Raw genomic sequence first — 72,089 nt, 5'->3', positions numbered from 1 at the left:
TCCATTCTATCCCATATAGGCAGATGCATCCGATGAAGTGGGTCTTTGCCCAGGAAAGCTTATGCTCCAATAAATCTTTGAGCTTATAAAGTGCCACAGGAGTTCATTGTTTTTACAGATACAGACTAACACGGCTACCCCTCTGGTACTTAATGTCCTTACTGTGACACAGCATTTTAGATTGCTTCTCAGAGTTTGCAAGAAGAGCAGATGAACGGGAAGCCTGTCTATTACGTGCAGACTATGCCTCTTGATGGAGGACTCTGAAAAGGCTGATTTGTGAGTTATTATGGTACTCATAAAAGTGATACTGTTAGTGCTGGCTGAAGCAGGCAGAATGCCCGCTGCCCAAAGTCCATGCTAGTCAGCAGAAAGACTCAGAAATCTCAGTGGCTTTGGGTCAGTCTCATAGGCTATAGTTCCACTGTAGCTGTAACTCAAAATAACTTACACAATTTGAAATTTCACATTAACTTATTTCGAACTTGGTGCCATCCAAATGGCATTGAACTTCGCAGTAAACAGCTATTGCAAAGTTTCCACCACCCCTCCCGTGACAAAGCATAGCGCAAATGGAATACCATGCTCAAAATAGCTCTGTTTAGCTGCAGGGGTGTTATTTCAGGAGACATTTGTTTCACGAAATAGCGACCACAGCATAGCCATAGCCATACCGTGCAACATTAGAGCCTGATCCAAAACCCATCGACATCAGTGTGAGTTGTGGCATTTGGATCAGCCCTAACAGTGGGCCCCAATCTATCTAACAGCTCCCTTGAAACGAAACTACCCTCCTTGCCACTTATGGCTTCATGCAGGACTTGAACAGAGAGCTCCACCAGGGAAAGTGCCACTTTGACAAGCGATGTCACTGGCCCAAGCCAAGCAGATTTAAATAGTACCAACTCTATGTCCCACAAGCAGGAAATATAAAACCATATTATATTAAAGAATAAATAGCTCAGTCATTTACGATGCCCGTGTCACAGTTCTCAAACCAAACAAATTCCAAACATACTGTGTTCCTTCTGGGGGAGGGTGTGTCTTAAAATGACGGTACCTTATTTTCTTTCTTTTTTGCAGCAATTATGACAGACTTTTCCAAATTCATTTCCATCCTCTGAGAAATCGGTGTCTCAAGCATGTTAAGTCTTTTACAGAGTCTACCAGGATCTTCCTCACCTCCAGAATAATAATAATTTTAAATCCCTCTCTCTTCCAGTCAAAGGAAAACTAAAGGCTTGTTTCATTATTGCTATCTCTCCACAACTCAGATTTAGTTTGCCAGGATAAGCAAGGGCAAATTCAGTATTAGGTTCTGGTGGTTTCATGCAAAATAACCAGCCATAGGTTAGCAAATATTGTGGTAAGGTTTGCACTTGTATTCGCTTTAAAAGGCCCTTCACAGTCAATCATCTCACACTACCTATCAGCTCACATTTGGTGATGATGATAGTGATCACCCGTTTCCCAGTGGGATCACCTTCCAAGGGAGTTGTGGCTCCACAGGTGGCTGATAAGGCCTATCCTTGAACTTCAAGTTCTATTGTGAGGACAGATGTTTCCAGGTATGGCAGGAGGCTGTTGACCATGACTGGAAGCCAGTCCCTCCTTCCTCCTGCATGTCTTCTTCCTCAGCTTGTCAGCAGGCAAGTTCAAAATGTCATCACATAGTACCTCCCTCCATTTTGAGCTATCATGGGCATGGTCTCCCAAGTGTCAATATCGTACTTCTTTAAATTATCCTTCAGGAAGGCCTTATAACATTTCCATTGTTGTCCTATACTGCAGTACCCTACTTTCAGCTGAGAGAACAGGACCTATTTTGGGAGGCGATGGTCTGGCATCTAGACAACACGACTAATCTCATGGTATTGCTGATGGATGATCCTTGCTGATACTGGCGGTCTTTGCCTCTTCTGGAACATTAATGTTGGTGCATCTGTCTTCCCATGTGATCTTCAAGATCTTGCAGAGGCAGCATTGGTGAAATCTGTCAAGGACTTTCTAGTGATGCCTGTAGGTCATCCAGGTTACAGACCATGTTAGGAGAATAATAGCTTGATAAACAGGACCCTTGGCATCTGTTCAAATATGTCACAATCTTCAAAAACCCTGCACCATACATGAGCAAAGGCTGCCCTGGCACTGCTCCAACACACGTGCAGAAATCCAACATATGTGCATTGGAGGAGAGATGACTTCCAAGGCAGAGAAATGATCATCGGATGGAGAAAGAGCCAACAAACCTAATGCAGCACTGCTCATTCATTCAGAAAATCAAAAGCAGGTATCTAGTAGGTCAGAGTCTTCATTCCCTATCACTTCTCCCCTTGCATTGTCCAAGTGCCCTGCATCAGTCTCCATCATTGTCAGGACAGCTTCTTCCCTAGTTGCCTGATACAAGTATATGAAAAGCATTTTAAAGTTAGCTTCTTCTCCACTCCACAAGAAAGACAGTGAAGAAATGTGAGCAAGCCTTTGGTCATTCTGAAGCCATGTCTAAAAGGTTAACCAGAGCAGAATTCCAAGCACCTCGTTGCTGAAAGCTGTCATTAGGGTTTTCTACTATTTGAAGATTTCAAACACTTTGTTCAGTGCAATCAGCAGCAGCTCCAAAGCTTACGTTACCACCACTTTCAACTTCTTCTGCTATTCCGCAGTACTTCTATGGCATCGGCCTAACCTGTTGCTCAAGGTACACTTCCTATTGCAGTGCTGGGCAACATGTGGGCTGCAAGCAGCTCACTGGGCTCCACTGTGACTTGTGGACCCTTTGTTGCTCCCTCCCCCATGCACTGGGGCACCAGAGGACAGCACTTCCTAAGCACTTTTGGAGCCCATTACTCTCCTGATTCATACTCCATCCCCCTGCTTCCCCATCCCTCCAGAGCTGGAACATCAAGAGTCAGCTGTTTGCAGCATTCCACCTCCAGGATGGAGAAGGGAGAGTGGGGACAGAGCATGAGTCAGACTATTTGCATGCTCCAGAAGTGCTGGAAGGGCAGGGGAGGAGCAAGTAAGAGCAGGGCTCTGGTGTCGGGGGAAGACAGATGGGGCAGGGGGATGTAGGTGGAACCACAGGGGGCTGTGGGCTGCTGCAGGCCACTGAGGTGAAAGAGGGCCAGTCAGGTGGCCCACCCACTACTCTAGATGCCGATCTTTGTTCTACTAGATAGGTCCATCATATTTTTGACCTTCCATACGTCTGCAGGCATGCCCACTAAACACCCAGGTAATGAATACCACATTTCATGTTGCAGAGTGATCATTGGTGAGATCAGGTTTTGCTCCTTCTAAGTCTCCACAACAGCACAGTTCAGCACTGTACTATTTGTAAGGTCAGACCTGGCCTTGACAAAGCTCATAACCTCAGGCCTCTCTGATTTTGGAACCCTTGCAATGTCAGAGTCAATTACATCTTTCATTATTAATAATTTAGATTTTCAATTATCTCTTCACAAGGAGCTGTGTTAGGATCTAAAGTAATCAGCCACTAGGTTTGAAACAGCTGGTTGTCAAGCTTTCCTAAAGAACAGGTTTATTCATGGTCTCCACCTACCCTGCCTTCCACAGCCATCCAGGGCTGTTCTTTCTGTCACTCCAAACCTGTGGTCACAACTTTCCCAAATTTTGGAAGACACGCCCACTCCCACTCCTTCCCTGAGCAGGTCTCAGCTGTGTGTGGGAAGATAGGGGTATCATAACAGCTACCTTTCCCCACCCCACCTGAGTATGACACCTTACCTCAGTGTCCTTTCTCCTTCACGTCCCTGTTCGAGAAGAAGTCTTAGCATAATACTAAAGTTTAAACCAAAAAGTTTCCTGTATTAACGAAAAGTATTCAACCCTTGGTGCTAATACCCAGGCACCTCTTTTTCCCAAGACTTCACATCCCGTTAACTCAGGTTTCCTCCCACCCCTACTACCCCATTTCTCTCTCTGCCATCAGCCACAGAGTTTTCAGACATTTATCTGGAAAGACCCCAACAACTTGCTTTCCCCAGAATCTCCATCCCCATTTCCTCCATCCAGTCTTCCCCTAGGAGGGCCAGACCTTGGTCACACGATTAGTCACAACCTACCCCCATGCCAGAATATCCTCTGTCAAATCCCTGTGGATTACATACCCCAGAATTTCCTGCCTGAAAAGCAGATGACTCAGAACTAGAGCTGGTTGGTTGAAAACAAAAAGCAATTTAAAAAAATCCCAACAACAATTTAGAAAAAAAGGGTTTTGTGCAGAATTTGTTTAGTGAAACGCCGACAAAATTCAAGTTTGAGAATTTTAGATCTGTTTTAGGACCTCTCATTTTCACTCCTTTTTGCAGAAGGACCACGTCCCACGCTGCACTACCTGAGCAAGTGGCACAACAACACTGCTCCAAACACTAAACATATGTGACCCTAATGTTATTTTTTTCCTGAGCTATGGGCTTTATTGGCTTTAGATCACATGTTACATTTCATTCAAAGAGATCTCCCTAAACCACAGTGATTGTAGGATTTCCTGCAGGTCTGCCATGTCGCTCCCCTTACTCCACCCAACTAGAGGCTAGTCTCAACCTCTTCTTATCCACTAAGGATAAGACTTTACTCAGCGTTTCTCTGCGATGATATGACTCTTGCTTGCAGGGTGAGTCAATAGGAGAGGCAGGATAACAAAATCTGCCACACTCATTGGACCTGATGACCTCCTGGGTCTTTTCCAACCCTATCATTCTATGTGCTCATAACTTAAAGGAAAAAAACACTTAACTGATTTTCTTCCAACTCGGCTGAAGATTTTAATGATCCAAGGGTAATACTTTTTGCCTTCCGAGTCTCAACAATACATTCACAAAGTTTTCTGACTGGATATTTTCTCCCACATATACAACTCAAGAGCTGCCGACTCGGTTTTTCTCAGAACAATTCAACTTCAGCTTGACCTACCAACAAGGAAAATTCAGCCTGAAGTGAACTAATTTGACTAAGGTCAGAGCGACTGTAGGAGAAGGAAGGGAGATGAGAATGAAAGCTAGATCTCAGTCTGAATGATAATATCCACTGGCCACGTGCGCTGTAACCCACGCTTTTCCTCATCAGATTCTTCACAGCTACACCAACCAGCTGGCCTTCTTCGGGAAAACAATACAAATATCAGTCTGTTTTAAAGGTAAAATGGTGTTTTCACATGAAACAGTGTGCTGCTCACTGAAGCTCCTTGACTCCATAGACTAAGTAAATTAAAATAAGAAAGAGAAAGTGACAAATCTAGGAGGTGGAACAAGAGTGCGGGGTGGGGGGCACCAGACCGGCCTCTGATGTTCTGACACAATGCTTTGATGTCAGGCAGTTAGAGAAGGCAGTGCCAGTCGGAGACCTTTGGAAAAAGAGACTGGTCATGAGCGCTCATACACTGTATATCTACTACACTGATGGTTGGCTCCTACTTTGCTTCCATATACAGAACTCCCATCCACTTCAGCGGGAGTTACACATGCACACAGATTATAGAGAGACACTTTCTCAGACTAGATTGGCAAGCACAGAACTCTTTCACCTTGCTATTACTCAGCATGGGGACACAGTAACCTAGAGCACGGACCGCAGTGAATGTTCAGCTTAAAAGCAAGAAAGATAGAGGTTAAGAAGGATGGAAGTGTCCGATGCTGTAGAAAAGAAGTGCCTAGTAAAAGAAAACTCACAATCATGTTTATTTTGCCCATAGTTTTGCAGGGGAATCCAACCCAACATACTGATGTCTCTCTAGTGGTAGGCTTTAATGGAACACACTTTGAGTTCTGCACGTTGCATAACCTTTCCTGTTCCAGTTAAAAGTTAATGCACCTTCAGAGGATGACAAATTAAAATGTTAATCTGTAATTCTTTTAAAGCAACTGACCTCATTCTTTCTTCATCTGCGTTGTGCAGTCAAGTGCTGATCAAAATGTGCTGAACGCAGCTCCTTCCAGAAAACAAAGCTTACCGAGTCATATCCTATGTTTGTGGCTTCTAGAGAGCTCATAACCGCAGAGGCTGTACTGTTCTGTGGTCAGTCTGAAAGTGGCTTTTGCAAGACGCATGTGTCCTAAGAAAAGCAACCAGAAGAGAGGTTGTAACACTGAACAATTAATATGCAGCAAATAATAACGGTGTCTATAGCAAACAAACAGTATCTATGACGTCATTATTAAAAGAGGACAGAGTGTGGTCTAGTGGTTAGATCACAGGACAGACCATCTGGGTTCTATTTGTGGTTCTGACACTGGCCTGCTGGGTGACCTTTGACAACTCACTTTACCCCAACTCAGTTTGCCCATCTATAAAATGAAGACAACACAGACCTCCTTTGAAAAGCGGTCTAAGCTCTACTGATGAAAACCACCTTATAACAGCAAAGTACAATTATCATCAGCCCCACCCCCGCAGAGACACAAGAAATTTATATTTTACAGATTAAATCAAATCTGTGTTGGCAATGCATTCAGAGTGCAGAATTTGAGGCTGGAGGTGAATTTTGTGCAAGTTAGCCTTTGCGATTTCAAAAAGGCATAGATATTTTATTCAGTTATATGATCTAGGATACAAAATATGAAAAACTGGTCACCTTACTATCAAATCTCATTCCTTATTTTTCTAACAGGAAAACATTTTTTCTATCTACATGGCTAAACATTTTAACTGACATTTTCTAGCATCAATTACTAAATAGAACATAGTATAAAATGAACATCATGTTACAGTACTGGTTCAAATCCAGCCCAGGACTTACGACCAGTGGTAAAGGCCACCTACTGATTGGTTGATGACCTGTGAAATGAGTTTGGTGGTCTCCATCAAGTTCCCAATGGACATGTGCGCACATCACAAAAATAATCAATGCTAATTAGCAACATCAGTGTCAAACTGAACAGAGAAGCAAGAAAACTCGGCGGCCTGTACCTCTTCCACAGTCAGAGGTGGCCCCTGCAGCTCGCAGGTAAAATAGAGGAGATAAATTTTTGCAATACCATTGTCCAGTGCTATCTCTGTAAGTAGGGATGTATATCTGGCACCTTTCAGAAGATGGAAGTTCTCACAAAGTATAACGGCAGCCAGCTTGGTCTTTTTACGTTTCAATCACCTATTAATCTAAAAACCAAATTTGCCTGCTTCAGCCACCATCAAATAATACAGGTCATTTTCCAGAGCCATACAACCCCCTAACTGAAATATCAGCATTATATCATCTCTCTGAATTCCAGAACAAAATATCTGAAAACAAGAAAGCATGAAGCTGTTGTCTGTAAAGGCGGCATATGCCTATCAGTGGAGCACGCTTCGATTGCCTGAGTTCACTGCTTCCGCAGGCTGTGTGTGAACTGAGCCCCTGAAGTAAAAAGGGACCTATTGTACGTCAGTTAGTCCATGACGGGGGGAAAAAAAAAGAAGGATCAGAGGTCATCACAAGAGGAAATTTGGGCTAAGCGCTGTAGGTTTTCCATCTCTCTCTGAAGGAAGCCCCATGGTCCCAAAGTGCCATGAAGTCTTGTTTAACCTTTGACCGTATCAACCAACACTCAGCAAGCACTTAGATCAATTTTCAACCACGTTGCCAGAGGAAGCGAGGCCGAGAAGCTGCCTTCTTTATCTTGATGTAACATTTTAAGATCTAAGTAGTGTTTTCACATTTCTTTTGTTTTTTCCACATGATTTTGTTGAAAGAGACTTCTACGCCTTTGTGAACTCACATTTTTACTGTGACTATATGAAAGCAGGAGAAATGCAATGAATTACACAGACCAAGCCTATAAACCCACACTTAGAAATGCACAGTGTATCTGGTTGACCTACTCCAAAACACATGCTGTTTTTCTTCGCAGGGATAAATGTGACCAAATGTTCAAACACATTCATTAACATTCTGTTATGATGTAAATTTGGGGCCAAAGAATTCTCATTCCCTCCAAGAAAACACTCTGCCAGCTGTTCAGCTGTGGATGTTGTAACTCATGGGATTTGATAATCATCACATTTGCCATAAGACAAGGACTAGTAAGCAGTGACAGGCTGTTTCATGCCTTCCTTTGTGTTATAGTGATGGATAAATGCATTGTGTCCCACATATCATCCTAATATTGTTCTGCAGGTGGAAAATAAATATTTACCCTCTTTTTACTCATTATCTATAAAGAAAATATTTCTGTTACTGTAGCGACAGCATGTGAAACCCTGGCCCCACTGAGTTTAAAATGGCACCAGGATTTCACCCAGCATTTCAGAACTGGAATGTGGCTTTAGGCCATAGCCCCTGTTGTAGGAGGCCTAGAGATGGCCCATGTCACTGTGGCAACTCAGGAGGAATTCCAGCTGATACAGGCTTTTCTAGGATTTTCTGGTAGAATTACTGCTGGAGAAGCAGCCCTTCTACCCTTTCACAGGTATAACCTACACAATCCAATCCCACCCATGCCAGTCCTGCTACAGTGACCAAAGGTCCTCATCCTGCCTCCCTAACCTATTTGGATAGGCTAGTACCATCTGCTGATTTGAGTACCCTAACATTAGGAACAATAAGAGCAATCACAGGGGTCCCCGTAGGGCTGCACCTGGTGTGCTGGTTATGCCACTAAGCCTGCTTACCTGCGCTCTAGGGTGCCCAACCACCCTGTCCTGCTGGACCAGAACTTCAGGTCTCCTCCAGCCTAGGCACAGAGTGGGGGTATTGGCCCCCACAGCAGAGCAACACAGATGCTGAATCAGCTCATGTCCGGGAGAGGTCAGCTGTAAGGACACAGCCCCAAAAAGCAGCAGTCCCACCCACCTAAATCCATCTTACTCTGTATAAAAAAGTTTTATCCAGAGAAAGCTCAGAGGATCAATCTCCTTTACCTATGGAAGAGATATGCACTGGCGGTTGCTCAATTTATAGATCATTTTCTTGAGCACTGGGCCATTATGTCTCCAGAGTATCGCTAATGAGCCTCATTATCTCATCTAGAGTTATAAATAGATTCATACTTCATATTTCTAACTTCACATACAAGAATGATACATGCACAGAAATAGAATACTTACATACAGCAGAATTTAACTTTAAAATTGTATGTCACATGATGCATTTTGCCTAAAGCACCTTTGAGTTATGCATATTCATATGCCAATTTTCATAAAGAATGGGACACATGACAACTGAATAGCACTGACTTCCCTGCATTCAGCCGTGATTTAGACAGAAATAAAAATTAACTGTTTAAGTAACCAAAAGCTCATGAGCTAATTTTCAGGTATGCTAGGGATTCCAGCCTGATTACCTTCTGTGATGAGATACTGGGCTCTATGGACATGGGGGAAGTGGTGGACATGATATATCTTGATTTTAGCAAATTTTTTAATATAGTTTGCCATAATGTTCTTGCCAGCAAGTTAAAGTAGTATGGGTTGGATGAACTGACTAGAAGGTGGATAGACAGCTGGCTAGATTGTAGAGCTCAACAGACAGTGATCAACCATTTGATGCCTAGTTGGTAGCCGGTATCAAGCGGTGTGCCCCAGGGGCTAGTGCTGGTTTCACTCAACGTCATCCTTAAGTATCTTGATGATGGCTTGTATTGCAACTTCAGCAAGTTCACGGATGATACTGTGCTGCGGGGAGAGGTACATATGCTGGAGAGTACACTTACAGTCCAGAGTGTCCTAGACAAATTGGAGGATTGGGCCAAAATAAATCCAGTGCGGTTCCACAAGCACAAGTGCAGAGTCCTGCACTTTGAACAGAAGAGTCTCATGCACTGTTAGAGCCTGGAGACTGACTGAGAGGCAAATCTGCAGAAAAAGACCCATGCATTACAGTGGATGAGAAGCTGGATATGAATCAACACTGTGGCCTTGTTGCCAACAAGGCTAACAGCATGCTGGGCTGCACTAGTAAGAGCATTGCTAGCAGACTGGGGAAGTGATTATTCTCCTCTGTTTGGCACTAGTGAAGCCACATCTGAAGTATCATGTCCTGTAGTGGGGAAGGAGAGCCCCAAAACAGAAAAAATGTGGAGAACATCCACAGGAAGTAAATGAAAATGATTAGGGGGCTGAGGCACATGACGAACAGGGAGAGGCTGAGGGAACTGGGCTTATTTAGTCCGCCAAAGAGAAGAATGAGGAGAGATTTGCTAGCAGCCTTCAACGGCCTCTAAAGAGGAGGGAGAGAGGGTGTTTTCAGTGTCGGCAGATGACAGAAAGAGGAGCAATGGTCTCAAGTTGCAGTGAGAAAGGATACTAGGCAAATCTTTGGCTACTAGGAAAATCTTTCCACTAGGAAGGTGGTGAAGCACTGGAATGAGCTGCCTAGGGAAGCAGTCGAATTTTGTTCCTTAGAGGCTTTTAAGGCCAGCTTGAGAATGACAATCATCCCCAGAGCAAAAAAGCAGTCCAGTAGCACTTTAAAGACTAACAAAATAACTTACTAGGTGATGAGCTTTCGTGGGACAGACCCACTTCTTCAGCCCATAGCCAGACCAGAACAGACTCAATATTTAAGGCACAGAGAACCAAAAATAGTAATCAAGGTTGACAAATTGAAATTTATTATCAAGACAAGCAAATCAGAGAGTAGAGGGGCAGGAGGGTTGGGGGGGGGAGTCAAGACTTAGATTAATGAGCCCCTATAATGACCTAAAAAATTCCTACCCCAGTTCAAACCACGTTGGCACATGATGGCATATATGATGTTAGTTGAGGAACATGAGAATGTGCCCATGATTCTGTGACTAACCTGGTTAGGTCCAGTGATGGTATCTCCAGAACAGATATGTGGACAAAGCTGGCAACGGGTTTTGTTGCAAGGAAAAGTTCCAGGACTGGTGTTCCTGTGGTATAGACTGTGATTGTTGGTGAGCATCTTCATAAGGTTGGGAGGTTGCCTGCAGGAGAGAACAGGCCTGTCACCTAGGGAGTTCTGGAGTGTGGCAGCCTGATTAAGGATAGGTTGTAGGTCTTTAATAACGCATTGCAGTGGTTTGAGTTGGGGGCTGTAGGTAATGCGCAGTGGTGTTCTGTTCTTGGCTTTTTTGGGCCTATCTTGGAGTAGCTGGTCTCTGGGTATTCATCTGGCCCTGTCTATTTGTATTTTTATTTCTCCTGGTGGGTAGTTCAGGTTTATGAATATTTGGTAAAGATCTTGTAGTTTTTGGTCTCTGTCAGTAGGATCAGAGCAAATGCGATTGTACCGAAGGGCTTGACTGTAAACAATGGATCTAGTTATGTGTGCAGGATGGAAGCTAGAAGCGTGTAGGTAAGTATAGCGATCAGTGGGTTTCCGGTAGAGTGTGGTACCGATCAGGCCATCCTTGATTTGTACTGTAGTGTCCAGTAAATGTATCTCTCATGTGGAGTAGTCAAGGCATAAGTTGATGGTGGGGTGCAGATTGTTAAAGTCTCTGTGGAATTCTTCTAGAGTCTCTATACCATGTGTCCAAATCATAAAGATGTCATCAATGTATCGTAAATAAAGGAGGGGTAATAGGGGACGAGAGCTGAGGAAGTGTTGTTCCAGGTCAGCCATAAATATATTAGCATATTGTGGGGCCATGCGGGTGCCCATAGCAGTTCCACTAATCTGGAGGAATAAGTTGTCCCCAAATAGGACATAATTGTGGGTGAGAACATTGGCTGTGGTGACATCAGGGATGGTATTCCTGATCATCCCCAGGTTAGGAGTAGTGACAAAGAGATAGCCATGCTAGTCTATATACTATCAAAACAAAAAAATCAATGACCTGAAAGTCTGCGTTTTACTGAAGAGGAATTTTCACAACAGTTTGGAAAGAGAGGCTGCTGAACTCTCTTTTATATTCAAATTCAACACATCAACACGTGGTTTGAACTGGGATAGGAATTTTCTAGCTCATTATAGGGACTCTTTTGCATACTTGGCTTTATATAATTCTTGCCCCCCCCGCCCCACCTTCTTCCCCTCTGCTCTCTGATTTGCTCACCTTGATAATATTTTTCTGATTTGTCAACCTTGATTACTATTTTTGGTTCTCTGTGCCCTAAATATTGAGTCTGTTCTGGTATGGCTATGGGCTGAAGAAGCGGGTCTGTTCCACTAAAGCTCATCACCTAATAAATTACCAGGTTAGGAGGATTTATTTGGCTTTGGTCTTGCTCCAAGTAGGGAGCTAGACTAGATGACCTCCTGAGGTCTCTTCCAACCCTAATCTTCTATGATAAGCAGGAGATGTATGTCCAGTCCAAAAGTTTGTTCACTAGTCCCACTGTCTCTGAAGCACAAGCCTTAGCCTATTCCTGTTAAACAGAGTGTACAATACCCTTGACTTCAATAGGAGCAGAATCTGGTACAGATGATAAAATAGCTGAGAAGGTGAAGTGATTTTCACCGTGCACTAGCCAGGCTCCTCAAAAGGCTACTTTTGGAAATGGATAGCACAACTAAAGGCAGCAAGTGACAGGTACAAATAGAAATGTTTGTTTCACTCATGGAAACAATAAATAAGGTGCTGCTTCCCTGGGACATCACTCATCTGAGAGGTAGCACCTTATTTATTGTTACAAGTACTCTTTTGAAGGGAATCTAAAAATACCTTGATAGTCATCTGGCTTTTAAAAGCCCTGGAAATAAAAAAGGTGGTGATTGTATTAGACTCATTTTCCTAGACATTCACAAGAGAACATTTATCCTGTCCTCAATACGTGGATTTTAGAGAAAGCTTGCTGACTGCTGTTTTTCATAGTCTGTAATTGGATAATGCAAGCATGTGAATGGAGTCCATGACTAACCCCTATATAAATCAGTGGTTTAGGGGTCAAGATGAATATTGTTCTAGGCAATCCAAGAGAAAAGAGCCAGAAAAATAATAAAGGGATAGAAACAGAGGTTCACATTCTGCTTGCAGTTACACCAGCGAAAAGTGTATCTGGCAGGAAGAGCTCGCCAAAAGTGCATGTTAAAAATTAAAGAAAACATACATGATTCAAAGTCTGGATAAAAATAACTTTGCCATAAAGGATGATGACTGATATATTCTGGCTAGCATTATATGTTGTCAATATGTATTATGTGCACCGTATGTACATTAGCATATATTATGTTCCAATAGTACAGCATTTATATAGGGTAAATTGGGATGTACCTTTACTATAGTAGCGTAGTCCTGTTTTCTGATGTAAAGTATCCCATAACACCTAACCTTAGCTGAAGCGAGCACTTGGCATAAGCAAATAGGAAACTTACCAAAAATTAAGGTAAGTTTGTTCTATATCTTAATACAAGCTAGGGGCATATCTTCATGGACCAGTACCTGGAATGCTAGTATCCAAAACAAAGATAAGGAAGGAAAGGGGCAATGCATTAGGGAACTGAGACAAACCAGAGGGGTTGGATTTTAGTGATGTGCAAAGAGAAGTGTAACTTGCAACATCATCATATAAATAATGCCACGCGAAATGTGTCTCTTTGGGAGAACACTTTCTATGTAAAGCAAACATAACTGAGATAACTTCCCAGAGACTGGTATTGTACAGAACTTTCTCCTGTAATATATTATTGTCCTATAGCAATAAATCTGACCAGCACTGGTTATTTGATCTCTTGAGCTACGTCTACACGTGAAGCCTACTTCGAAGTAGCCTATTTCGATGTGGAGACATCGAAATAGGCTATTTCGATGAATAACGTCTACACGTCCTCCATGGCTGGCAACGTCAATGTTCAACATCGACGTTGCGCAGCATCACATCGAAAAAGGTGCTGCGAGGGAACGTCTACACGCCAAAGTAGCACAGATCGAAAGAGGGATGCCAGGCACAGCTGCAGACAGGGTCACAGGGCGGACTAGCGCTTCCGGGGCAACAGCTAGCTGCTCCCTTAAAGGGCCCCTCCCAGACACACTCAGCCTGCACAGCACGCGGTCTGAAGAGCCACAGGCATGCACACCTCGAGCGACGCAGTCATGGACCCCCAGCAGCAGCAGCAGCAGCCAGAGGTCCACCCAGCCCTCCCGGCAGGAGCAGGGCTCACCCTGATCCATGCCATGCGGGAGGCAGCTGAGCACCTCCTTGCCACACCGGAGGAGTAGCAGCCTGCAGGGGAGCAGGACTCAACCCCCAACCGTGCAGCACCCCGACCCCCCACCCCACCTCACACACCACCGCCTGTGGAGCTACCCCACCAGCACCGACTGGTGGGAGCGGCTGGTGCTTGAGGAGTGGGACGACGACCGCTGGCTCAGGAACTTTGGGATGAGCCGGCAGACGTTTATGGAGCTGTGCCAGTGGCTCACCCCTGCACTCAGGCACCAGGACACCGCCATGCGGCGTGCCCTCCCTGTGGAGAAACGGGTCGGCATCGCTGTCTGGAAGCTGGCCACTCCAGACAGCTACCGATCCGTGGGGCAGCAGTTTGGCATCGGCAAGGCCACCGTCGGGGCTGTCCTCATGGAGGTAAGAGGACCCACACGGGGGGCGGGCAGTGGGGGCCCTGACAGGGCAGGGCAGGGCAGGGCAGGGGGGCCCGGGCAGGGCAGGGGAGGGGAGGGGAGGGGAGGGCAGGGGGGCCCTGGCAGGGCAGGGCTACGCACACCCTGCTCACCCCTCATTGGTGCTCTCCCATGTGCTTCCCCTGCAGGTCGTTCGCGCCATCAACGCCATGCTCCTCCACAGGCTCGTGAGGCTGGGGGGACCCAGATGCCACCATCGTGGGCTTTGCCACGCTGGGCTTCCCCAGTTGCTTCGGGGCTCTGGATGGGACTCACATCTGCATCCATGCCCCGCAACACAGTAGAGGGCGCTACGTAAACCGCAAGGGCTACCACTCAGTGGTCCTCCAGGCCTTGGTGGACAGCCGGGGTCGTTTCCAGGACGTTTATGTGGGCTGGCCTGGCAGCACCCATGACGCCCGGGTTTTCCGGAACTCGGGCCTGTGCCGCCGGCTGGAGGTGGGGACCTACATTCCCCAGCGGGAGAGCCCTGTGGGGGACACCACCATGCCCCTCTGCGTCATCGCAGATGCGGCATACCCCCTCCAGCCCTGGCTCATGCACCCGTACACGGGCCATCTCTCTGCCAGCCAGGAGTGCTTCAACCAGCGCCTGAACCACGCGCAGCAGGTGGTGGAGCGCTCATTTGGCCGCCTCAAAGGGCGCTGGAGATGTCTCCTGACCCGCTTGGATGCGGGCCCCAACAACATCCCCCAGATTGTGGGTGCCTGCTGCGCCTTACACAATCTGGTGGAGAGCAAGGGGGAGGCCTTTTTTCAGGGCTGGGCTGTGGAGGCTGGCAGGGCCGACGTGCAGCCACCTGCTGCCCCCAGTCGCCAGGTGGACCCCGAAGTGACCCGGGTCCAGGAGGCCCTGCAGGCCCACTTCGATGATGAGGCCACGGGGTGAACTCTGCCAGGCCCCCCCTTCCTCCACAACACTCCCTGCCCCTACGCCCACACCACGGAGCACCCAACAGCACACCCCCCCACACTTTTCCTGGACAAATAAAAGCACGCACTTGTTGGTGAAATGAAACTGGTTTTCTTTGAACTGTTTTTTTAACTAATAACAACAAACTATATACAAGACCTTCTAACTAAACTATTATATAAGTGAATAATAAAAAAGTTTGCATATATTATATGTACAAAAAACAGAAAACCAGGGATTACAAGGAAGGGGAGAACTATTTACATGGGGTGGGGGGACGGGGCAAACGGGGGGCACAAATAAATAAGTCCCAAAACTATATACAAGCGGGGGGCAATGTCCTGGGCCCCACGCCCCTATAGTCCGGCACTGGGGGTGGGCGGCCGGGAGCCCCGCCTCAGCCACAGCCCTGTCCAGGGCTGGCTGGGGGCCGGGCGAACCGGAAGATACATCTGGTGAGTCTCAGCTGGCCCCAGGTGTCCCTCGGCGGTCCGGCCCTCGGTGGCAGGTGTTGGGGCGACGGCGGACGGTGCAGCGACGAGCGGAGCAGCGGGTGGCGCAGCAGGTGGAGCACTCAGGGCGGGCACAGCGGTGGCCAGTGTGGCATGGGGGGCCAGGTAGTCCACGAGGCGGTTGAAGGTCTCCATGTAGGCCCCCCATGCCTCTTGGCGCCAGGCCAGCACCTGCTCCTGGAGGTGGAGGCGGCGTTGCTCCACCCACAGACGCTGCTCCGCAACCTCCAGCTGCCGACGATGGATGGCCAGCAGCTGGGGGTCCGTTGCCGGCATGTGGTGTTGCTGGGTCTGCCGTCTTGCCCGCCGTGGGGCTGGTCAGTCCTCCGCCGAGGGGCTTGCCTAGAGCGATGGCCCCGGAGGGGTTTCCGGGACCCCTGAAGCCTCGCCGGCGCTCTCCGGTCCTTCCGATGGTGCAGCTGCGGAACACAGGAGGGGGGGAAGAAGAGTGGAGACAGGCGTTAGTGTGGGCCCCGAGCCGTGGCCTTTGTCCCCCCACCCCTGTGCTGCAGGTTCCCTATCCCCGTGCCTGGGAGATGCTGCTGTGATGGGGTTCACGGGTCCCCCTGCACTGCACCCCGTCCCCTGGCAGGAGTGACTCTCACTTCACTCAGCAGGGTCTGACAGGAGAGGTTTCTTAGGACACAGATGCCCAGTTTCTCCCAGGAGTGACAGTACAGCAGTCAGAGACAGTCCTTCCAACCCGTCCTGGGGAGAAGACCCCAAGGTGTGCCCCTCTGGGGTGTACCTTTCCCCCCCCTCAGGCTGGCTGCCTTCCAGCTCTCCCTTCCCCTAGCCTCTACCTGCAGCCCCGCCCCCCCACCCCCGATTCAAAGCCAACTCGGCTCCTCCCTCCTCTTTGTTCAGGGCAGAAGTGTCACCTGCCAGTTTTAGCCCCAGGATCATCCTTTGCCCCTGGGAACTATTCAGCTTGCTGCTCATATCTAGCCTGAGTCTCGCATTTGCACTCCCCCCACTCCATCACATGCTGCTGCGGCTGCTGCTGTGGGGTGTCCCACCCCCTTCTCCCGGGGGACCCTCGAGGTTCCGCTCCCCCCTGCCCTGGGGATGGAACATGGCACTGTCGTGCTGGTGGGGGGGGGCAGGTGCTGATGCACTCCTGTGAGGGACATGGCACTGCTGTCCTTGGGGCCATGGCCATCTGGACATGTGGAGGGCCCTGGCCACATATCTATTACCCCCGCCCCTCAACCCCGGGGGTGTACACCGGGGGGTACATACCTGTAGGTCCACTCCCACGGTCCAGGGACACCCGGGGGGCGGACGCCCAGCTGCTGCTCTGGGATGGGAGGAGGATGTGCAGCCCCGTCTCAGTGGAGGAGAAGTCCTCCCCCCCTCCTCCTCCTGCTGCAATGCCCTGGGGGTGGGCTCCAGGGGGGGCCCCCGGGGTGTGGGGCTTACCTCCGGGGCGGACTCCGGCTCCGGGGCCTGCTGGAGCTCCTCAGCCGAGGTGTCAAGAGTGGCCGGAGGGGAGGAGGTGTGCCGGGGGCCCAGGATGTCCCTGAGCTCCCTGTAAAAGGGGCAAGTGACAGGGGCGGCCCCAGATCGGCCGGCCACATCCTGGGCCCGGGCGTAACCCTGTCGCAGCTCTTTGACTTTACTCCGAACATGGTCCGGAGTGCAGGCAGGGTGACCCCGGGCGGCCAGGCCCTCGGCCAGCCAAGCGAACGCATCCGCGTTCCGCCTCTTGCTCCCCATTACCTGGAGCACCTCCTCCTTGCTCCAGAGCCCCAGTACGTCCCGAAGCTCGGCCTCTGTCCAGGAGGGGCCCCACTGCCGCTTGCCGGCCTGGCTGCCCTGGCTTCCCTTGGTGGGGGTCCTCTGGGGGCGCTGGGGGGGCTGCCGGGCAGCCATCGGCGCGCTGGGTGGTTCTGGGGCTGCTGAAGAGCGTGCAGGCTGGCCGCGTGTTATTGCTGCTGCCTGCACGCTCTCTCAGCTTCCTGCACAGAAAGGGAGGGGGTGGGGACCTTTAAGGGGCCGCTCCACGCGGCCACCATTGAGCTGAGGGGCTGTAGAGAGTGTCTCTCAACCCCTCAGCTGATGGCCGCCATGGAGGACCCCGCAATTTCGATGTTGCGGGACGTGCAATGACTACACGGTCCTACTTCGACGTTGAACGTCGAAGTAGGGCGCTATTCCTATCCCCTCATGGGGTTAGCGGCTTCGACGTCTCGCCGCTTAACGTCGATGTTAACATCGAAATAGCGCCCTACACGTGTAGCCGTGACAGGCACTATTTCGAAGTTAGTGCCACTACTTTGAAGTAGCGTGCACGTGTAGACATGGCTTTGAAGTGCAGCTTAGCCAAAGGGTGGTCAAGCAATTGACCATACAATTTATCAACAAGGGCAATCACTAAAAAGATATTTCTGCACTTAAGATGCTCCCAGAATCTGATCACATGAAATGCTGATGAAGGTGTGACTTGTAAAGTTTGTTAGGTTTAAGGCCCTGACCTGCAATCACTTACACAAGCCTTTTACTAGAGTGGGTAAGCCACTGACCTTAAACTTGGCATCACTTCATGCGCTCACTACCTTCGCAATTTGAGACAGGGTAGGGATTTGTCTTCTCGTCTTTATACAGAGAGCCTAAAACACTTTGGATAGAATCCAAAGATCCACCACCAGCCTGAGTAGAGAGCTGTACCTTGCACGTCCCTTCGGGGAACTTGGAAGGAAGTGGAAGAAAAAACTTGCCCCCAATGTGTAGCCTTGAGTGAGAGGAGTGAAGAGTGCCCATAGCACTGGGATCTCCCGCCCTTTCCATGGTTTGCCTCTGTTTGTCTCTGCAGAAGTGACACTCAACACATGCCTACCCAGAGATGCTTGGAACAACTTTTACAGGAAAACTGAGACTCATGGAGCAAACTAGTATCGCAACAACATGGTGCATGCTCAACTGGTGAATTTGCCAGATGGCAGGATGTCCATATTGTCTAGCACATGACCAATACTTCCACTGCTTACTGGGCTCTTAGAAGACATTTAGGGGTAAATTACAGTTAAACAACAGCATGGAACACTGGGAGCCAGGGCTGGTGGCTGAAAACAAACTTTATGGGACCCCAGGAAATACCAACTAAACTCATGTTGATTTACAGATGTTGATGGGTGAGACAGAGCCTGATTAGAGAGGTTCAACCTGTATTACTTGAAGCCATGGACTTCTGCGAGACCACCAGCACCTCTGTGCATACCCCACCCCATCACTGATATAACAGAAGCATGCTGCTTCTGCTCCTGGTGGAGTAGGAGGTCTGTCAGTTTAAGCGCTGCATTTGACACTTTCAGAGTTACATCACTACACATATAAAATTTTAATAAAAGTTGCAAAGTTATATTTATAGACACTTATAAAGGCTAAAATTGCTTCAGAAAACCAGCCCATAAAATCAAAAGCAAGGTGGCCTCATCTGTCAAAACCACCATTACATAAATATGGTGCCAGATAGTCATGGAGAAGCATTTTACCTCCCTCTGCATAAGAGTACGTCCATTACCTCAGTTTCCCTTTGAAGGCTGGTAGCACGATTTGCAATTTGTACTTCTGGCCAAACCCAAAAGAGTCCTCCCCTTCTGGGCTAAGTAGCATGCAAAAGCACGACTCTACAATGTGTTATTGACTCTACCCAGGCAATAGCCTCCACCCGGCAGGGCAGGGTTCCAGAAGATACTACTGCCCCCCTACCCCACCCAGGGCAAATAGTTGAATATCCCTTGCCTCTCGGTGCACGCCTCACCAGGCTTTTCACCAGGTTCACCAGGATTTCCAAAACCACCTCTCTGGGTGGCACTAGAGGAAACCATCTCCCTATGATACCTGGGTCTCGGTACTTTAAGACAAGTCTACAGAGCCTGCATCCTCAGCACCTTCCTTTATGGCAGCGAGACTTGGACCCTGTATGCCCGCCCGGAAAAGAGGCTGAACGTCTTCCACTTGCGCTGCCTCAGGTGCATCCTTGGAATATCGTGGAAGGACAGAGTGTCCAACACCACCATCCTTGAGCAAGCTGGAATCCCAACCATGCACACCCTCCTCAGGCAGCGTCAGCTCTGCTGGCTTGGCCACGTCCGCAGGATGAATGATGGAAGGATCCCAAAAGACATCCTGTATGGCGAGCTAGCCTCCGGCAAAAGACCTCCCGGATGCCCCCAGCTGCGCTACAAAGATGTCTGCAAGAGAGACCTCAGGGAAGCAGACATCAAGCCAGACAGCTGGGAGGAGCCGGCAGACAATCGCAGCAGATGGAGGAAGAAACTATACAAGGGCCTTCAGATGGGTGAGTTGAGGATCAGACAGCTAGCAAAGGAGAAGCGAGCCCACAGAAAGCACAGCAAGGACCTGCCAGACACCCATTACACATGCAACAGATGCAGCAAGGACTGTCACTCTCCTGTGGGCCTTCACAGTCACAGCCAATGCTGCAAATGAGGATGCCAAACGGAACTACGAAGGGCGCGATCCATAGTCTACATAGACTGAAGGATGCTACTACTACTTTAAGCCATGACAGCTCTCCACTTAAAAAAAACATTAACCTTGTTTGGAGACGTGGGGTCTCTATGAGTATTTAGCCTGCATGCGCACATGCTTTATTTGCCTTGGACCAAAAATTCTTCTACAGTGCTGTCCTCTGGTCATCTGTGCCCTTATGCCTGCTGGTGCTGCAAACCTAAGGCACAAGTAGCACCACTGACCAACATGACCTCTATCGACCACACATCTCAAAGACCCCTAGGGATTATAAAATTAAGTAAATTTCCTTTCTTCAAGTGCACGTCCCTATGGCCAAGGGTTTAGTAGGCAGCAGGTTTAAAAGAAAAAAATCAAGAGGCAGCGTTTCCTCTCTCAGCACACAGTCACCGTGTGGAACTCTTGGTCAGAGGATGTTGTGAAGGCCAAGGCTAGAACCGCTTCAAAAAAGAGCCAGATAAATTTGTGGAGGTTGAGTCCATCAATGGCTACTAGCCGGGATGGCATCCCAAGCCTCTGCTCGCCAGCAGCTGAGAATGGGTGACAGGGGACGATTGCTTGGTAACAACCTGTTCTCAGGGGTGAAAGTAAGCCAGTGCGCCCCCTGCCCTGCATCCCTCCCCTCCTCTTTGCTGCTGTGGCAAAATGGAGCCAGCCAGCTGAGGTAGTTGGCCTGCAGGCGGAGATGCAGCTGCTCGCAGCACAGCTCGCGGGGCTCTCCCGCACAAAGCAACAGGCAGCCCAGCAGATGAAAGGGGCTGGCTGGGGGTCCCCACCCCCACAACCAGCCCAGGACTACCCCAGCCCCGAGCCTCCTCCCCCCACCTCCCAGGTGCCATTTTGGGAGGGCGAGGGGGGCCACAGACACATGTACTGGGACTCTGCTACTCTTCTCCCCCTTCCCCGACTACCAGGGAGCAAGGGGCAAGTCTGTAGCTTGTATGCTTTCCTCTCACTCCCGGTTGCTAAGGGGAGACACAGAGGAGCAGTTCACACAACCTGTGCACTTTCCCCTCGCTCCCTGATCGGAAAAGGGAAGAAGAGCAGCAGGCTCCTGGTATGTGCGACTGCAGCCCCCGCCCTCCCAAAATGGTGCCCTTGCCCCCTCCTCTACTGACCCCTGCATACACTCGAGCCTTCTACGCCGAGCCTCCTGTCCTGAGACCTGCACTCCCCAGCCCTCTGCCCTAAGGCCCCCACGCCCCAACCTTCTGCCCTGAGCCCTTTCTCATTCCCAGCCCTGACTTCTGCCCTCCCCCCAAGTCTCCTGCCCTGACCCCCCCACTCCCAGCCCCCAACCTGACTCCTGCACCCCCCCACATTCCCAAACCCAGATGCCTGCTCCTCCATACCTCCAGCCCCCCGCTCTGAGCCCTACACACACAGCCCAACCCTCTGCCTAGAGCCCCTCCTCACATCTCCAACCCTGACCCCTGAAGCCCCCTCCACACATGCACACCTCCAACCCTTAGCTCCCCACACTCTACCCCACATTTAAAATTTCTTACACGTACTATGGCCTCACACACACCCATCCCCCAGGAGGGGTCCAATATGACAATATCTGTAAGAAACAAAGTTATTTTCACCCCTGACTGTGAATTCCCTCTGGTGCATCCAGCACCGGTCACTGTCAACAGACCAGATCCTGGGCTAGATAGAAAGACCTTTAGTCTGCCCCAGGATAGCCATTACAAGGAGGTGGGTACAAGGAAGAGCTCTACAGTATTGGATGACGGCTGATTTGAAAGACGCATCCTGCACTGAGGTTTGAATCGGCAAACAGAACACACATGGATGGAAATCCAGCTTGCATCTATGTATGTCAGAGTTGGCTCTCTTGCTGGAATGCCTTTGAGTCCACCTGTATGATTATCAAATGTGCCCTGATGAATGGAAGGGCTCCAGCCCCACCCCCACCATAGCTAAACTGCTATTTGTAACACACTCCAGGTCTGCTTGACCCAGCATACCTGTCCATTCAACCTGGGAAGCACGTTACTGCATGCAGTGTAGTCATACCCTCAGTGGAACGCCCCACAACAAGTTTTGTCTCAGTACTGGTCTTCCCTACACGGAACATGGAACTTAGCCAATGGAATCAGTCTTGCTGATTTTTGACTTTTTAATCACAAGTTTCATGATGAAAGATAACTTGATGCTCTGATTTCCTCTAATGCATTTCTATCCCTCATGGTTACAAGTGAAACAAACTTGAAAATACAACTCTGAAAAACTAAAAAGCCAGAAAGCAAATACAAAGAACCCACAATGAGTTGCTCAAGGTAGCATGTTACTGCCATTTATTGGACCGTTCCTGAGGAATCTGTCTTTAAAGAACCATTTGATTATTTTTCTTCAGTGCTGTGAGACTCTGATGAAAGGCAGCATATAAATACAAAATATTATTTGTCTAAACTACTTCCACAAAGTAATAACTGAATTCTCAGACACGACACAATGAAGCATGACTCAAAAATAGCAAAAAGCACATTTTAGATCATTCTAACAACAAAACCCAAAGCAGTTTCCCGTATGTATGTGAGTGGTAGCACACAACAAGCACAGTAGCAACATTCTATGAGATAAGAATTGTTTTACTGTTCTGGTTGTTACTCCCTGTGGAGGGAGCTATCATGTTATTACGTATAAGAACCTAGGGAACTATTTTTAGCAATGCTTGATGAGAAAAAGCGTTTGTGGAAAAAGGAATAAAGCCTGAACGTTGTTCTGTCTTGAAGACCCTGATGACCAGTAAAGAAGCTTGTTCATTATTTAGCCCTGGACACACACTGCAGTTTTGAAATGCCGCAATGTTGCATAACGAAACAATGTGTGACTTGCACGCTGATGACATACAAAGGATTCAGCCATTCAACGATGAACTAAAGAAGTAGGGAATACTATGTGCCTTCATTTTGACATTTATCTGGCAGTAGAACTTGGAGTGCAGAGTAACGACGCACACCTGAATAGTTGTTTCCATTAACGTGTGATTTTCAAGGGTGTTTGTTTGTTTTTAAAAAGGCTGTCGGCTGGGTTCAGCATTAAGCTTTCCAGGAAGACATTTCATGCAGAAGAATATTGTGGCCTCTTTCACTGAATGTAGGGTCTCTGTGATTTGCTGTCCAAATAATACACGTGCCGTTTTATGCTGGTTAAAAGAACTGAAGTGGAAAAAAAAAAAGAAAAAAGAGGGGAAACCCCCCCCCAAAAAAAAACCCGAATAAACTTTGGCAGACGTGCCAAAACTCTAAAACACGTGTGTGCCTTTGTATGAGTTGAAGCCAATTTTGCTAGGTTGTATGAGTTATTTTAGCACCCCACGTTTTCCAAAAATGTCAGACAAGTTTACCACAGCAATTAAGCTGTCTACCATCTGTAAAAGATTTAGCCAAGAGTTTTCCTAAATATGTTTCAAAGAGAAAAAAAAATAAAATTCTTTTAATATTTTGCCTAGCATTCAAATCCATATGCATCAGATACGGCAGTTGGCTCAACTTTTGAGGACTTTTTCATCTAAAGAAGAGGTGTGCATTGAAATTTTATAAAGTGAGGAGCACTCTGAATATGAATTATTTCTTGGGAAACACTGCATCTATTATTAGGCATGGAGAAGTAAAAACTTTTACGAGGAAATTCAGCCAATGATCTGAGATTAACACCCTTTATTCTCCTCCCAAGTGGCAAGTTATTTTCAGAAAACTAGCCCAAGTCTTGAATTTGCCACACTGTAGTTAAAAGCTCCCACCATGTAAATAAGTGCACTTGAATAACAATAATAAAAAATACTGGCCAGAATCATTAAATACATTGGGAAAATCTTACATCTATCGCTGATGTTAGTTTTCATCTTTCTTCATGGAAACTATTTCAAAGGCACCAACTCTGTAATTTATCTTTCTTTTCTACATACAGATGGCATAGGACAAATAATAAGCGAACCTGCTTTCCCTAAGCATGCATATTTATTACAAATTACGATAGGGCCCTTCAGGAATTTCTCACAGACAGGTTAGACAAGTTTTATAAATAACAAGCATTGTCCCAAATTTGACAAAACATTTTTCCACTTATGAATATAAATGGCCTGATTTTTTCAGAAGTGATTTAAGAAGGCTTGGTGTTTGAGACCCATTGAAAGGGGTTGATTTGCCAGAAAGTACTGGGCACCCACCCTCTGAAAACAGAGGGCCCCCTGAAAGATGCTGCAAGCTGAGCAATAGCCACAAATCACAAGTATTCATTTGAAAATTCAGAGATGATTCTTACTTAGTCCTTATCTTCATTAGGGAAGAAATGAGTTTTCATACACTTTAATATTGCTAGTGCAGTGGAAGGGCAGTTTGGGCCAGATTCTCATTGACCCTGAAGCTAAAGAATCATCCCATGCAGTTACTAAAATGGGCATAGCAACATTTAAATGCTTCAAGTGGGTTCTGAAAAAGGTTTTAACATATGAAGGGTCTTTGAGCTTCACAGCTGAAGAGCAGTACATAGACAGAGACTATAGATACAGGCAAAAATATCACTTCTCTTTCAAAGGCATATGCTGAATTTTGGGAGAGTGAAGTGGAGGTACTGAAATAACACCTCAGCCAACGTGACTCCAGGGCTTGTGTTACACATGTCTAAAACAATGTAAACATTCCAGGGATACTAGCACACTTGGGTCACCACCCTCAAAGAAAGAAAGGGCTGAGTAGTTTGGCAGTGTCAGTACCCCACCAGCCCTATCTCCAGTCCACAGTCCCTTAGTATGGAGCCCACTTGCCAGGGTTCAGTTCCTTAGTTTGAAGGGCAATGGATAGGAGCCCCCAGTCCAACTGGGCTGAGGAACCAGTCCCTCCCAGCCTCCATTTGATCCCTGAGGTTATCAGAGCCCCAAACACTCCCTGTGGAAGCTCCTCACCTCCCCTGCTGTCTCTGATGTTCTAGGCATTCTCCTTTGCTACTCACTCATCTGCTCTAATCACCTCACCCTCTCCAATCACCTCCTGCACTCTCTGCCCCCTCCCTACTGGGGGGGAGGGGCTTTTAAAAGGCCCATGGCAACCTCAAGTGGGGTCAGCTGGCCTTAATTGATTTATAGCAGCCTCTTCCCCTGCTGTTCCCACTCAGTCTGTGCTAACACTTAAGTAACCAAAGCTGCTTCTGCTTCTTAGAGCTGCCTCTCTCCCCTGGCAAGCTAGCCCTCTAGCCTGACTCTGTCCTTGCAGATAATACACTGCTGTCTGAAGCCTAGAGAGGGACATCTGTAGATGCCACCAGGAGAGGTTAATATAAAGAAAGGAAGGCTCTACAGGAGGACCTGGGCAGCTTTAGGAACAGCACCAGGCACAGACTGGGCAAAAGCTTTGTCAAAGAATAAATGGAGACAGAACAGACATCAAGAGACTCAGTACACATAAGCCAGTCAGTGAATACTTCAGTGGTCTGTTAAAGACCTGAGAATTTGTGTCATGGAACAAAAAGTATTTAAAAACAGATTAGAGCTAGAAATTTGTGAGTTTGAATTCATATTCAAATTTGACACATTAACACATGATATGGACAGAGACATCAATTTACCTCAAGCATTACAAGGACTGCTTCCCTTCCTTTGATACTCATAATTATTTCAGGCAGGACAATTAAAATCCCACCTGTCCCTCATCTCCCTGTGTCAGTTTTTATTGCAATTTTTTTTTGGTCCTCTGTACTTACAAATGTCAGTCTGTATTGGAAATGAAATTGATCTGATGAAGTGGGTCTGTCCCATGAAAGCTCATCACCGAATAAATCATTATGGTAGTCTTTAAAGTGCTACATTTCTGCTGCTTTGTTTTGTTGAAGTACCGACTAACATGGCTACCTCTCTGTTACTATTCAATACCAGGCGCACAGGAGGATTTGATTATATTTCCACAGCCATGGAAGCAGAAATGGGTTTTTCCTTTCTAGACGTATCTAAAATTCAGACAGGCAATCTAGTACTTGCCTGCCAGACTTGAACAGGATTGCTCAAGTTTAATTTGGGCTGCTGTTATGCCATTTCTCCAAAATCAAATACTGAGCCACTAGTGACCTGCTAAACCCAGGGTTGTGAGCTCAATCCTTGAGGAGGCCACCCAGGTATTCGAGCAAATCGATGTCAGGGATGGTGCTTGGTCCTGCCAAGGGGGCAGGGGACTGAACTACATGACCGAGGTCCCTTCCAGTTCTAGGAGATATGTGTAATTTGTTGTAGAAAAAAAATGAGTAACACATGCTAGGGCAGGAGTTGCTATTTTCAACCTTCATTAGCATGTTTTTTGTAGTTTTCTTCTTTTTAAAAGACAGTAGTAATATTGCCTCGGTGTGTTCCCTGCAGAAACAAAGAGTGGAACAAAAGAACAACAAAAGCATCCTAACTGTTCCTCATTATGTGGGACGATATCAAAATATGGATCCAGAAATCATTCAGTCACACACACTGCAAAGTGTTCTACTTCACTGCAGTTCTGTAACCATGCAGCAACCAGGCCTGTGTTTTGTGCACTCCCACAATTCCTACTGAATTCAGGAGTGCCTTCCTTTTGTAACCATCAGACCTGATATTTTCAGCCCTTGTAAGCTAAGCAGGTTTACGTTTAGTAACTGGATGGTAGGCCTCAGGAAAAAAAAATGCACTGCTCCGAGAGTCTCTCGAATGTGGCCTTTGCTGTGATGAAAAGTCCCTCACTTCAGCAGGCTGTGGCCAGAATTGGTTACATGTGGGGTAACTCCACTGTCTGCATAGGGTCCCAATTCTACAGTGGAAGGAAGTGGTATGAACCTGTTGCAGAGCTGCTGCTCCGGGGTGGGAACCTCCTGGTGCCCCAGCCTCCAAAATCATTCAGATTGCACTTTCTGCATGACTGTGTGATAGCTCAAGGGGCACGTGGGACATGAGAGCCCCCCCTGCATATGATGGGCATCTTCACTACTTAAAGCCATGGCCTAGAGAGATGCACTGAACTGCAGAGTTTGCAGCTGTCTAGGGCCAATGCTGAGGATTTCAGAGTCCCAAATGCTGCCATTGCAAGGTTCAAACATGCTCAGCCTCAGAACTGCCACCCCTCCCATGGCTAGTAGCTGCAGCTAAGCCTGGCCTCTGGCCACTGGTCCTATGGCTGTAGCCAGAGAAGCTGCTCGAGGCTTTGTGACTGCTGGGGCCATTAAGCTAGGAGCAGAGAAAGAAAGAGGAGTTAAGTTTAAGGAATAGCGGTCGCCAGTAGGAAAGGAATGTCAAGGGGAGCAGGGAGAAAGGAAGCAAGGCAGGCTTACCGGAAAAGAACAGCCCCACCTGGCTGGGGAGCATGTCTAGGGTAGAAAGTAACAACCTTGAGGAGAGGTGATGGTGACCGGATACTAAACTAGCATATAGATGGGGAAAGAAGAAAAAAGTGGGTGACTTCAGATTCCCAAGGGCTAAGTGCTCACTTCTGGAAAATGATGTTAGCAAATGGCTTGCTCCAATGGCTGGATGGGCACTGGGGGAGGGGTTTGTCAGAACTGATCAGGTAGCTGCTGGCTGTGGAACTTTATTGACCTCCAACCAGGACCACATAGAGAGACTGGTGAATCTGGGTGGTCCTGGAGACACGGATGTAGCATGTCTGGATGAGGAAGGAGAGAAACCTGTGAGGAGTTTCCCCTGCTAGCTTGGAAATTTCTGCTCACTGTGGACACCGGTAAACCCACATAGGCATTCTGCTCAATGAGAAAAACGGGGCTGAGACGGGTGAGCGTAGCAGTACATGCAATCTTGGGCTGTGGCCACACTACAGCCAAACCTCAAAATGCGAACTTTTGAGAATGCCTAATCGAAAGTTCACATTTCAAAACAGAGCAGCAACCCGCAAAAAGTGGATCGAGCCATTGATCCGCTTCTTTGAAAGACTCCTCTGTCCTTTTGAAGAGAGCGACTATGCAGCCCTGGGCTCTCTTTCAACAGAACGGAGCAGGAAATGGTGTGGATGGGGTCTCATGGCTGACAAGTCCTTCCAGGACCCATGGCCAACTGCTCCCTTAAAGGGCCCCTCCCAAACACCATTGCTGGGCACAGGCTGAGGATTTCCAGGCTTTCTGCAGCACGTGGACAGAGCAGAGTGGAGCACAGCTCAGCCAACACCCAAAGGCCCCCATGGATCACTGGCAGCTCCGTGTTGGGGAACTGGTCCAGGCCATGGCCAGCCTGCTGGCTGTTCTCCTCATGGCCATCCAGCAGCAGCTCCGGATGGCTAGCCGCCTCTCCACTTTCCTGAGGTGCCCCCCCATGCTGCAAGGTGCGTGCCCCTGGGTCCGACGGCACTGTGGCAGTATCCCACCAGCAGCGAGTGGTGGGACTGGCTTGTCCTGAGGGAGTGGGACAGGGCACAGCGGCTCTGAAATTTTAGAATGACCAAGGCTGCAGATTCATGGAGCTCTGCCACTGGCTCGCACCCACTCTGCAGCACCAGGACACAAGGATGCAGCCTGTGCTCTCCCTCCAGAAGAGAGTGGCAATCTCCCTATGGAAGCTGGCCACCATCAGGCACCAATTTGGGGTGGGCAAGGCCACTGTTGTGGTTGTCCTCCTTGAAGTAAGTCAGCCTGGGTCATGCACCCATCAGAGGGAGGGGAGGGGAAAGGGCATCCCAGAGCACCCCACTGTGTGCTCTGGGCCACATTTGCCCTCCATTCCACACAGGTCGTCCGGGGCACAAACACCATCCTCCTGCGCCAGGCCATCTGTGCTGGGGACCTCAATGCCTCCATTGTGGGCTCTATCAACCTGAGGTTCCCAAACTGCTCTGGGACGCTCAGTGGGACCCATATAGCCATCCAGGCCCCTCACACCAGAGCTGGAGGATACACAAACCACAAGGGGTACCACTCCATGGTGTTCCAGGCCCTCGTCGATGCCAATGGGTGATTTGTGGATATTTGTGTCGGCTGGTTCGGTAGGGCCCACAATACCTGCATATTCTGGAACTCCTGGCTCGGTCGCCACATGCAGGAAGGCACCTATCAGCCCCCATGAGAGCTTCTGGTTGGTGACACGACAATGCCCCCCTGCATTGTGGCCAACGCAGCCTACCCACTGTAGGCCAGGCTTATGCGGCCATACACAGGCCACACCAACCTCAGCCAGGACCTGTTTAACACCCGCCTCAACCAGGCCTGCAACATAATTGAGTGAACATTTGGCTGCCTGAAGGGGTGTTTCAGGTGTCTGATGACGCAGCTGGAGGTTGGCCTCTCCAGGGTGCTCGCAGCCATCGCAGCCACACTATTGCGGAGAGTAAGCAAGAAGTGTTCTTGCAGGGATGGGCGGCTAAGGCCATACCACACTTTGAGCAGCCAACTGCTGCCCTGTGCCACCATCAGTACTGGGACGGGGTGCATGTGAGGGAGGCCCTCCCGGAGGCCTTTACCCACAGACCCAGTGACCATCCTCCATCCCCCTCCCACCATTTTCCCCTCCTGTGCACACACTCCTCCCCACTCCCCCACAAATCCGAAGGGACACTGGGGTGGCAGGAAATAAGCACTTCACTGTTGAAAAATGTGTGCACACTTATTTTTTATCTTAACCCTATACAAAGCGGGGACAGGTGTGGCTGTTCTGGGTGTCAGCCACCACCCCCGTTCCATCCAGGAGGCTGGGGAGAGGTCTGCTGGGAACAAAGAAGCAAGGGTGGGAGTACTAGGGAGGGCTGCAGGGGTGGGGGTTGGGGCTGGTCCTGGAGGAGGCGCCAGGTCCAGGCGGGTGGTGATGGCCTGGGTGAGGGCAACGAGTGTCCATGCAATGCGCTCCCAGGCCGCCAATTCCGTAGCCATCCAGCGCTGCAGGAGGCAGTTCTGCTCCCACCCTGCTGTTGCCTGTGCAGCAGGGCCCTCCTCCCCTTGGGGCCAGGGGAATGCCCTCCTGGTGCAGCCCACAAGCCTCGGCGCTGGTGCCCTGTTCCCTTCGTCAGCTGCTGCGGGGCTCTCCAAGATGTTGATGGGGCTGGCCCAGCCCTTGGACACAGGACCTGTGGAGAAAGAAGGGAAGAGAGAACCAACCTGTGAGTCCTGCGACCTGGCCACACAGGGGCACGCCCCCACACCTGATGCTCACCTGTCTGCACCCTCTGTCCATTGACCTGGTGGCCCTGCAGCATCCCGGGGCCAGAGAGGGTCCCAGCATAGGTGGGGCAAATGCCAGCAATGGTCCACCCCCCACCCTGTTTCCTCCAAACCCCTGTGCAGCTCTCCATGGGGGCAGGTGCTGATGGGCACGCACAAGCCTCTCCTAGGGCCAGGGCATGCAGCCAAGCCTTGTGCATCTAGCCTAGGGCCAGGGCCTGCGTGGGGCCTGCAGCCAGCTATGGGTGAACCTGTGCCCTCTCCCCTATCCCAGGATGTCCAGAATGCCCAGGGCCTACCTGAGGATCCCTCGAGGAGCTTTGGGGAGGCCCAGCTGGAGGTTGCCTGGCTCAAGGACTGGGACTGGAGGTCGATGACCAATGTGCCATCACTACAGCCCTCCCCATCGCTGTCCCACTTGGGACATTGCCCTTGCTCCACGTGCTGAGGGGGCTCAGTGGAGGGTCTCAGCTCATTGTCCTCCGCAGCTTCCTGGGGTTCCTCCTTCGGCTCGGCTGTGTCAATGACCTTGCCCGGGGCAGCTGGCTCCTTTGCCCCCAGAAGCCGGTCCAGGTCTTCATAATAGGGGCAGCTTGCAGGCACTGCCCCCCGACTGGCATGTGGAGTCCTGGGCCTTACAGTACCCCAACATTTCTTTTACTTTAGAGTGGACTAGGTCTGCAGTCCAGTGCAGGTGGCCACGTGCGATCAGGCCTGCTGACAGCCGCCAGAAGGCTTCAGCGTTCTCCTGCCACCCTTCTGCCTGCAGCAGGATTGCCTTGTCTGCCTGCAGGGCGAGGAGCTCCCTGAGCTCTGCCTCAGACCAGGAAAGGCCCTAGTTTTGGCCCCCTGGCTGGCGTCCTGGGAGCCTGGCCTGGTCTGGTCTGCAGGGGGCTTCCTGGGAGGTGCTGGGCTGCTGGCCACGTCCCTTTCGGGGACAGTTGGCAGCATTGTGAGGCTGCTGGAGGGTGGGACTGCAGGCTCGTGTGCCTGTGGCTGCCTGCACGCTCTCAGCTTCCTGCCTGGGATTTCTGAGTCCCGGAAGCTTTAAAAGCAGATGGAGCCAGCGACCATAGAGTTCCGCTGGGGCTGTCTGGAGTGTCTCCATGCTCCAGCGGGCTGGCACCACGGCCGACCTTTGGAACAGGGAACTCTTCCCAACACAGGAGCGAAAGAGCGACTGCGAACTGCGGGCCACGGGCCTTCGGCTGGATTTCTGCAAGAGCAGTCTGTGGGCATGGTCGCTCCTGGGCGAAGGAGGGCGGGTTTCGAAAGAGCTGCACGTGTCGAAATTATTTTCAACAAACAGCGCTAGCGTGGCCACAGCCTGGCAGAGCTTTGTGATCAAATGAAATATGCCTCCACGACGCAGTACCAGGTGTCCGATGGCACTGCCGCACCAGGCCCACCCTTAGAAGAGGCTGATGACAACTACTTGGGGACCCACAAATATGTTTGCCACCAGACCCACAAAACGTTCATCTGACCCTGGTTTCTTGGGTTCTATTACAACTGAAAAACGATGAAGGTGAGTCAGATACATTTCTCCCTAAAGGATCAGAAATCCAAACAAACTCAGGCCCTCATCCTGCAGGCACTTACACATTCGAGCACACACCTGTACTCAGAGGTGGTCCCATTCATTCAGTGAAGCTGCTCATGAGCATGAAAGTACACAGAGCCAGGGCCTAAATCTCATGCACTACAAAATAATCCTTATAGGGCACCCTGAAATCTATAGATTTCACAGGGCTTTGCAGAAGCAGGTATGTATCATGATCCTTAACTTACAGACAGGGGATTGAGGCACACAGAGAGAAAATTACTTGCCTATAATTACACAGTAGGTGAATGGCTCATCTGGGATTAGGAGTCAGATCTCCTAACTCCCAGATCTCCTAACTCCCAGCCTTCTTCCTCCTGCTTTAGATATAAGATATTAGAACAATTCATATTTGCAGAACATAGCAGAAAAAGCCCTTTTGTGTCTTTCTATTCTACCTACATTGAAGTAGCACAAGCTTGAATTCTTGCACTGCTGCAGTCTTCAGGTTCCCTTTCTCACATGCGGTTTTATTTCTGATGGAACATATTTCATTTCTATTCTCCTACGTGCCTTGGTCTGGGGACACAGCATAACTTTATAGCCTATTTACAGAACAGTCCGTTCTCTTCCTATGCCAGTCTCCCTGTCAGCTGTTTTCTTAGTACAGTGCGGAGTGAGGGCCCTGTCATAAGGATTTTGACAGAAGGATTTTGTCTGCCACACTTAGGCAGTACACATTGGCAAAAGCATGATACTTTTAGCCAACTTTCATTTACTGCTAAAGTTAAAGTTGCCAGCATCCTGTCATTATCAGTGCCACTAGCCACAGGCTCTTTGTGAGATTCATCATCACTGATAATGTACTAGGTGGTAGCATCTTTGACCTGTATAGAGGTGATATTTGACCTTCAGTACCGTGAATAAGCTTTTTAATAGGATCCATTTCAATGCAGCTAAGAGGGAAGCATAATTGCAATTTATTTCGAGTTGGAATGTTGAAAGCCACCCCAAAAAATACATCAGTCTGCGAAGCCTCTATTTTCTATGTATGCTATATCTGCTGTATTCTATGCCTGAACTGACATGCTTCATGTATTACCCTGATGTTAACACAAACAGTGAGGAGGAAATAATTGAAACTGAAGCCAAAAGAACGATACCAATTTATACCAGCCAAGAGTCTAACCCTGCATATTCCTTTCTGCAAAAAGGCACCTTCGTAGGACTAGAAGGACTCTTTTCTCCCCAAGTACCTACACAAACACCAAATATCACAGTTGCTACGAGTAAACACACAGGGCATTTAACAAGCAAAAAGACGGATGTTTCCTCCCTCAAAAGCCCAACAAGTCACAAGCCTAGTCTCGCTCCCATTGAAGACAGGTTTAAAAGTCACAGGACCAACACAAGGTACAGGACACCAGTTCAGGGAAGGGATAATGAACAGAGATCGGGATTTAAAGGGGGAGGAGACCCAGAACAGGGAGAGGGAGCCTCCCATAAGCACAAGGAGAAGTATAAAGCAAAGTGCAAAAGGGCAAATAGACGCTATAGGATAGGAGTGTTCAGAGCAGTGTCATATCAAGTGAATGGGAGAGAGAAATAAGATACCAGGAAGAACATGCAGGACTCAAAAAGGATTGTGGAGAACATTATCTGAAGTGGTAGGAGATAGGAAGACAACAAAACAATTCAAATGACAGCAGGAAAGACATGAAGGTTTTGGGATAGGAGCAACCAGTAAGGCAGAGTGTCTTAGCCAGGCATTTGGGACAAAGTGGAGGAGCGAGAGGCTGGCAAAAAAAGATGTAGTATCTTCTCAGGGAAAGTCACATCCTTCCCAGGCATCTTCTCAGGACACCAAGACTCCTACCTCAGACATGGGCATGATAATATAACATCTCCGTCCTCTCTAAATTCACCTCATTCCATGGGTGGCGGGTATAGTACGGCAGGTGACTAACACATGCTGGCTCCTCAGCCAGCTCAGACTCTCAGGGCACACGTCAAAAGCTCAGGTTCTTCTTCTGGAAAAGAAGAGAAAAGAGCTTTTCCTACATAGCAACTTAGGGTCTGGGAAAGCAGGGCTGGAGCAGGGGAGCTCCTCTGGCTGTGGCCTCCTCAACCCAAGTGTCAGGGGTAGGACTCGTGGCTCCAGCTGTGGGGAGAATGGGTATGGTGTGTGTATATAACATCTCCAGATTGCTGGAAGGCTTGAACAGGCAGGTTGCCTTATGGAAGTACATCATCAGTGCTCTGTTTAGGTAAAGACAAAAGATTCCTGATTGATTCCACCCCCGCTTCTTCCCACCCACACCAGGAACCATCTACACTACTACAGTCAAAGACTACGATAAATTTTGTACAAATTATTCCTTGTGGAGAATGATTTGAAGCACCATAATCTTCTGAATATGGTTATCCTGTTAAAAGGGGTAGCAACGCTTTATGTGAGGTTAGGAGACTCTAGCATAGAAATGTTGCTGAAATATGATACAATTCTAGATAACACCCAAAAATCAGTTGTTTTTTTTTCAAAGACCAAGACACACTAGCACCCCAGGCAGGTGTTAAAAGGACATTAGCGACTTACGCAACCATCTTCCAGCTGGGGAAGGAGGTAAGATGTAAACAAAAAAAATTTAAATAGCATCACAGGAACAATTTGAGCCTCTCATCTATGATGGACTGCATCTCATGACTCGTCAGGGATGTTTCTAGATAAGTAAATTGAACTATAAAACAGGGGGAAGGGAGGTGGATATTTGATTTCACCTCTCCTCAGGACATTAACGACTCTCAAAAGAGCTAGACTAAAGGGGAGAGCTCAGAGGCTGAAAGGAGACCTGACCGAGGAAATTTACAACAACATAAAGTGAGACAAAAGCCTATGCTTTTAAGTTATCTTAGCTTGTTAAGTTCAGTATTAGCTTGTGTATTGCTCTTATTTTCTTTTGTAACCAATTCTGACCTTTATGCATCATCTCCTGTAGTAAGTGCTGAAAGAAGGATTTTATCTTACTGTTTTGTTTTAACCAATATGGGGAAAGCCACTTGGAATAACAAGTCTGGTGCATATATCATTTTCCTTTGATGAAAGGATAGATTGTGTGAGCTTGCATTGTTTAATAGTCTGCTGGACAGTATAAGATACACATTTTGGGGGAAAACAAGGTTGGGACAAGAGAGCTTGTTGGTGTTACTCTGTATGTAATTCAGGAGTGACTGGTTTGAGCATTCATGAATTCACCTGAAAGTGAATTTCCATGCTGAAGGCTGCATGAGCAGGCCAAGAATTGACAGGTAAGCGGTTAAAAGAAACCCCAGGTTAGAGAGTTAAGAGGACACAGCTTTTCAATACTCCAGATTGTATTCTAGGGCAATGCCACCCGACCCCACCTCAAGAACCATGTCATGCATAGTCAGGCCTTAGCAACACCTTAGGCTAGTAGAACTGAAAGGATGTTGAAACTCTGATTTCCTTTTTGCTATTTACACTACTTGTTTACTCTGCCTTTATCTCACTGGAGACAGTGTAAACTGACTAATCAGTTTCTCTTTTTGCTGGCTGATTTCCTGCAAGTGTAATTAACCAGTTTTCATACATTCATGTAGACCAAAGGCCCTCATGTTTCAACAACAAAATAACAGTGTGAAAAATTCTGATTAACTCTTAAAATTAGCTTGGGAATTAGAGACTTGAACAACTGGTCTTAAAATTCATGCTTACCTAAGTTTATTTGTGCATACCTGCAGTGACAGAAACTAGCATGCATTAGCACCAGTTAATAGATCTTAAAGTTGGACAGTTTTTTGCAGGGATTCAGACTTGTGTCTCCCATATCCAAATGTGTGCCCTCACTGGCTACATTACTGACTGTTCAGACATTTTCCTCTGTCACTTTTACTGCAAATTCCAGGCTCTTGGAATTGGCTTTGTCACCTCTTTCTCGCTTGCTCTCTCTCTCTTTTTTTTAACTTCTCCAACCAACCCCCTCATGAAATTTTTACCCCCCCCAAAAAAAAAAATCACAGAAAAGCATCATTTACAAGAACCCACCGTTTGGTTAACAAAACATTCAAAACAGTATCAGTGAAGATTTTAGTAAAATATAAGAGCTATAGTGGAAAATGAAGAATGGGTCTATTCTGAATAGGATAAAACAGAAAAATTTCAAACTGGATTTCCTTTTAAAGCCATTTCCGGGCAGCTCAGGTCATTTTCAAGGTGAAAAAAAAACCATCAGCAGATGCCTAAAGTTAGAGCTACAGTAAGGAGTAAAGAGTCTATTTTAAGGCTTCTTTTAACAGTGCAGTTTTTAATTTGTAGCTCATTCAAATCTGTAGAGCACAGCGCCATCTAATGGTAAATAGTAACAGAGAGGTGGCTGTGCTAATCTGTACCCTAACAAAGCAAACAGCAGTCATGTCGCACTTTTAAGACTAACAAAATCATGTATTAGGTGATGAGCTTTTGTGAGACAGACCCACTTCTTCAGCTCTGGAATTCTCAAAGCTCATCACCTAATACATGATTTTGTTAGACTTTAAAGTGCAACATGACTGCTTTTTTGTTTCATCTCATGGCAGTTAGAAGTGACCACTTTTGACAGCCCCAAGCAACATCATGCAGTAGAAATTTAGATATGCACAGTTTGTGCTAGGTAGAGACTAAGCAGTTTCTCAGCCTGTCTGTACTTCTAACAGGAATCAGATTAAGATCATCCAAGGTCCTAAGCATACAGGCCCTTCTGGTCTCTCCCTTCCCTTGCAGTCACTCTCCACCTCCCCCATTCCCCTCCATGTTGTTTGGCAGGATCCCTTCTAGAGGGCAATTTCATAAATCCCTCTACCCATCCCCCTCAGATGTGTCAGTAAGGGCTCCCCCACCACTTACCTCAGGAAGCAAAGTATATCTGTCTAGGCCTCGTGGCCAGACCCATAGCACTCTTCTCCTTCAGGGCAGATGGAGGATCCAGGGCTACCCAGGCAACTGTTACCACAGCCCAGCTCTGGCTTCTGTACTGGGCAGGGCTCCTGCATGTATCCTGTTTTTCCCTTTTGAAAAGGTGGTCACCTTACCACCAGGGCAGTCCCCCAACTCAAACCACTGCAACAAATTATTAAAGACCTACAACCTATCCTTAATCAGGATGCCACACTCCAGAAGGCCCTGGGTGACAGGCCTGTTCTCTCCTACAGACAACCTCCCAACCTTATGAGGATCCTCACTAACAGCCACGGTCTATACCTCAGCAATACCAGTCCTCGAACCTTTCCTTGTAACAAAGCCCGCTGCCAGCTTTGTCCACATATCTTCTCTGGAAATACCATCACTGGGCCTAACCAGGTTATTCACAGAATCACGGGCACATTCTCATGTTCCTCAACTAACATCATATATGCCATCATGTGCCAACAATGCCCAGATGCTTTGTACATTGGACAGACTTCTAACTCCCTTAGACAATGAGTTAATGGGCACAAAACAGACATAAAAATACTCCAGAGCCACAAACCAGTTAGTCAACATTTTAATGGAGTGGGCCATTCTGTTAATGACTTAAGAGTTTGCGTTTTACTGAAGAAAAATTTTCTCACCACTATTGAAAGGGAGACAGCTGAGCTGTCTTTTATATTCAAATTCGGCACATTAACATGTGGTTTGAACTGGGATGGGAATTTTATGAGTCACTATAGGGGCTCGTTTGCATACTTGGCTTAATCTAATTCTTGACCTTCCCTGGCCCTTCTACCCCTCTACTCTCTGATTTGTTCACCTTGATTGTTTGTTTTTTTCTGATTTGTCCTCCTTGATTACTGTTTTTGGTTCTCTGTGCCTTAAATATTGAGTCTGTTCTGGTCTGGCTATGGGCTGAAGAAGTGGGTCTGTCCCATGAAAGCTCATCACCTAATAAATTATTTTGTTAGTCTTTAAAGTGCTACTTGACTGCTTTCTTGTTGAGTTCATGACTCTAAGGCAAACCACCCCTATTTCTTCCAGTATCTCAACTGGAGGGAGCAAAATCCATGCACTTAGCTTGAAGGTGGTGCCTATACCTATCTCATAGAACTGAAAGGGACCTTGAGAGGTCATCGAGTCCAGTCCCCTGCCCCCACAGCAGGACCTATCACAATCCCTAACAGTAACAGAGAGTAAGCTGTGCTAGTCTATACACTATCAAAACAAAAAGCATACTTGGCTCAATCTAATTCTTGACCTTCCCCCCCAACCCTCCACTCTCTGATTTGCTCACCTTGATTCTCTTTTTCTGATTTGTCCCCCTTGCTTACTGTTTTTGGTTCTCTGTGTCTTAAATATTGAGTCTGGTCTGGTCTGGCTATGGTCTGAAGAAGTGGGTCTGTCCCACGAAAGCTCACCTAATAAACCATTGTGCTAGTCTTTAAAGTGCTACTTGACTGCTTTTTGTTTTGATAATCCCTAACAGATTTTTTTAATCTACTTGCCCCAGATCCCTTAATGGCCCCCTCAAGGATTGAACTCCCAATCCTGGCATTAATTCCTCTCTGAAGTACTGAACATAGCTGCTCTCTGCCTCAGCCTAATAATCTGTGAAAATGGTCATTGTCCTTTTCTGTGAAGGGCTAGCTGACTGGTACTAACACAAGCTGCAGAGTTAAATAGAAAAGGTCCAAAGACCAACCCGAATGTGTTGATGGAAACTCACAGTGCTAGCTACTTATAAAGCACTATTGTAAAAACTTAGTTTGTCAAACTTGCTTAAAATCAGAGGCTTAGACCCAGAGGACTCCACCATACTTCCAGCATGTCAGTCTAATTGTAATTTACATTTATATCACTCTGTATTAGAAGTGCTCTGCTTTTCAGGAAAGTTAATTTGATGTGTAATATTTGGCTGACCAAAGTTTTCTACATGAAACTTGAGTGGTTCTGTTCTACTGAATGGTGCTTATATATATATAGTTAATGGAAAACGTGTAAAGAGATCTGTGGCATGTCATCCTAACATTGTTATATATTGAAAATAGTTTCAGCTTCCTCTCCATAGCACAGTCTGGAAATAAAACATATGGAATTCGCACAACTGCTGATTGGATTTTGATTGCTCTGAAATGTGGCCAAGTTTCAAGTGGAGAGTGCAGCCTGAAAGGAAATACAGTAGACACTAGACAATTTATTTGTTTCTGAGTGGGGACCTGGCTGACAGGCAGTGCTTCTAAAGTGCCTAACAAGAGCAACATGTTCCCATATGGAAGCCATATGGTGAAATCAACCAGTATCTGAAAACATGGCACAGTATATATACCATGGCAGCAGGAAAAGCAAAGTCCTGTAAAATCGGTGCCAATCAAAACAACAAAATGCTGATGGATAACACTGATAATGAGAATAGCTAACATACCAGCAGGTTTTAGATTAAATGCTTTTAAGAGCCATACGGTGAAAATCCAGATACGAGAGGCACACTTTACAAAGTAACAGTGAGATATGGCATTAGTAATTACCTGTATTTGCACAAATACCATTAATTCCAGACTGTAGCTTGTCCAACATAGATTATGACATCTGTAAACATTTGGTGAGGGGGAAAGAAACAGTTCAAAACACAAGCATTTATAAAAATATGAACATACACATGAAAATGTAACAAGTTTCAGAGGGGTAGCTGTCAGTCTGCTTTGGCAAAAACAGGAAGTCCCGTGGCACCTTGAAGACTAACAACTTTATGGAGACATAAGCTTTCATGGGCTGGAGCACACTTTGTCAGATGTATCTGATGAAAATGTGAAGTAGTGAATCGGCCCTTCCCCCCCCAAAATACTTCAGTGACGATAATGTTAATAGAGAACACTATTCCCCAAGAAAATTCAGAGACGAGTAAAGTTTGTGGCCTCCTGAGCAGAATCCTTATAAACAACTGTAAAGAAGGATGAAAGATCCAGCTGAAGTCTAATTTAATGCCACTGCAGTCTCAAGGGTCATATTATAAATATTTATAAAGGCCTCAAAAATACAGAATTACTGTTGGGTTTCTAATTGCATGGGATTGTCATACAGGCAAGCAGCACAATATCAGTTGTTAAGCTTACCACTGAAGTACGATGGGCTCCTTTTATTAAAGGGTATACTCCATTCAAGTAGGCAAAATGTGTACTAAACAATACTACCCTCTTGTGGTGAAACTGTAACCTGACATTTCAATAGAATAAACCTTCAGATTCACTTAGTCAGTAGCTCACATTATTAGTTCGCTAAAACAACCTGCATTTGAAGAATTCCATAGGTATGTGGTCTCAGTTTTAAAGCTATAAATATTGTATAATATTCTCTTCAGAATCAACTGTCATACAGTGGAAACTATAAATTTGCAATAAAGTAAATAGACACATAATATTTGAATAAGGGGAAAATTCTAACATCAAAAGAAGGAAAGAAGAGCTCAAGATGAGGGAACACTGATAATTTTGCTCAGCCAGCAAGCTACATATCATACAGGTGTGTAACATTTAGAACTGCTATAAACTCTGAAGTGTTTCAGAAAAATCCCTTTAATTGCAATTGACGTTTCGTAGCTGGGCACAGCTTGTCCTTGTCTACACTAATAGCCAAAGTTATAATCAGAACCTCAGTTAGGGCTACCATATTTGACTTTTCAAAAAAGAGGGCACCCCTGAGAGGGAGTGTATGTGTATCAGTGTCTACCAACACAAGTTGTGTTAGTGTACTATATATATTAGTACTGATATCCCTCTCACAGGTGTCCTCGTCTGTGTATCTACCAACTTCCATTGTATAAATGTGTTACAGAAGATCTAGTACACTAAGACAACATGAGTTGGTAGATAGAGATACAGATGAACTCCCTCTCAGAGGTGTCTTCTTTTTTTGTACGGCAGCCCTAATCACAGTAGCTAATTTGACTCTTCACACGTTTTCCAACAGTTAGATTTTGTAATGGAGACAATGCCTCAGAGAAATAACATACAAGGAAATGCTCCTATGTCATTTTAAGGTGAAGTTTCCCATTTCATTTTTAAAAGGTATCTAGTAACTTATTTTATGAGCCTACAAATATGCAGAACACCGAAATTGCCATTAAAACACATTTTGTTTTTCTTAGTTGTGACTGTTAGGGGAAAATTAGTGGTGGCTTTTGTTTTTTAAATGCAAGATTCAGCTTCTTTGGTTGGTTAGCTAATGTTTGAGAATTATTGCATATGCAAAATATATCATTTTGTAGATTAAGCTCATGTCTTCTGTAATACATTAATAGCAGCTGGAGGTAAAATATCTTCCAAGATTAAAGACATTAAGTAAAGTTAAGTATGAGTTCAGTACTAAGAGACTGATCCAGAGCCTATTGTAATCAACAGCTTGTGCATTTACCTTAATGGACTTACCACAAGTGCTCTATTAGGAAAATAAAACATTAAATTACAGTTATAGATGAGACATATGAAGTATTGTTTTCGGACTGACAGTAGATTACGGCAACATTTCCAGAGATATGTTTGCCCAAAAAATGTGTTTGTTACTCTCCTCACCCCAGCCCCTGGTGTAGTTTACAAAATATTGGAGACCCCAAGACTATGTTACAAAGAAGTTGACAGCAGATTGTTTTGTTATGCAGCTGGGAAATATGGTGCTTGTGCTAAGCCCTTGAGCTATTTTTCCTTTGCCATAGATATCTAAACCAACTGCTTAACTTGCAAAGTGGTGGGCTGCATAAAATTCAGTGCAGCATATGGTCATAATTAAAAACACAAGAGCCCAAGGACCAGATCCAATGATAGTTAAACCTCTTACAGAAGAATATTTAGGAACCACAGAAGGTTTTTAAAGCAGGTTGTCAAAGTCCTCTGCACCATACCCAACAGGGCAGCCTGGAATGTTGAACAGAGTTTCCTTGATTTAGAGAGGTTATTGTGGAAAAGCTTCATAAGAGAAAGCTGAACCTTAGCTGTAAACGCTGAGGTGAATAACCCTTATACACACATAATTCCTTTGAATCCAATGCACCCACTTATTTCTGAATGAAAGTTTGCATTTTGGCATCCTTAATCTGCAGAGTCAGTTTGCTCTTATTTATAGAAACATAGGGCTGGAAGGGACCTCAGGAGGTCATCTAGTCCAGCCCCCTGCTTCAAACAGGATCAACCCCAACTAAGTCATCTCAGCCAGGACCTTGTCAAGCCGGGACTTAAAAGCCTCTAGGGATGGAGAATCTACCACCTCTCTAAGCAACACATTCCAGTGCTTCATCACCCTCCTAGTGAAGTAGTTTTTCCTAATATCCAACCTACTCCTCTCCTTCTGTAACTTCAGACCATTGCTCCTTGTTCTGCCATCTGACACCACTGAGAACAGTTTCTCATCCTCCTCTTTGGAGCACCGCTTCAGAAAGTTGAAGGCTGCTATTGAATCACCCCTCAGTCTTCTCTTCTGTAAGCTGAATAAGCCCAGATCCCTCAACCTCTCCTCATAAGTCATGCGCTCCAGCCCCTTAATCATTTTTGTTGCCTTCCGCTGAACCTGCTCCAGCACATCCACATCCTCTTTATACTGGGGGGGCCCAAAACTGGACACAATATTCCAGATGTGGCCTCACCAGTGCTGAATAGAGGAGAATAACAACTTCTCTAAATCTGCTCGTAATGCTCCTTCTAATGCACCCTAATATGCCATTAGTCTTCTTGGCTCCAAGGGCACACTGTTTACTCATATCCAGCCTTTCACCCACCATAACTCCCAGGTCCCTTTACATTTCATATATCATCAAGATCAACAATGGGTGGATTTTACTACACTGTGAACAAGATTCTGGAGGACAATTGAGATGTTTTTTGGCACATAGAGTACATGTGTGGCACACAGTCAACATTCCTGGTCTTTAGATTTTGGTATTAACATTCTGAACTTGATTCTCTTTCCACCATTTAATTCTTCCATCATGAATCTGGCCTCAGTGAAACCTCGGGAGTGGTTCTCTACTGAGGGCATAATGAACTGAGTTTCTGTGACCTTAGGAGCCCCTTCATGCCCACTACTAGAAGGCAAACCAATATACTGTTAAATATTTAGTCAGACAATGTCTTGTAAGATGTCACGTAAATACCAGTAAGAGGCTGATAACGACTATTATTGTGTGAGGGACAAACATGATAGAAATACATTTTCAAATACATATTTTAAACAAGCCTGCCCTAGACAAGGTATAGAGATTTACCCGTCTGCACTGATTACAAGCAAAGGACAATGAAAGTATATTTGCATCCAATGTAAACAAAGTGATCCTAAAAAGCAAATTGGCCAGATGATTAAGAAGATGAAATGGCACCCACAAAGCAGTTGGGGAGAAGAACTCTCTGAGGTAGACACTTCAAAGAAATATTAAGGTTTATGGACTATATAAAATATAAAGAAATATAAGAACATAAAGAAGGCAAAGGTTTCTGGACTATATAAAAGAATGTGAGAGAATCTCTTAGCTATCCATAACTTAGAGGACAAATAGATCAGCGCCTTTTACTTCTGTGAACAGTGGCTTCTGCTGCATCTTGGGATAAAGGTGCTGAGTTTGACACAAGTGAGAAAGAGGCTTAGAGTTTATAAATTGCAAAAGTTACTTTTAGACACTGGTTTGTTCTTATTGTGACCACGCTGGCCCCATTTGCTCTTGCTCAGTATCACTTCAATCTATGTGTTTATTGTAAAATTAAGAATACGTTTGTCAATAACCATCTCAGTGCTGTGTATTAGGATAAAGAGTCTGTCCTCAGCTGGGCTACCAGACTAACATGTCTGTGTACAATCCGTTTGGAGTCAGTAGACTTAATAGTTTCTGTGAGCGGCCAGAGAGATAGACTGGACCCTGCAGACACCTTTGGGGTTGTCTGAATGTACCTGCAAAGCCAAGTTTAGTCTGTCAGAGTCCCAAAGGGTTTGCTAGCAAAGCAGAGTGGTGTAGCAGGGAACTGTCTCACATTTTAAGTTCCAGCAAACTTCTCTCTGGCCAAGGTTGAGAGGTAACAATGACTTCCTGGTTCTGGGCTCCCAAAGGAGAGCTTCAGTTTCATGACCAGAAACTGTCAAAAGGATGGAAAAGCACAGATCTCTTCAGTTTCATGGAATTACACACAGGTGAAAAGGGAGTGGGTTAATTGTCATATGTTTAAAAAATTATGACTGCCCTATAAAATATCACCGCTGATACATCTGTACCCAACATTTATTTAGGCAGAGGTCTTCAATTCATTGCTTTGCAAAACAGGCTTTGTTAGAGATACATGAAGTGCTTGGGGTGGTTGAAATATAAAATCCCCATAACCTGCCTTGACCCAATGTACATTATGGACATGCTATATATCTGATGGCCCTACACAGTTTAATTCAGTACATGTGATTTTGTGGGATTGCTGTATATGGTAATTCTTTGTACAATCTCCACATGAGTTTTAACTTTAAAATGTTCTGGCTTACTTGGTTATTAGGCTAGTTCTGGGGTGTTAGAAACACCACTCTGTGACCAGTAATGCTGACAACATAACCCCAAGGGTACATGCAGACAGGTCAAAGGAAAAATGCTTCTGCTTACATAGCTACTATAATTTAGGGATGGTATCCTACATAGGTGGAAAGGCCCTTCCCATTAATATAGGCTTAATCTCTACAGCAGGATTATACCAGCATAGCCATGGAGATGTGGCTGTGCCAGTACAATCTCTCTAGCTGAGACATACCTTAGCCAGGGCAGAAATTAGTCCTTGTCTCAAAGTTGTTGTTCTTTTAAATTAGAAAAAAATGCAATCATTATAAACGAAATATATCTGCAAAGACATTAAGTAAAAGCTTTGAAATGTAGTTTCTTCAGTTTGTTTGCTTTCAGAAAGATATTTTGCAATGTTCATTTCAGGTGTAACAAATGCCAATGTATTCAAAGAAGCCTTTAAAAATGCAAACCAAACAAAAAAAGACAAAGAGCTTGCATGTCCCTCTCACTCAGCCTCTCCCAAAGTTCAACAAAGCGCAGAATATGTGCTTGACAGAGGCTGGTGTACTCTAGCACCCCTAATGGAAATTTTGCTGCCATTCCTGATGATTCATATGTTTTATCTGAGAGGCCAGAATGACTTGATACATAGCCTGGCAATTTTAAACTAATGCTTGTAAGTTAGAAAACAAAAAAAGCTTAGTCTGTGCCAATCACAATAAGAACATTTTTATTTCCCTGTGCTGGAGAACCTTCTAAGCCAAGTTTCAGTCCAGAGAATGTTGTTTTTTTCTTTACTTAAAAAGTGTGTCTATTGATACACACACAGCTGACCTGATTAGAGCTAAGTCTCAAGCCCTATTCAAATCCACGCTCCCTTTTAGCTTCCTCTTTGCACACTGGCGACTAGATACATCTGACTGAATATTTGGGAATAAAATGGAAATGTAGTGGCAGACCTTTCATTAAGATATTGTACACAATTATGAACACAGTAAATTTCTGTTAGAGCAGAGAGAAAGTTTTTGCATACACAGGTAACTACAGGAAAGGCAATTCTGCTCCATCCTTGCCAGGACTGGGGAAGGCATCTTTGTTAGTGTAACCCACACCTCCACTCACTGCACTGCTCTTTGTCCCTCTGCATGTGTCCAGACATCACTAGAAGGTGATGAGCCTGCTACAGCACTGTATTGGCTAATAGCCCTGGATGCTTTGGATCAGGCAACAAAGAGTCAGACTTTTAAGAGTCAAATATGCCAGTTACAATTCTTACTGCAAACAAAGCAGCCTAGTGTATTCTGTTATATTGGCTCATATCCTTATTATAGTTGAGAGCCCACAATTTTTAATGTATGTGGTAGCTCACTCTATGTGGGCCTCTCCTACAGAAGGGCCAAGCAGTATTGTGATTTAGGTCAAAATTTTCAACACTGACCACTTGATTTTGAGCACTGGAGACGCCGTCGCCTCAGTTTTCAGAGGTGTTAAGACTTCAGCTCAAGCTGCAAGTGTAAAACCGGGGTTGAGGTTTGCAGCCAACATCTGAAAGGCTCAAAATCGGTGGCCTGTGCTGCAAACTTGGGCTTGGATGGCCAGCGTTTTTTTACAGTCATAATAAAATGTATCTTTGTACAATAAGTTCCACGATGAGGCCCAATCCATAATGGGGGACCCATGATAGCCATCACCACAGCACATGTGGTAAGAGAGCAGGGCATCAAGCAAGTGGCCCATGGGGTAAGGTATGTTCCCAGAACCTTCCTCTCCAGCCCAGAGTTTGCCCAGTCCACTGCCAAAGGGACCCGCTCCACCGTTCATGGGGTGGGAGGCAGGGATGTTCAAGAACAAGTAATCTGGTTGGTAACTGAGTATCAACCAAGTAAACAAACAACTTTGGTGACCCTCCCCCGCCCCCGCTCTGCATTTAAAAGGCTGAGCCAGCACACATGCTGGTTCAGCTTCTGTCCCAGCTGCACTAGGCTCATCCCCCGCTATCTCCATTATGCAGAGTGGCAGAGGAGAAGGAGGTGGGAAGAGCCTAATCCCCACGGTGGGAAGAGACACAGAGGGGAGACAGGGCTGAGGGTAACTGGCAGCACTAACTGACTAGATAACCAGATACTCTATTACATCACGAGCTGGAGAGAGCAGGGGTGAAGAAGAGAGCTCATACCTGATTGGCACAGGCACCTAAATCCCATCAGCCTTCCCCAGCCAACCAGTTGCTCTTGGAGAAGTCATGACTATTGCCACGGCTGAGAGGTGACAGTGCGCTCCCAGCTTCAGTAAGCGCTGCACTCGCTGGACTGGGTGCCCTGTCTCCTGCTCCCTTTGCAACTACTGCTGAACTCCAGAGCACCAGACAAAGGGTCCATCTTCACTACAGGAAAGACAGGCCCTGCCACAGTTAACCTTCCAGGGTTCAATTTAGTGCACCAGGAAGGGATGCGCTAAATCGAAATTATAGGGTGCCCCTATCAACTGCAGTACTCCTGTCCCGAGTTAGGGGTGAGGGAAGTTGCACGCTCCCATCTACCTCCCTTAGTGGAGATCACACGGAGCCCAGATTAAGGTACTTACATTGACTCCAGCTACATCATTAATGCCGCTAGATTTGCGTGCCTTAGTTCCACCTTCCATTGTAGTGCAGGCCAGTCCAAAGGACATGGTGCCCCTTTGGTATGGCACCTTCCACACACATGCCCAGAACAATGCCCAAAGTGGATTGAGGAAAAGGATTCTGGAAACTGCAAGCGGGCAGAGGGGAGACAGGAGGAAAAGGATGGAATTTACCTCAGAAGTGGGATAGAGATATACAAATGGAAGGAGGGAGAAGAGAGTGGGTGGGAGAGTTTTCAGCAAAGAAGTGGCAAAAGCAAGTGGGAGTGTGTTTCCTAACAGAGGGAGGAAGATATAAAAAGCACTGGGGATGGGGGACAGACCAATTCATAATTTTATTGCAAACCTTGGTGTATTTGGTGATTTCCATAAAGCCCCCACACCTGAAATCATGAGTTTCTCAAGTAAGAACAATTTTCATAACAAAGATTCATCTCAGTTAAGGAAAGAGCTTGAAAAGATGATCCACATACTCCCTCAACAGCTTGGAAACAAACAAGGGAAATAAAAATTGAGATATTTTGAATTTTCAGGCACTTGAAGTTGGCAATTTTGAGAAATGTTGCCTGGAGGTTAGCAATGTTGAGGATGGTTGCATAAAGGCAACTATTTCTCTAATTGTAGCATTTAGCTTTGCTAGCTAAAAAGCTATATTCTGTAGCCAAATGATATTGCACAATTTGCTCGCCAACAAACCTTATTTCCAACCCCCAGACCAACTAAAAGGGTGATTTACCCTCATTCAGAAAAACAGAGTTTGACAATATAATTTGGTGCATCATGGTCTTTTTTTTATTGTCAGAGAGGTGAGTAGCATAGGGAAAAAAAATATCTGCACCAGAAACAACAGATGAGAAGAGTTGCTAAAACAAAATGGAGGTTTTCATCTTTTAAACCTTGAAATATTTCTGCCCATCAACAATAATGATTGAAACATCTCATCCCATTATAAGCATACCTTTAAAAAAAAAAAAAAAAGAAAAGCCACAACAATGGATACAGTTTCCTGTGTCCACTTCCCCATGGAAAGAAGTCTTTGAAATAAATATGCTTTGAGTTATTTTTGTAAGGTCATGTTTAATATCAGGTGCCTAGTGTGTAAATGTGTAAAACATAGAGATTTAACATCTGCTACAAATAAGCGTACAGAAGATCACACATTCTCTATTTTAAGGTTAGGATATTGTACAGGTGGTCATATTATTAAGATATGGTTTTTATTCAACACTCCTGCATTTTCACAACGTGTATCAGATTTTAAAGAAATTAAAGATGCGATTAAACAGTCTGGCAACCACATGTCAACACCAGAGACCATCAGGCAGGTTTGCTGTAAATTCTAATCTTAGAGGCCACTTTTCAAGGCAGACCCAGGCACTATTCAATCACAGCTGTGGAAGCAGGCTACTCTTCAGAGCTGCCTCTGAGCAGAAGATTGTGGCTCAAAGAGGGCAGAATCAATGGTAAGGCACTTAACTCCCTTTTGGAATTCCTAGGCATGTTATTTTCTGAGGTGCCATTGAAGATTATTAATTATGAAAGAGACTATCACTGATGGAAGCTACTTATCTAGTAAGATTTTACTTGAGACACATGCACACATACAGTATGCGGACAAAAATGTAAAAACTTTTAATACCAAATACTAGAAGATTTACCTGGCATTGCTTGGGCCTTAAACTCTATTAATGTTTTGTTTTTGCAAAAGAAAATGGAAATGTAACGTGTTTCATCTGAATCATTTCTCTGGAGTGGGGCAGGGGATGAGAGGTTCCATATGCAGGCTGCCCTGGGGAGAGAGAACTACTCCAGCCCTCTCTCACCACAGCAGCTTGGGACCAGTGGAGAAGCACCTCTCCATGGCTACTGCCACTCCAGATAGCACAGGCCTGGGATGGGTGCATGTTGCCCATCTGAGGCAGGTCCAGCTTTGTCTGCCCCCTGTGCTCCCCGGCCAGAGTGAGGAACGCAGCAAACTATGCACTTTTCCCTGGTTCCATGATGAAGTGGAATAGCCAGAATCCCTCCGCAGTTAATTTGGGGATGTGAGAGCTGCAGGCCCCCTGATGACCCTAAGAGGTACCTGTAGGGTGGAAAGCTCAGATCGGCAACACTTCCAGAGAGGGCAAGGCACCCCCAGCCAGCTGCTTTCACCTGCTTGGTGAGTTTGTCTTTCTTCCTGTATGGTTTTATGAGAAGCAATCCCACTCCTGTCACATACCATTTTCATGACACAACCAAACCCTTACCTTACTTTAAGATGTAAGAGGAAGCTGCACACAGAATTTGGTGGTCCCAGCTCTTCCTGTTTAGGTAGAGTTTTTGAAAAACACAGGCAAATTCTCTCAAATATATGGCAGATATTGAAGACCTCATTTGATCTTGATTTGTGGTTCATGAACGAAAAATCCAGAAGTAACACAGTAAGCTTAATCAAAATAAATTAAATTTACCATTGAGGGGTCTGATTATAAGTTTTATTTTAGCATGAGTACCCACCCTCATCTCTTGAGCACACCTTGTGCCAGACCTTCTACGTCTACACGCGCACACTACATCAAAATAAGCTATTTCGATGAATAGCGTCTACACGTCCTCCAGGGCTGGCAACGTCGACGTTGAACGTCGACGTTGGGCAGCACCACATCGAAATAGGCGCTGCGAGGGAACGTCTACACGCCAAAGTAGCACACATCGAAATAAGGGTGCCAGGAACAGCTGCAGACAGGGTCACAGGGTGGACTCAACAGCAAGCTGCTCCCTTAAAGGACCCCTCCCAGACACACTTGCACTAAACAGCACAAGATACACAGAGCTGACAACTGGTTGCAGACCCTGTGCATGCAGCATGGACCCCCAGCTGCAGCAGCAGCAGCCAGAAGCCCTGGGCTAAGGGCTGCTGCACACAGTGACCACAGAGCCCCGCAGGGGCTGGAGAGAGAGCGTCTCTCAATCCCTCAGCTGATGGCCGCCATGGAGGACCCCACTATTTCGATGTTGCGGGACGCGGATCGTCTACATGTTCCCTACTTCGACGTTGAATGGCGAAGTAGGGCGCTATTCCCATCCCCTCATGTGGTTAGCGGCTTCGACGTCTCGCCGCCTAACGTCGAAGTTAACTTCGAAATAGCGCCCCACACGTGTAGTCGTGACGGGTGCTATTTCGAAGTTGGCGCCGCTACTTTGAAGTAGCGTGCACGTGTAGACGCGGCTCTTGTGTCCTTGTTTTAGTACTGGGGTTTCCCTCAGATCCATATCTTCCTTTGGAGTGCTCTGTGGCTTGGCACTCCCGCCAAGTAGTTAAAAAAACTCTTTTGGGATAACACAAATTCAGATAAAGTCCTATCAGTTTTTCAAACTGATACCATTCAGCACATCAGGCCTTACTAGAGGCCCCTGGATGTCTCTGCCTCAGGACTTCCCCCTACAGGAATCTAGCTCACTCTGGTAGCATTCTCTCTCTTTCACCTGCTTGGTGAAACCCCATTCCAAAGCCTGTCTTCCCCTAACTGCACTCACTCAGTTTACTTACAAGACCTAGTTCAACTCCTCTGGACAGGAGGCAATTCACTTCTCACCACTCAGGTGCAGAACATGACTAATAACTAAAATTCTTTCCCCTGTCTTGCAGGTAATGAGGGTTAAGCCCCATTGTACTTTCAAAATATTCCTATTCTCAGTAAACTGTTACTTAACGTGACTAAGGATTGGCAGACTAAATAACACTCTGACCCAGACCAAGTAACCCAGGAAACACCTCACCAATTGTATCATTTGCTTTTATATTTAATCTAATAAATACTTCCTTTTTTTAAGTTTACTCAAAGCTGCAGAAAAATCCCTTGTCCACTGCACTGGAATGCTGAAGAAGGGTCTTTGCAAGAAAACTGAAGTCAAGATCGCCACATAAAACATGAGGCCCCGGCATTGGTTCACTTTTTTAATTTACATAACACCCAGCACCTCAGACACACATTAGCTCAATTTGAAAGGTGGGAAAGCAAAAACAAAACACAGGGGAGTTAAGTGATTTGCAGATACACACGGATACATGGCAAGTCAATGGCAAAGGCAGGTGATGTCAGGAATTGACAGATTCCAGACTCCTACATAAGGCATGTACTTGCGCCATCTCTTCCTCTACACAAGCACATGCACACACGCTCTCTCTCTCTGAACCGAAAAGGAGATGTGAGATGGAGGTCACAAGGCTATTGTAGCAGAGATTATGGTAATGCTCCCTTACTTTTCTGGCAGTGGCGCTTCCTTCCGATTTGGGCAGCTGGAGCATGGCGGATGGAGTTCTGCAGTTCTAGATGGAGAGTTGCCACCAGCAGCAATGCAAAAGTATGGCACGGTACAGTTTTGCCACCCTTTCTTCTGCACTGCTGCCTGCAGAGCTGTGCTCTGAATCAGCAGCCACCAGCTCTAAAAGCAGCAGCACAGAAAAAAAGGGGAAGCATTTACTTCTGCACTGCTGTGGGTGTGGGACCCTGCCTTCACAGCTGAGCACATGGCCACCAGTTATTGTTCTCCAGATACCCAGCTCTGAAAGCTGCAGAGAAGTAAGAGTGGCAATACCCCAACTGCCCAAAAATAATCTTGAGACACTCCTACCCCCACAACAGCCTTGTGGATCAGGACCCCCCAGTTTCAGAAATGCTGGTCTCCTCCCATGAAATCTGTACAATAACAAGTAAAAGCACACAAAAGACCAGCTTTCATGGGGTGGGGGGGAGACCAGATTTCACCCTCTGACACTTTTTCCATTACCATGAATGTGGTAGGGCTCTGTCTGTGCCAATGAACTGCATAGCGAAAGTAGAGCTACAAAGGGTTAGACTTACACTTCCCGTGGGGTGGAGACTACAGATAATGCACGCCCAGAATCATGAGTACACATAGCAGGGTAGGCAGCAAGGCGAGTGGAGTAAAAGCGTGCTTTGCACACCTAAAGCCTGTGGATATGTGCCCAATGGGACTCCTCCAGGTGCCCAGCAATGCCTCTGAAGTTGAACTATTGCAGTGTTGTGCCCCAGGGCTGGGATCTTTGCCCACTGAAGTGAAAGGCCCTGGCACCAGAAAAAGGCTCTGGCAGGAAGGAGGCAGGAGGGCAAAGCTCCCGCTGGCAGGGGGCTGAGGGGGTATGTATCAGGGAAAGGACCCCCGCCTTAGCCTTTCCTTACTGCAGCAAAAGGCTCCCAGGAAGCTGCTGGAACCTTTCCCCATTACTGGAGCCTTTCACTGTTCAATCACACCTCTCAGCAGAGCTCCTAGGGGCAGTGTCCACTGTTTCCCTAGATGCTTTTGAGGAGCAGTGGGCTATGCCAGGGGCTCTCTGCATAGCGTCCTATACCAGTCCCCCACCCCCCACCTTTTTTTTTTAAACTCTCTGACCTTCATTCCCACCCCAGTATTTTCATTTATTTCCCCCAGCATTTAGGTGTGAGGTGGGTCCATGGGGGGCAGGTATAATAGGCCAAGGGAAGCTCTGCTTTCCCTGGCATGGCTGCAGCTGCTCGAAAACCCATGTTTTTATTTTGTTATGCCCCGTGCAGGTTCCAAGGCAGCTGAGGAGGTGGTATACCTGCTATTCAGTTCCCTGCGTTCCTCAGTAATCTCCATGGAGATCAAAGATTATACTCAGGAACCCAGGAAGCTGAATACATACTGTCCCCTCAGCTGCCTTGGAACCAGCATGGGACATATCAAGAGCATCACTGAAGAGATGATTTTCCCCAGAGCAACTGGGTCTGGGGAGGGGCGAGGAGGCATGCCTGCAGCTGGGCTCCTGTGGGCAGGTGTGTGGAGCGGGGTTGAGTTGGGAGGGGTGAATGGGGCTGAAGCCAGGCCAGGGTTTCTTGGGAGAGGGGGGAAGTGTGCTGGGCATCTCAGGGCTCCTGCCATGTGGGGAGGGCATGGGCAGAAGAGGGTTGCCACCTGCCATCCAGCTGAGGGGCAGAGCCTGTAGCTATTGCCAGCCTTAGTTCCAACATTTCCTGATATCCACAATAGGGTAATACCTTCCAACTTCTGCGACAACTGAGGCAAAAATCCTACAGGCATATTCCTTCCCTACATAACTTCAACTCATCCCCAGAGCAGATCCAGCCTAAGTACCACAGGAACTAGGGATACTGTGCTAAAATTCAACTTGGTGTATCCTAATTCGTCTGGTTTAAGTAAAGGCCACTCATCAATGTTAAATGTTTGTTTGTGAATTTTCTGTTTTTTACTAACATTTTTATATGTGACCTTTAAATAATAAAGCTCACAAATGCATTGTCTTCAATGTTCATTTTACTGCTGTCATCTTTGTGAAACTAATTTATACATGCAACTTCAATTTTCCTGCAACTCCTAAAGATTTGTGTGTGCGTGGGCGTGTGCACACACGTGCGTAACAGAAAACTGACTAAGGACTCGGAGCTAAAATCTACTTGCTTTTCATAAAAATAAATATTCAGGGAGTCACAGCCTCCAACTTGAAAGATGCAAATACAAAACTGCAACTGCTTTTACTGTGTATTATCATCTTATATTCATGGAAACCTTTTAAAGGAAGGTAAACAATTACCCTTGGAATTTAGGAACCAATGCAATTTACTGCAATTCAAACCCAATCTGTTTTCCTTTCATTATAGCGCCCTCCTGTGATCCTTCTCAGTAACTGTACTAGCAGTCTGAGGTAAATCAGTTTGAAAAAAAAAAAAGTGTTGGGAAGACACCCAAAACTTTTCTGTTAGTCTATAAGGTGCCACAGGACCCTTCGTTGCTGACCCAGGGCACGAGTGATTCTCCCTTAGTATGCAAATCAATTGCAAGGGAGTGGTGAGTGACTGATCTGTCTTTGCTGTTACATTATTACTGCTCAAATGAGCACTGTCTTAGTGGGGGTGTGAAGAAAATAGGCCTTTCTAATGTTATGGTTTTCCCAAGTTTCCTAAAAATCCAAGAACTTTCAAACACCACATCCCCACTGGAGATAACTCCAGACACTAATCAGTGGCTAATATTTGGTTCAAACCCTGAGAATGCATTTATACAATGTGATAAAAAAAAAAAAAAAGAGTGAGACATAGAGGAACATTACCCTGTAGAACAGAAAATTCTGATGCAAACTTAACCATGGTCTTGTTACCATGAGACCATACTTTTTGAAACTAGAGCGATATACAGCCCACCTCTGGGTAAGGAAAATATTTTTAAAGAACTGTTTTTATTTCTGTAAATTCAAAGGCCCAATCTATTGAGGAACTAATTCATGCTAAAATGAAGAACAGAACATTAAGAAAAATGAGAATCCGATCATTGCAGGAAAAAAAATAACTGCATGTTCGCTTACATGGCTTTTTAGTCGGCTGTTATTCTCAGAACAATGAATAATGCTCAAATGAGTGGTCAGTAAGATACAGTGAAGAGAATTCACAGACAAAAAACTGGTAAATATACATACACTCAGGAAACTCATTCTTGCAGCCTTCCCCCACCTCCAAGAAAACCCCCTTGGTAGCTTACAGTGACAATTATCCAAGAGGTAGTTCAAAGTGTTTTTTTTCTTTTTATTAAATTTGCAGAACAGGTTGTTAAAGGTAAACCACTATTTTTCCCTATCTTTTATAAATGCCTTCCCCTGCCCAGACAGTGAAAGAGGCATAATGTACGTTAATGAATAAATAAAATGTATTTATTACAATAGCTTAGAATAAGGCTAGAAATGCCAACCAAATATATGATTTTTTAAAAAATATTTTTCTAAATTTCAGTACTTAAAAGTAATTTTTCTTTACAAAGATTCTGATGCAGCTGATACCCCAAAGAAGCAAATCTGAAAAAAAGCATTAGAGAAGGGATTGGGCAGTCATTCGAGCTGAACCAACAACCCGTGTGTACCTCCTTTCATACACAGTACTGCAAAACTATGGCCTACTTACTGCTTAACACAAGAAATAGCCAAATTTGGCACTAGTTTAACTTGTACGTTTAGCTGTTGTGTAGCAGTTCTTGCCTCCTCACTCAGCATCTAAAACAGGCAATGTTCTGACTGTGAAACCACAATTCACAATATTTTTATCCTTATCCTTCAATTACTACACTACTTAAAACACACTATCTAAACCTGCAATGCAGGCAGGAAAAAGAAGAGCATTTCACTCCTCAGTCTAAGGCATTCATCATCAAAGTAACTAAGCACTTTCTCATAAGACACTATTATTATTATATAGATGGCAAATTTAAGGGAAAAAGACCTGCCTGAGCAAGATGGTGAAAAAATGGTAGAGCCAGGACCGAAACTCATTCTTTCCAACACTACCACTTACTGCCAAGGGATTGAAAGTGGCTCCTATCCTCTTAGCTTGCAGCTGTAAGTACTCAGCACTTGTGCTGATCAGGCTCAAATATCTTACCTTCCATTCAGAAAACAAGGAACATGCATCATGCATCCGACAAAGCAGGTCTTTGCCCACGAAAGCTTATGTTCCAAAATATGTTAGTCTATAAGGTGCCACAGAACTTCTTGTTGTTTTTTAAGGAACACACAATTAGTAGCCACTTGCTAAAATTGTGGCTTACATACACTTGCCCACAATCCTACTGGAAGACTGTAAAAGTAGGATTAGAAGTGAGTTCTCTTATGTGGAATTCACCTGCCTTCAGGATAAGACCATTATCTCATTTCCTGCAGTCTCCTACCCTGTTTGCTGACACATCTTCCAATTTCTAGAACAAATCAAGACTGTGGGATTCCACAATCTCCTTCACAACATAATTCTGATTAATTCTTTGGGCACTCTCCATCCTGTTCTTAACGAGGCAGGGGTCCTACAGGGAAAAAAAAAAAAGAGTATCCAAGTGTGTAATTCAAGACTATCCTCATGCATATGCACAAGGAGGTTGCATTAGGGTTTCACAGGCCTCTCCTTACTTTTGAGTGTTTGACTTTGCATCATTGATAAAAGTTTTTAAGCACGTTTTAGTAATATCCCTTTTTAAAAAAAGAAACAAGTAAAATATAATCTGGAATTCTAACAACCCCTCATCGTGCATCAACAGAGCTTGAAGTCTAACCATTCAACATCGCAGGACAACCTAAAGTACAAGACTACCTGAATTAGCTGGGAGCATGACAGGGCTGGCATATGGGGAAGGCAGAGACGTGCACAAGAATCAGGGAGCACTTGCACTCAGGAGACAGGATATGTATCGTGAATCCAGCATGCAGGTAGCTCTTGCGAAAGCCTCGTCCTGACTCTTTTTCTCTTCCCTACCTCAGGAGACTAGGACAACTCCTTATCCAGGTGGCATGCCGATAGAAGGGCAGATGGGCATAGGGGCCACACACTGGGTCTGAGGTTACTGGAGGGAACCTAAGCCAGCTATTTGTTTCGGGGAGCCTCAGTGCAGCTCAAACTACTATAGCACCTGCTTTGGTGGCAATGTTAACCATTCCTAGATCAGAAGGCTCACTTTGCTGTCATTTTAGCACGATGAAGCAAAATAAGAGAAAGTGATTTTTTTTAAAGCTTATATCTAAGCCAAACTTGAAAGACTATCATGAGAGAGAGAAAAGCACTGACATCAGACAAGTGCCTTTCACCCTACTGCATTTCAAAGGTGGGTTGCAAGCAGCATAGGAAGATGATGTAGCCTCTCACCACAGACCGCAAGAATCTTACAACAAAGTGTTGGGTAACTTACAGCCCGAGCAGCTACTAGGTTGCCCTTCAATGAGATTTGTAAAAAGAAAGCTCTTGCAAGTTGAGGCAGCTGGGGGTGGGTAGGGGGACCCACCTGCAGGGAAAGGGAGGATTTCTGAGGGTGGGGATATGGGCATTGTTAACAGCTGTCTCCTGGGTCCATGATGGAAAAGACTAAAGGATTTTTAAAAAGCACATCACTCTTCTGCTTTTTTTCACATTGGAGATGATAGGTATTTTGGATTCACAGAACAGTAGAGTTGATGTCATTGAAGCTAATGGAAAACTAGACTTCAGTGAGCACTGGATCAGACACACAGATTTTTCAGGCCAGCACATTTAAACTGATTTCCTGCATAATACCAAACTTCCCTCAGTGATTCGTTCAGTGAGACCAGTATGAACTAGAACATATCTGTTATAAAAACATTGCGTCCAGATTTGAAGATTTCAATTTAGGAAGAACTAGTCACAGCTCCTGATGTTTATGCCAAAAGTATTTATTCTCCTTATTAGAAATACAGGATACACTTTGATCCTACTTCTATTTTTCTAGCTTTGCTTTCCAGACTTTGGATTTATCAGATCTTATTTTTTTATTTCTTCATCCTAAATTTGTGAATTTTCCTTTTTGCTTAGTACACGCTAGGAGTAAATTCAGTATTTAGAAACAATTGTGAACAATCCTGTTACTACTGCAATTCACAAATATTAAAACATACTTTTTATTCTTGTAAAGCAGCAGTTTTCAATCTGTAGTCTACAGCCCCCCCCGAGCTCTGCAAACTGCACCTCACAGCAATATTTTTCAGACTTCTTACTGTACTAGAGAGATCTTCATCTGAAGGTCTAACAGACTGTATCTGCGATTTCTAAAGGGGCCCACACCTCCATCTGAAATATTTAGGGGTCCACCTGTGAAAAAGACTTTTTCCTGTAAAGTGACCAACACACATTTTAAAGTTCTCAGTGTAGTAAAAGCATGATGCTGCAGTTGCGTACTACAAAGTATTAATTCTTCAGACCACATTTGCCATTATGATCTTGAATACAGGGTCAAGGACACTACAGTTAATGCACCACACCTTTATAGCAATTCCAATATTTCATTTTAAAAACACAGTCAGAACATTAAATGATAGGCTGCTAAAATATAAACATCTACAATAATTTTAATATTAAATAATGTCCATTTAAACTATGTGCTTTTTGAATATTTCCTATTCAGTATAAAGATGACTGTTCTTCCTTCTCCTTTGTCAACTCAATTAAAAAAGTTGAAGCAAATTTGTATTGTCTGGTTGTAGAAACTCTTAATATTCAAATCAATTTTGATTATTCTTCTTTTGTATTACTTGAGTACCTACAAGTCATTGACCCCACTGTGCTAGGTTCTGTTAAGATATAAAGCTTTAGTGGAACAGTTTTGGCCTGTAAACTTATGGCCTACCATAAAGTATATATTTCTCTTTACAGAAGAGAAAGAGCTAAAATACTGAGGCAAGATCCAAAGTGAAGTCAAAATGTTCACCTGCTTCCAGATAGTTGTTCCCACCTTTTCTGCTTGTGTACAAATAAAATTTGGAATTCCATCATTTATATTAATGAGTTTCCAATGTGTATTTACCATATTTTAACATATAAATATTTTAATATATAAAGTATTGAGAAGTATCTTTATTCAGAGTACACACAGAGAAAACTTTCAAAGTACAGATTTTTAAAACAACCCAGTTTTGTAAATCGAAAGAGTTGACATCATTAGATATCAATTACACCTATTTCTCTCCTTTAGATATGTACTGTGTATTTTTAAAATAAGTTGTTCATTCCACTTTGTGGAAAAATGTGTATTGCATTCTCAAGTTGTCTTCTTTGAGTTAAAAAACTTAAAAAACCAAAATACTCCCAATCATGAAACAAGAAATGTGACATGTAAAGCCATGTGTGAACAATGACCAAACAAAACACACACACACACACACACACACACACACAAAAATCACCCTCAGAAATACAAGAAATCTTTTGGGATTTATTCCATTCTGAAGGGAGCAGCTGTAATTCCAAAATATCTTCAAATAAAGCAATTGGAGTTGACAAAAATGCAGACTTGAATGCACTGGTGATGTGTCCACTTTATGTATAGATGTTATAAATTTCACTGGTTGCCACTAATTTCTTCAGTATCTCTGTGCTTTTGGACATCTCCTAGTGAAACAAAGAAATAGTCTTTGCTAGTAGGTTACAAAACAGTTAAATCATCCTCTGTTTTACCCATTCAAAACTTTATTACAGTAAAAACCAATATGATTAAAACATTAACTATGAGTAAGAGTGAAGTGTTATGAAAGAAGGTGTCTAGAAAACTAGTGAAAAAGCCAAAAGAAACATCCACTTTAATCACACACTGGGACATGTTAACCTGTATTCCCCTTTCTTTAAATAGCTAAGGGAGGGGGAAAGACTCCTTTTCTGGAACTGGTGTTCAAGATGTGCTGCTCATATCCATTCCATCTTAGGACAGGTCTACACTAGACGTGAAAGTCAATCCTAGATACACAGTTCCAGTTATGACATGTGCCACTGGCATTGACTTATCTAGGATCAACTTACCTGGCCATCCTCACTGAGGGGGATTGATGGGAGAAACTCTCCTGTTGTTCTCCCTTACTCCTCGTGATAATGAGGAGTACAGGGGTTGACTGTTGAACCTGACAGTCCCTGCTAGGTACACGAAATCGAGCTCTCAGAGAGGAAAAGACTGTTACATTTTCTGTAACTAGTGTTCTTTGCGAGTATCCGCTAGGCACATGAAACCAAACACCAGAAGACTGACCCTGACTGATCGATCTCTCGGCAAGTGTAGATGTACCCTATGGTGCATCTGCTCACCACATGCACCTGTGCTTGAAGTTTTTCCTAAAATGATTTCCGTAGAGGACTGGGTCCAATGCCCCCCGAGTAACATGCATATGCTGCACTATGCTGGATGCCACCAGCCCTCTCCACTTTTAACTTCTTCTTGACAGAAAAACTCAAAGTGGGGAAGGAGGGCAGGATATAGAATGGACATTAGCAACACATCGCAAAGAACACCAGCTACAGAAAATGTAACAGTCTTTTCCTCTGAGAGAGCTTACTTATGTCCATTCCATATTAGGTGACTCCTGAGTAGTACCAACTGAAGAGCGTAGGAGTTCATGGAATCGAAGATTGTTACAGCTCTGTCTAACCTGGGTCATTTCCGGATTGCTGAGTAATAGCATTATGCACCATGAACATGGCAAGTGCTAGTGTGAACAGTGCTGTGTCTGCAGATGTGCTCTGCTGCCCACAAAGCAGAGGCCACTCATGCTGTTCGTGAGGATGGAAAATTTTGTTAGTGAAAGTGTGCATAAACAGCGCTTACCCTGCCCAACTTCTAGTCACACAGCTGTGTCTGCTCTGCCATGCTGCAAAAAGCTATAGAACGTCAACACAGCCGAAGCCTTAGCCTACAACTTCAGACACTCCAATACCACAGTGATGGAGGGCAAAGAGACAGACCTTTCCAGTAACCTTTAAAAACAAGCCTTACCGTGACTAAGCTCTTTAGGCTCTTAGAAGAAAGCACAGGCTTGAATGCTTCGATTGTAACAGCGTCCAGTTTGATGACATCCGTGTAACACTGATACAGCACTGCAGGAATCTGCCATACCTGACAATAGCTCAAAACTAATTATAATAAAAGAGAATGTTACATCAGAATGAAGTACTCTAACCCACACGGAATAACATTTATTTCCATTTAAGTAACATAACATTTTGCTATGGGCTTACATGTCTAATCAACTTGGCTAACAGCCAGTAAGGAACCTATCCTTCAAGAACTTACTGAATGACTTTTGAACTCAGTTATTTTTTTGGCCTTCACAACATCCCCCAGTAAAGAATTCCACAAGATGACCGTGCCTCGCATCAAGAAGTACATTATGCTTGTTAATTTTTGGGTGACTCCTGGCTCAAAATATACTGCATCATATGACATCTTACAGTATATGCTGTTAATTACAGCACATAATTTTTGCACATATCAGCTCTTTTACACACAGATGCGTAAGATGCCAAAGAGTTGTGAATTAATTTTCAAGTTATCTTCCTGACTCATAAATTATATAGGGAGAATAAATTTACAGTTAGGATCATCAGTTAAACGTTATGATGGTCAAAATTAACACTTACCAATAAATGTCAACAGTTAACAGGACTTTACAATGCAGCAATGAATCAAATCAATCAATAAATACAAGAATAGAAACTAAGTTGCATAATACCAGCAGCAGGTAGATCCTTTACAATATTTGGTTGCTCCAGCAGTGGACAACAGACTGTTTCTTTGAATTCTTTTGTGTTTAAAGCTTTCAGAAAGGGAGATGGAAGTGTTAAAGTGGATTCAGGAGTTTTATAATCAGTTACAGGACATGTTGAAAGAACGGTTACTTGCAAGTCCTCTCCCCGCATACAGCCAAAAACCTGAAGTGAAAATATTAATTCCAGCATAAGTTAGGTTTATACTAATACAGGAATGGAGTCCAATTACACAAGCATGGGCTCATTTTAGTTTAGAGGGCAAAAAATAGTTTTTCAGATTTACCAAGTTCTCCCACACCCTCAAAACCAGAGATTACTGTGTTCTATAATCATCATGAAAATGTGAAAACAGAAGCAGCTAACATTTACAGAGCTGAAAATTTCCTGACTTGCTCTGTCAGCTTCGAATTTTGGCCTGTTGTACAGAGAAACCTGAACAATTCTTCTTCTAGTGTGTGAACAGATTAGGGAAAGGAAATCAGAATATGAATGTGAAATCAGAATGATTTGTGTAAATTAAGAACCAGACTTCACATTTCATTAAAGTTATATCTCATGAATAGATAAAATACTTAATTCTAATGAAACACTTGACTTTTTCTCCCCCTTGTTGCCACCTTTTTAGATTTCTCATCTATTTGAAATCAAAAGTTGCGGAGAACTTCTAGGGGCAGCTGTGGAATTTTTAAGGTTGTTCCCTGTAGTTAAAATAACCATATTGCAGGAAAACACAGCAATGCATTTCTGTATCTGATTCTTCTGCATACAGCCTTCAAATGTTACTATTTTCTGTTCTAAGAGCAATACATATATACTAAAAATGGTTTCATTTTCTACACAGTCTTCTGTCATTTTTACAAGTTAGTAATAATGTGCAGACTTCCCTCTCACCACATTCTTCAGATTCATCACTATGAAAGAGACAACACTGGAAATACACTACGGAAGTTCTATTATTTATGCAAAGGGGAGCCAAACACTAAATTCCTCCTACGGATAGACAACTAATCCTCCAGATTAATGTTCAAGTTATAGGGTAAGAGAAAACAAAAAGAGACTTGCTAGTGATGATTTACACTTTCCCTGGGAGAGATTCTGTCATGAATGAAGAACTAGCAAAATTATGACTTCTCCAGAGACTGAAGGCAGAATAATGGGTAGGAGAGAGTAATGGCAAAAGAAAAAGGGATTTTTAGTCAAAATGCTAACCAAAAAAGAAAGCTGTAGCTTCCTTTAACATCTACTTAACTGCAGTGCCTAATGGAGTAGAGATGCTAAACTGTAACAATTTTTTTATTCCATCATCACACATGAGCTCAGAACAATAAGACACCTAAAACCCCAAACCAGAAAAGACAAGATATGACATTGGTTTGTCTTCTCATCTGAGAAATATCCTCAAATCTCCAGATCCTATTCATATATTTTAAAAGGAACAATTAAATTTTAAAATCTCTACTGATCACATTTAAAGCGCATTTTATTTTGCTTTCTGCCTCACTGAGACCGCCACAAACTCTTTTTACACAAGTAATTTGCCTAATACTGACAACTCCTAAGCCTCTTTAACGTCTGCTATTTCAGCTCCTGAAATCAAGTGATTACATGTATCTCGAGATTTCATTAAAATAAATAAGTTTGTAACCCACAAGGTTGCAGGAAAATATATCATGAAATATGTGACCTGAGTGTGCACGAATGACTCTCAAACTGGAAAGCAAAACACAAAAAACCCACAGTATTTATTTACAAGTGTCATGATACTGAAGTTGATTACATAATAGTTAGAGACCTGACTCATGACTTTGGAGTGACAATATTGCAAATTGTTGCAGCAACAGCCTATCCGTATGGCAGAATGGGCAGATTTATAGTGATATAGGAACAACAGAGGCAAGAACTAAGTACTTCTTCCTTGAAGAAAGAACACACACTTCTCAGTGAGAACTCTATTCATGCCAAGTACTAAACTAGTTATTTTTGGCACCCGCAGCCCTATACAAGCGCTATTATATTTTTCTCTCCTAAACAAAAAGTTCCCCCCCAAACACACAAGCTTTTGCCAATTCCATGAGTCAAACGCGATTAGAAAAATTCACCTCTTTTCAAATCAACCACAGAATATTACGCCTGAAAAACAAATGTTTCTGGAAATTATGAGTAGGAGTATGAGTGATGAGAGGCTCTCTACTGTAAACTGTTTTAGAAAGTTTAACTACAGCAGAAGCAACCAGTATGAGCCATAATGGAATTTGACAGAACTTCATGGTACAAAAGTCGACCTAACATTTAGTTCTGAGTATAAATTATAAAAAAGTCATACAGAAAGTAACTGACATCACAAACAAAGGTGTTTCATTTTGTTTTTCTTATATAAGGTTGCGGTTTTTTTTCAAAATTTCTTTGCCTAACTGGACGTTAATCCTAATTTTACCTTTTCAAGCCACTGAAATTGCTGATCCTCAGCCACATAGCAATTGCACTGGCATAACAATACCTGAAAAATCAGAATTGTAAACAAATGGTTTATATAACTCAGTTACAGTCCTTTTCTGTCTTGTATTAAAAATATATTGACTCTACATGCATTGATTATACCCACACTATTTACTACCACCACTACAATGAGGATTTTCTACCTGCAACTGATATAAAAGCACACCATCTAGCCACAAATCTTTCTAGTAATGCACATAATGGGCCAGATATTCATTCAGTGTAAGTCAATGTAGCTTTATTACACTAGTGTATGCCAACTGAGGATTTGACCCAAAATGTTCAATGAGACCAATTATTAGTACTAGACTTTGAGGGTGTGAATTAATACTGAGAAGTCCCCTTGAATTCTAGAATTACTTAGTATAGCTACTTGGCAGAGTTGAGTACCCTAAACTTGTTAAAATGCAGATCATGTCTCAGAAACCATGTCAGTGAGCATTCAACTCAATTTTTTGATGTGGTAAGCTAACATTACTACAACTGGATTGATTTTCTTTTTTGAAAAGCATTCGGGGACTCTATTTGATGATCTGTTCAGGAAGAAGGAGAAAACAATTTTTAAATACATATGTATTATGCCACTTACTGTGGGGTCAGATTTCAATTTATAGAACAAACAAAAAGCATCTGTTGGAAGGACATTTGTTGTATTTGATGTTCTGCACCACTCATTCCACAATTTGACAGATCCAACTGTTTCCCAGCATCCAGAACTCAGAACAAAAGAGGACAGGAAAGCTGCAAACAATATGGAGTATAAGTTTAAATATTTGTATAGTAATCGATATACAAAACATTCTGATTTAAAAAAAAAAGTCACTATTCTTCACAGAACCTCCTGAACAAGATTATTACAGGGTTTGGGGGTTTTAAAAACTCTTTGTCAATTTAATTTAGTTTATGGCTGCAACAAAACCACAAGCTCTTATACCCTTTCATCTTGAAAGATCACCAATTTAATACAACATTTATATTTAAAATATCTCATGATTAATATAAACCAAATGTGTTAAACGTTTGAAATATTTTTATATCACCGGAAACATTTGGTTTCTCTCATCAGGTACTACAAACCAACAGAAAAATGTTGATCTCTATTTATCATGGAGGTAAAAGACATAATCCAACATGACAAGTCCCTGTACCAATCCTGGCTCCTTGCTTCTCTATTTTCCTTAAGTCCTCATGCTATATCTTTGGTAGCAGCTTGGAGGGTAGCTCCAAAATCAGTTGGAAATCTATGGCATTAATTGGTTGAAACTACAAGGTAGTAGGTTCAGCATCTCTGTTCCCTTCCAAATTCATCTCCCATGATTAGACACACAAAACAAAATACGATCGTAAGCAGATATTTTCATCAACCATCCACAGACTCAGCTCAAAAATACTTCTCCCTCATAGCAATATAAGCCTCCATCTAAATGACTGTGGGTACATCTACACTTACTGGGAGATCGACTGGTTAGGATCAATCCTCCCAGGGTCCAACTTCATGTACCTAGCGGGTATGCATGAAATCGAACAATAGGGCTTGACAGGCAAATCCTGTACTCCTCATAACTGCGACGAGTAAGGGAGGCAGACGGGAGAGTTTCTCCCATGGACCTCCTTCAGTGAGGATGGCCAGATAAGTCAATCCAGCAACGCAAATATGGTAGCTGCAATTGTGTATCTAGGATGGGCTTTCAGGTCTAGTGTAGACCTCCCCTATGATGCAATTTTCAATTCTGAAGCAAATCAAATCTAAACAGAGTAAATACCAGGAGTGTACTATTCAAATTATACTTGCACGTTGCCATAATGAGTGAAGCAACTCTTCTCAGCTTGCTAATCTACAATATCGTGACTTTGGCATTAGCTTCTTCGTCATTACCAAGACGCAAAGAAAGGCCCTGCCAGCTTTTGCCAATTTCCAATTACCTTTACAATTTACAGTAAGTGATCAAAAGCAGGACTTGAAGAATTTACCTAACGCCTCCAAGCCCAGGGGTGACTAACATGTGGCCTGCATGTCAGAATCCAGCCCCCAAAGTGGGCAGCAGTGCCATTTTATCCAAGATGCCAAAGTGAATGTAGGGCACAGGGTCGGCAACCTACAGCTCTGGAGCCGCATATAGCTCTTTAAGGAGCCATCTGCAGCTCCGGATGCTGCTGCTGCTGACTCCTCCTCCAGCTCCCTGCCCTGCTGCACTGAAAAAAAAAAAAATCAAACTAAATTTAATTGGTTAATGGACAGCAGGGCAGAGGGAGGAATCTGGCCATTAAACCAATTAAATTTAGTTCTGTTATTTCAAAGTGGCTGCTAGCGAGCCGCCTGTGCTGCAGGTAGGGGAAGGAAGTAGGAAAGCTGTGGGGAGCCACACAGCTGCACTGAGGCGGTGGCAGTGACCACTGCGAAGGAGTAGCAGTGTGGAGCTCATTGTCTGAGGTGACTTAATCCTGGGTTTGGGGCTGAGAAGGTTTAAGCCTGGGAGAGCAGGGAGGTTTGGGGCTGTTTTGTGTTTGGCCCCCAGAACGTGTAAAAATTGTCCTGATGAAATAAAGTAACCCTGATAAAAAAAGGTTGTCTGCCTCTGTCCTAGCCTGAGTCTATGAATCAGAAACCAATAGTGAGAGAGGAACCAGAGGGTGGCAGGGGAAGAGCACGAGTAAAATTCAAGGTTGAATCTGTTGGGAGACCACTAGATTCCATCCCTAACTGATATGAAAGGAAGTTGCTAGAATTCCTGCTTTTCACTGCTCAATAGCTCTACTGTGAGGATTTGTTTAAACTAGGATTTAAACACATTTCAGATCATATCAGCTAGCTTAAACTAATACACACCTTCAAAACTTCTAGGTAAGACAAGGTAAGTTGTACTTTAGCACATGCTAAGCAGATCAAGCTAAAGCTTAGGGAAGGAAAAACCCAAGGAATCACTCAAACATCTTACCAAGTGCTAAAACACAACTTGCTATCTCTTAATTAGGTCTAGGAAGTGAGAGCATATATTAGTGAGTTCAAACACACACAACATTTTTAAACCCCAGCCGAGACTAAATTTAAATAAAATTCAGAAATTTTAAGTGCCAATCAACTCTTGAGCTGCTGAAAGGAGCTTTTCCCCTCTTTCCCATCAACTCCTGGTTTTTGGGTCCTGAAAGATTGCAAGAGAAAGGTGTTTTTATTCTTTTACACCCCTCCCAGGTTTCTGGCTGTTACAAAATAAGGCAAGCCCATATATCCCTGCTATTCTATTCTCCCCAAAACAGATTTTTTGCACTTCCCCCATAAAAAAGCTTCAGTGATGCCTTTGCTCCTACTCTTAGCTACTAAGTGGACTGAAATCGACATTAACAATGACATCATCTTCACAGTCAGATTTGCATTTTTAAAAATGTGTCAGAGGATTACATGGGATAGATGCTTTTTTAAAAAAATGTAGTTTCAAATGATGCCATTTGTAGGTACTGGAAGACAAAGACACTTTAGGCATGACACAGCAATATACAACAACAGAAATACTGGTGCTGTCTGCATAAAGATTCATTACTACTTCAGTTAACATTTGGAAAGTTCCCTTCACCAACATTGGGTCTGAGAGTTTCTCCCCTAAATGTAAAACTGGAGTAATTAAAACCCCTCCAGAGCATGGTCAAAATGCCTCCAGCAGGAGCAATGCGATTCTTTATCATTCCAGCAGGAATCTAGATTGTTAAAGGCCCTTTTATACAAAGGGTAGCAGAAGTCTTGGAGAGACCCAAAGCAAAAATCAAATGTTTTCAATCACAGACATGTTACCCTGGCATTCACACACCTTCCTACTACTGCTCTGTATTCATAACTTACAGTGGGAGAATGCAAAACAGTTGTATAGAGCTTCTCAAACTCTTTTTTTTGCAGGCCAGGCAACTTACCTACAGTGTTATGTCCTATAGCCAATATAAACTTAGAACAAGGAAACTCTTCATCTGTAAAGCTTCCAGTAGATGCATTTAACTTCGAGCTCCAAAAAATGTGGACCTCCCTAGCACAAGAAACAGCAATAGGTTAAATGCAAACAAATCAAAGAGCTGATGAGAACACAGGAAGAGGACTGTGCAACAAGGCTAGATCTCTACGAGATCTAGAAAGACAATAAAAAGTAGCTCTTGGGTGAATCATCCTATGTTACAAAACAAAGGAATATAAGGCAAAAGAGGGAAAACACAAGTTACAGAATATTTAGACAAATTACATGTACCGAAATCAGAAGAATCTGATAAAATTTATCCTACAGCATGTAAATAACAAGGTGAAACATTAGAGATTGTTTCTGAGCACTTATGGAGTAAAGGTTCAGTCCCCGCCACCTGGAAAGAGTAAATCTAGGCCAGAGTTGAAAAAGAGAAACAAAGAGGACCTTGGGAATTAGAGACCTAATTTCAACACCTAGAAAAATACTGGAACAAATTATAAGTATCTCGAAGATAAAAGGATTCTAAGTAATGGTCAACACAGAGTTCTTTAGGTTTAGAACAACTGATGTCAAGCCAACCTAGTTTCATTCTTTAACAAGCTTGGCAGCCTAATACATATTGGTGGCAAACAGCAGAAATGATTTCATTTCAGTAAATCCTTTAACATAGTGCCACATGACATTCTCATATGCTAACTGGGGAAATATGATCTAGAAGAAAATACTATAAGGGAGGGACAGGGAACCTCTCAGCCTGCAGCTGAGATCTGGATCGTGGTTTGGGACTCCCCTCCATACCATCTGTCCCCTGGAGGGTCCGGAGCCCCCAGTGCTACAGGCCAGATCTAGCAAGCCATGGTCTGGATCCAGACCACAGGCTCTGCCAGGGGTCAGGAGATCAGGAAGAGGCTCCAGGCTCTGCTGCTGCTCGCTGTTGTTCTCTCAGCCGAGAGAAAGGAGGGGGAACAGTGGCCTCTGCAGCTTACCTGGAGGCTTCCTACTGCTGCTCTGATTGTCTGGAATTCTGGCCGATCAGAGCAGTGGAAGGTGGTGCCTGGCACCAAGTGGGAGGGAGCTGAGAGACATATGTGGCTGGGAGTGCTGCCAAGGTAAGTTCATCCCCATTGCCGAGACCCTGTGCCCCCTCCCATCCAGACCCTCATCTCATCCTCTTCCACCCCAACTCCCTACCCACCCCCTGCTTCTGCCCTCCCTCCCAGACCCTCATCCCCACCTTCTCAGATGCCTAAAACCTCCTGCACCCTTCATTTCACCTAGACCCACACCCCAACCTACTCCTGCACCCCTTCCAGCCCAGATCCCCACTCCTCTCCTACACCCCCTCCCACCCAGATTACCCACCACCAACCTACTCCTGCACCCTCCCCGCCTGCAAACCCCTCGCCCCCCAATTTCCAGCTTGCTCCTGCACCTTCCCTCATGCTCAGACTCCATATACTATAGTTAGGGACCACTTGCTTCTCACTTGTGGCCCTCAAGTGATTTGTCTAAAAGCCAGCATTCCCTGACCCAAAAAAAGGTTCCCCACCCCTTCTATAAGGTAAGTGCAAAACTGGCTGAAAGAACACAGTCTAAGAGTAGTACAGTAAACCCATGAACTACGCAGCTTCAAGTTGCACGTAATGTACTTTAACGTGAGTTACGCACAACTTGAAGCTGCTCTGAGGCTGTCAGCCTGCCTCCTAGCTGTCTGCTGCTGCAGGCAGCTAGGAGGCTAAGAGCCTCTTCTTCCTACCTTCCCAGCTCCCTGCTACTCTGGGGGTGCCCCCTGCAAAGATTCCTGCACATCAGCTGTGTGGTGGCAAACCCCCTCCAAGCCTTTGGAGGCCAGGGAGCTGGGTTACAGCTCATGGCAGCCAGAGGTGGAGGGCCAACGTGGTAGGCTAGTCAGGTTCCCAGCTCCTGCAAGCCCAAGGGACCCAGGAACCAGGGGAGATATATATAGTCGAGTCCTACAGGGGACTGTCCTAGGTTCAATAGTATTTATTATTTTCATTAGTTACTTGGATAATGTAATATATGCTTATAAAAAATCTGGAAATGACATTGGGTGGGAAAGGAAGCTACAGATACTTTGGAGGGCAAGATTAGAATTCAAATCCACCTTGAAAAATTGGAGACCTGCTCCAAAAACAAGTTAAAAACAAAAAAATTAGTGCAAAATACTATAGTTAGGAAGAAAAAAAACCCACTCAATTGCATATATACAGAAGTGGGAATAACTGGCTCTGCAGTAGTACTGCTGAAAAGAATCCTGGGGCCTGCAAACTGAATATGACTCAAGAATGTGATGCAATTGTGAAAAAGGCAAATATTCGGGTGGGGGGGGGGTAGTAACAAGTATGTCAGATATACAACACGCACAGAAAGCCCTGTCCTGTTATTTAGCACTGGCGAATCCTCAGGAGAAGTTGTGCAAGCGGTTCTGGGCATCACACCACAGGGGGCAAACTGGAAAGAATCTAAACAAACCCCACAAATGTGATAAAACTGAGAAAACTAAGGAAAAACTACACATATTTTAGTCTTGAGAAAAGACAACTGAAAGGTCTTGGAAAGCAAGAGACCTAACAATCTTTAAACATGTTAAGGGCTATTGGAAAAAGCTTCCCCGTGCAACTGATGGGACTCCTGACTGAAATAATTAACTTCAGCTACTGCAAGGGAACATGACATATGATCTAGACGGTAAGAAGGAAACAGTGACTAGAATAGGAAAAGAAAAAGCAAGTTTGAAGACGATGGATAAGATCTGGAAAAGGAAAGTGATTAGCTCAGGAACTAAGCTGAGCATCTTGAAAATGCGTGTATTCAGCAGCACCTTGTATGGGATGTGAGACATGGGTGACACACGAAGGACCCAAAGAGAAGGATATTGATGTTCAAGAGGAGTTGTTACAGAAAGATCCTGAGAATAGGATGGATGCACATGGTCACCAAGGAGGAATTACACAGCAAGATACAGCCAAAAGAGAACCTACTGCAGAAGATTACACAACGGAAGTTACGGCTATTCACGCAGAATGAATGACGAATGAAAAATCCTGACCCTGGTATTCGACATAATGGACGGTTCGAACAGGAGAGGCAGACCCCACAGAGAATGGGCAGATGATGTAGTAGATTGGTGCGGAGGCTATTCTAGCCTACGGAAACTAAGCCACTCCGCACTGGACAGGGAAAGAGAGAAGGAAATAACGAGGGAGGCATCGGACACCAACAGGCGCTGAGCTGATGATGAGCATTAAGAGGCAGATTTCGGCCACGTATTTTTTAAAAACCCCGACTACACGCCTAGCTACGCATCGAAAGAGGCTCCGCGGGACACTGCACAAGGGCGGCCGTGGGAGGTGCCTAAGACCCAGGCTGACCCAGGCATACTCGGCTCCTCGCAGCCCCCTGTAGCGCATGGTGCCGCCCCAGCACCCAGCACGGCCGGGAGCGGGAAAGAAAACAGGCTCAGACCCAGCCGCTGAGCCCAGGCCCGGCCCCGCCCTCCTTCCGCATGGGCGGGCAGCGCTCACCCGGCGGGCGCGGGCCTCCCCACCAGGCTGTACGACGCCGATTTTGCCGCCCCGCCAGCCGCTACCTCTTCTTCTCCAGCTCCCTGCGGATCTCCTGGTCCTCGGGCGTCTCCTCGTCCTCCTCATCCACCCCGGCACGGGAGGGCGCCGTCAGCACCTCCCCAAAGAACGTCGCCATGAAGCGACAGCACCGCGAGCCCCGCCCCTTTCCCTCCGAGTGCGCAGGCGCCTCGGAACCCCGCCCCCTCGGGGAGGGGGTGGAGCCGCTGTAGTCCAATCGCCGCAGAGAGGGGCCCGGCCGGAGGCGGGTCGAGGGAGAACAGCTGTGCGGAACAACGGAGCTGCTCGAGCCACGCGGCCCCGCCCCCCGTAACTGCTGGGCGCGAGCCCCGGCCGGTAGAGGCGGGTTGCGGCGCGCGTGCTCAGGCGTCGGGTCCTGCTCGCTGGGGTTTTGGCCGCGGGAGGTACAGTGATGTGACCCGCCCCCTCCGCTGCCCAGGGGGTGGGGGAGAGCGGGGTCAGGACGTGGCAGGCCGGGCGGGGAGCTGTGCCTGGTCCCACTTCCCCCGAGGCAGGCCCTGCTGCAAGCGGCTCCCAGCACGCTTGTGCGTGCTGGGCAGAGCGGGTACTGGGCTGCTGGCGGCACGGGGTTCCTCACCCTCGCGCCTCCGTACCCGCTCTGTGCAGAGCGCGGGGGGAGCCAGGGCTTAGGCGCTTAGGTTGCCCTGGAAACCCAGTTGTGGTGCCTCGTGGGTCTGGGGGCTGCAAAGCCCAGGAGACACCTGCCCCATCCGTGGAGTATATCTTAGCTCTGGGAACTGTCTTGGTGTCTCCAGGTCTCAGTGAAGACCTCATGATATTCCTAGGGGCAGAGACAATGACTTGTGTGGAACAGTTACAG

The 72,089-nt window shown here is 45.3% G+C and overlaps 1 protein-coding gene across 1 annotated transcript; it reads right to left on the bottom strand.

The window, feature by feature from the left end:
* Window positions 1-58,660: 58,660 nt before the first annotated feature.
* Window positions 58,661-71,384, bottom strand: PSMG1 (proteasome assembly chaperone 1). Its single transcript, XM_074995999.1, has 7 exons — window positions 71,254-71,384; window positions 67,603-67,712; window positions 64,292-64,443; window positions 63,641-63,703; window positions 61,170-61,368; window positions 60,434-60,570; window positions 58,661-59,064 (listed from the first exon to the last, which is right to left on the bottom strand). The coding sequence occupies exons 1-7, from the start codon at window positions 71,364-71,366 to the stop codon at window positions 58,993-58,995; spliced, it is 846 nt and encodes a 281-aa protein (XP_074852100.1). The 5' UTR covers window positions 71,367-71,384; the 3' UTR covers window positions 58,661-58,992.
* Between the last annotated feature and the right edge of the window lie 705 nt (window positions 71,385-72,089).

Source organism: Carettochelys insculpta, chromosome 1, assembly GCF_033958435.1.
Source record: "Carettochelys insculpta isolate YL-2023 chromosome 1, ASM3395843v1, whole genome shotgun sequence".
NCBI classification, from domain to species: domain Eukaryota; kingdom Metazoa; phylum Chordata; order Testudines; family Carettochelyidae; genus Carettochelys; species Carettochelys insculpta.
This window is presented reverse-complemented; position numbering and strand designations above follow the sequence as displayed.

Excerpts from the sequence above, each read along its gene's own strand:
- PSMG1 (XM_074995999.1), bottom strand. The coding sequence starts at position 71,366 with ATGGCGACGTTCTTTGGGGAGGTGCTGACGGCGCCCTCCCGTGCCGGG. Across the intron at positions 63,704-64,291 it reads AATTGAAATCTGACCCCACA|GTATTGTTATGCCAGTGCAA; the intron begins GTAAGTGGCATA and ends CTGATTTTTCAG. Across the intron at positions 59,065-60,433 it reads GCCTAAAGAGCTTAGTCACG|GAGATGTCCAAAAGCACAGA; the intron begins GTAAGGCTTGTT and ends TTGTTTCACTAG.